The sequence below is a fragment of the Chenopodium quinoa genome, unplaced genomic scaffold (assembly GCF_001683475.1).
Source record: "Chenopodium quinoa cultivar QQ74 unplaced genomic scaffold, ASM168347v1, whole genome shotgun sequence".
Lineage (NCBI taxonomy): Eukaryota > Viridiplantae > Streptophyta > Magnoliopsida > Caryophyllales > Amaranthaceae > Chenopodium > Chenopodium quinoa.
The window spans coordinates 2,007,717-2,059,702 of NW_018744996.1; the positions used below are offsets into that span (position 1 = coordinate 2,007,717).

General features: G+C 36.3%; 3 protein-coding genes across 3 annotated transcripts; 2 read left to right on the top strand and 1 right to left on the bottom strand.

Moving 5' to 3' along the window:
• Positions 1-9,248: 9,248 nt before the first annotated feature.
• Positions 9,249-28,513, top strand: LOC110707281 (insulin-degrading enzyme-like 1, peroxisomal). The gene is made up of 26 exons (XM_021885294.1): positions 9,249-9,580; positions 9,687-9,762; positions 10,465-10,532; positions 11,515-11,606; positions 11,717-11,790; positions 11,928-11,971; positions 12,281-12,332; positions 15,234-15,356; positions 15,448-15,560; positions 15,646-15,808; positions 16,563-16,655; positions 17,716-17,801; positions 17,977-18,063; positions 18,827-18,930; positions 20,299-20,401; positions 20,636-20,731; positions 20,817-21,006; positions 21,280-21,341; positions 23,086-23,190; positions 25,238-25,439; positions 25,510-25,718; positions 26,716-26,840; positions 26,913-26,964; positions 27,054-27,140; positions 27,654-27,776; positions 27,861-28,513. Exons 1-26 carry the CDS (start codon positions 9,458-9,460, stop codon positions 28,110-28,112), a joined length of 2,904 nt encoding a protein of 967 aa, XP_021740986.1. The 5' UTR covers positions 9,249-9,457; the 3' UTR covers positions 28,113-28,513.
• A 558-nt stretch (positions 28,514-29,071) lies between these two features.
• LOC110707169 lies at positions 29,072-32,430 on the bottom strand. The gene is made up of 4 exons (XM_021885175.1): positions 31,990-32,430; positions 31,647-31,841; positions 29,721-30,145; positions 29,072-29,580 (listed from the first exon to the last, which is right to left on the bottom strand). Exons 1-4 carry the CDS (start codon positions 32,248-32,250, stop codon positions 29,442-29,444), a joined length of 1,020 nt encoding a protein of 339 aa, XP_021740867.1. The 5' UTR covers positions 32,251-32,430; the 3' UTR covers positions 29,072-29,441.
• A 10,471-nt stretch (positions 32,431-42,901) lies between these two features.
• Positions 42,902-50,360, top strand: LOC110707282 (probable glycosyltransferase STELLO1). The gene is made up of 3 exons (XM_021885295.1): positions 42,902-46,910; positions 48,713-48,839; positions 49,677-50,360. Exons 1-3 carry the CDS (start codon positions 45,193-45,195, stop codon positions 50,139-50,141), a joined length of 2,310 nt encoding a protein of 769 aa, XP_021740987.1. The 5' UTR covers positions 42,902-45,192; the 3' UTR covers positions 50,142-50,360.
• Positions 50,361-51,986: the final 1,626 nt, after the last annotated feature.

The window sequence follows — 51,986 nt, forward strand, 5'->3', positions numbered from 1 at the left end:
CAAGCACGTTGGAGATTGGCTTTGAAATTCCCTGTACATGTGTTTTAATTAAACTAGTTGTTTTAATGTAAGACACTGTATTGAAACCATTCATTTATGGAGTAATGAATTTTAGAATTTCTATTCACTCCATTGCTATTTAATTGTGGTTTAGAATTAAATAATGAGTCCATTCGATTTATGGAAATATCCAAGACTATGTCTTGGATAAAGAAACATCTGTTAAGTGAACATTAAATATTTAAATCGAAAATTATTCCTAATCAAGGTCATCTAACTTGTGAAGAAGTCGAATGGAACCTGGCGCATGTGTGTAGACTACACAGACCTGAACAAGGTATGTCCAAGGACAACTATCCTCTCCCAAAGATCGACAGTCTGGTCGACTCTATAGCCGGCTATGCCTTGATGAGCTTCATGGACGCCTATTCTGGTTTCCATCAAATACCCCTGTGGAAAAAAGATCAAGAGAAGACGACCTTTGTCACGGATCAGGGGTTGTTCTGCTATACAGTAATGCCGTTTGGATTGAAGAATGCGCATGCAACCTTCCAAAGAATGATTAATACGGTCTTCTTTAATCAGATTGGAAGGAATGCGGAGGCGTACATAAATGATATGATAGTCAAATCTAAACTCCAGACGGACCATCTAGCTGACCTATGAGAAACATTCACCACACTCAAGCAGCACCAGGTCATGCTCAATCCCAAGAAGTGTGTTTTTGGTGTTGAGTCTGGGAAGTTCCTCGGATTTCTAATCAACCAAAGGGGGATAGAGGCCAACCTCAAAAAGATACAGGCGGTCATAGACATGCAGTCGCCCCGCACTGTAAAAGAGGTTAAAAAATTAACAGGTTGTCTGGCGGCATTGGGGAGATTCCTCAGTCGGTCAGGTGATAAGTGCCTCTACTTTTTTCAAGCTATCAAGAATGAGACCATGTTTGAATAGGGGTCGGATGCAGAGGCGACCTTTCAGAAATTGAAAGAGCACCTGCATTCCTTGCCAAGGCTAGTCAACCCTTTGCCTAAGGAAGTGTTATAAATGTATTTAGCTGTCTCTGATCATGCTCTCAGTGCTGTTCTCCTCGCTGAAAGAGACGGCTGCCAGCTCCCGGTATATTTCATCAGTCATGCCCTGAAAAATGTCGAGTTACGGCACCTTTTGGTTGAAAAATTTGGCCTTGCCCTCTTCACGACAGTTAAAAAATTAAAGCCTTACTTTTTGGCACACCCGATCATGGTCTACACTGATCAGCCAATCAGGCGGCCACTGACAACCATGGAGTCGCCAGGTCAAATGATCAAGTGGGCGATTGAGATTCAAAGCCTCGAAATCACTTTTGAGCCAAGGAAAGCAGTGAAGGGGCTGGCATTTGCCGACTTCATTGTGGAAATGACCAGGCTGACTGATCTAGAGAACCTTGAACAAGTCTGAAAAGTTTATGTGGATGGGAGCTCCACCATGAATGGTTGTGGTGCAGGCGTCATATGTCAGTCTCCTGAAGGGGACAGGTATGAGTATGCACTACGATTCAAGTTCCAGGCCTCCAACAATGAGGCAGAGTATGAAGCCCTACTAGCCGGCATTCGCATGTGTAAGGCGGCTGGAGCAAGGAAAGTAGCCGCCTGTTCAGATTTACAATTGATCGTAAGCCAATACCATGGTGACTATGAAGCCACACATCCGTCCATGATCAAATATTTGCAGGCGGTAAAAGACGAGGCTGGGACACTGGAAGAGTTTCACTTAAATCAAGTGCCCGATCTGAAAATAACCAGGCAGACGCCCTCTCTAAGTTGGCATCTTCTGCCTCCTGTGACACACCGAGGACGGTCTTTTGGGAAGTTATGGAGAAAATAAGCATTGAAGAGGAACCTATTGGGATCCTAAATCGAAGCTCAACCTGAATGGACGACATCCAGGCATACTTAACAGACGACACCTTGCCGGATACCCATCCAGAGGCGGTCCTACTCAAAAAGCGGGTGTCCATTTTTGAAATGCATAAAGGGGAACTCTTCAAGAAGGGCTATCTTCAACCCCTCTTGAAATGTGTCACCCCAGAAAAGGGCCGAGAGATCCTAAAAGATTTACACTCAGGATTCTGCGCTTCTCATGTAGGCAGCAGATCCCTTGCAAAGAGAGCCATGCGGCAAGGCTACTTCTGGCCTACCCTAGAAGCGGACGCCATGGAGATGGTGAAAAAATGTGACAAGTGTTAAAAGTTTGGCAAACTCATCCATCGTCCGGCTACAGATCTGACAGCTGTCCATAGCCCCTTATCATTCGCCAAATGGGGCATGGACATTCTAGGACCATATACGCCTGCTACAAGCGGACGGAGATACATATTGGTAGCAGTCGACTACTTTACTAAATGGGTAGAGACAGAGGCGGTCAAAGGCATAAAAACCAAGGATGTCATCTCCTTCATTTGGAGAAACGTCATCACACGATTTGGGGTGCCTATGTCCATGGTATTTGATAATGGCCCTCAGTTTGAGACGCCTGGTCTCAAGAATTGGCTGGGAGACCAAGGGATTTCCCACTGTTTTGCGTCAGTCGGCCGACCTCAAGCAAACGGCCAGGTAGAAGCTTTTAACAAGCTTATCTCTGATGGCATCAAGAAGAAGATAGAAAAAGCAGGCGGCCTATGGACGTACGAACTGCCACATGTTCTCTGGGCCATCAGGACGACTGAAAAAGGGGCGACTGGTGAAACCCCGTTCCTCCTGACTTATGGTGCAGAAGTTGTGTTGCCTATTGAGCACTATGAGCCGACTCTTCGTGTCATGCTTTATGATGAAGAGGTCAACTTGGAATCCATGTGCCTAGCATTGGATTTGCTCCCAGAACGCAGGGGCAATGCACCCTTGCGTCATGAGATTTATAGTCTGAGAATGACGAGAGCTTATAATAAAAGAGTACTCAAGCGCCCTCTGAAAGTGGAGGATTTTGTACTAAGAAAAATGGAAGCAGTCGGTAGGGCAAATGAGCTGGGAAAGTTAACTCCCAATTGGGAGGGTCCCTACCGGATCAATGAGGAGGTTAGAGACGGCACCTACCGCCTGGAAACACCAGACGGCAAGCCACTGGCCAGAACTTGGAACGTAGACAACTTAAAAAAGTACAACTTCTGAAAAATGTAATTGTACAAGAGTTATCAATAAAACTTGCAATTATTCCAATGTTTTGTACTCTATTGTCAGAGGGGTAAGTCGCATGTACATAAACAGTCAGCTACTTTCCATTGTGATTAGCCGCCTGTACCTAAACAGACGGCTAGTCTCCCGTGAACCAAATGAGGCCCATGGCCGGATGATCAACCTCAGGCCCCAGGCCGAATTATCTTATTATATTAAACAAGTAAGTCTGTCCCAACATCCATTCGACTGAATTCGTCGCAGAGAGCATCTCCCATTTGGGTGGAATATTGCTCTATAAATCTAAAACAAACGGCCCCTACCGAGTGTCCCCAAGGACAACCTCGCAGTCGTTTTACGAGAGACAAAGATAAACGTACCGCTACCTGACAACAAGCGGCATACAGTTCAAATCTGAGTCAGAAACCGCCTGTCATTACTTGGGATAAATGCAGTCGGCGCAATTTGAGTTAATAGCCAAGTAAAACTTGGCGAATAAAGGAGGTCATGTGGCCTAATCTGCCTGATTCTTCTACTACTCAAACTAAAGTGGCGGGGATAAATTAACCTCAAGGTTAACTAGTCGACCTCCTTAGTACGGAACCTAAAAGGTATGAGAAGTCCGCCTGTTTTTTGGCAAACAGGGGCACTCGACCACTATTCCAACTAGACCTAATTAAAGTTAGCGCCTGCAACCAAAACAGGCGCACCCATTTAAGAAAGACGTCCCGTTTCACTCCCGCTCCAATGCAACGACCGAAACAGACGACCTGTCACCTTCAAACTTGGTAAATTCATCAAGTCCTATAAAATCGTTGGCCTACATTTTGGCGCCCAACCACTAAAAATAAAAGGATATCTTAAAACTACACACGCGCCCAACCACTCAGGTGGCGCCCCGATAAACAAACAGCAGGTCGACTGTCCACAAAGACCAGCCCCCTTTTGTTTTTAATAATCAAATGAGACAAGGGTAACTATGATTGCCGTCTTTTCTAAGAAACAGGCTGTAATATCCGGTTACTTGAGTCAGATTACCCCCTGTTGTTGTGCAGGGGCAACTCCAAGCTAAGGTAAAATACAAACCGGCCGCTTTAATAGCACTAGGCGGCACCTAGCTACCAAGACTATTAACCAGCAGCTACCTTAATTGTTTGGACCAAGTGGCGCCTGTTTTACGCCAACCATGGGGCAAACAACATATGTCGATTGTTTTGATCGATTCTTTGACTGTTGCCGCTTGTGCCAAAGCGCACCAAAACAGGCGGCCAAGGTAATATTCTATGGAATAAACCAATTCAAGGATGCTTGCTATACCAATCTTATGTGGCCGAAAGCCAGAACTATCGCTGGACGACCGACTGCACTAATGGCCGACTGACCGACTATCTTTTTGACAAAGACGCTCAGTCGCCCAGGGGCAACAATAACAGTCGGTTTAAAGAAGAGGCGCCCACCAACAGGTCTTCTAAACTTGGCAACATTCAAATGGAATTTTTTTTTTTTAAAAAAAAATAAATTATTGCGAAACTTAGAGAAAACGGCAAAAATTGCCGAGTGATTCATACAAACAGCCGGCCAGGAAGGCCGACAAAATATTCATAAACCCCGACCCCTTGGTCGAGTAAAAAAGATACAAAACAAACGGTACGCAGGGCGAGAAAGAGTTGATAAAAATTAATCAAAGCTTAGGCATTGGGAGGAGGGGCTTTAGTATCAGCAGCCGCCTAATCAGGCTCTTTAGTTGGCGCCTGCTCCTTCTGGGCGTCCGCCTGCTCCAGCTCATCAACTGGCGCCTGCTCCTTGTTGGCGTCCGCCTCCTCCTTGTCAAATGCCTCCTAGTCCTCCTCCCCAGAAGTGGAGTCAGACGCCTCTGCCTCTTTCTCCTCCTTGCCAACCGCTTGATTCATAATCTGCCGGTTGTACTAGTCAGTGCAGATGGAAAACTTGCTCCCCCATTGCTCATAATCTGAATTAGGGAAGAGGGCTGCCCAGGTCATTTTCATGATAGCACTACAGTCGTCCATCATGTCCTGGGCTGAAGCCATTTTCTCCTCCTCAACCTTGGCGATGAGTTTTCGGATGAGATCAGCCTCTTGATCCTTCAAGCGTCCCTTGAGCCTAGCGACCATTCTGCAGAGCCCCTCGTCCTCATGGTCCGCATCTTTTAGAGGCTCCAGCTGAGCCTTAAGATCCTGGACAACCTTTTTCACCTCCAGGTTTTTCTTCTTGGTCGCCTCTAGCTCCGCCTTGACCTGCAAGTTGGAAGACGCCTGATAATAGAGGATGTCAGTAGTCAGAATTTCATTTTGGGCAATCCGGAACATTGCCTTATCCGAATCAGAGGCGGCCATGGCCTTCGTAGCCTTTACCTCCTTGTTTTCTCGATTATGGGTTTATGGAGACCATACACTCGTAGCATGGACTGCAGAGCACAGAAATAGAGGTCAATAAACAGGCGGCACATGAAATAGGCGGCACCTATGTGCCAAATTACAAAAATTGAAAGCTATGGCCAAGTTTACCTCGGCTAGGAGAGCCAAAATAGACTCTATGTCAAGGGTGCCGACTCCCTTGACAGATTCCCTCTCCTCGAGGGGAATAGCTCTGAGCATTGATCTGGCCATCTGGACCAGGTCCGGCTCCGGCTCCGGCTCCTGAGGGGCGCCTGCAAAATAGACTCAAGGTCACTTCACAAAACTTGGCAACAGGCCGACTAGTTTCAAGAAAGGGAATGTAAAACTTGGAAAAGTGAGCTATTTATACCTCTTGCCCTCTCTTTATCTCTTTGAGGTCGGCTGTCTCTGGGAACAGCCATAGTCCTTCCCCCACTTTGGGGGGGTCCTCCCTTGCCTTTTGGTCGTCGTCCGCCTAGAGTTACCAGGTGTCGTCACATCCCCGGCCGTTTGCTTTCGGACCTTGGGGTCCGGCTGGAGGGAAGAAGAGGGCCTAGACGATCCGCCCTGCAAGGAGTCACCAAGTCAGAATTAAGTGGCCAGGAAAAGTGTATAATGAAAAATGCTAAGTCTAGGAAGCTCACCCTGGACGCCTCCTTCGAAGGCAACTCGGCAGAAGGCCACTTGACGAGGATGGCACTGCGCAACAAGGCGGCTGCTTTCTTGGAGGCAGAGATCTTCTCCATTGCTTTGTCTACAAAAAGGATCCCAGAGTTAGCAAAAACACAAGAAGCGAGTAAAAAAAAATATACAAGGAGTATAAACAAGGGTCCGACTACCTCTAGCTATCTGTTCACTGAGGCCACAGGCGGCCAAAAACATCCCATCGTATAACCATTTATACTTGGGAATGCAATTTTAGGGAACACCCAGTGGAAGGGTTGGCCCGGATGTCCACCTTGAAGAGTCCTCGGTTCAGGATCTCCTCTCTGGCTTGGCGAGGAACAGAGTTTAGAGCCGCCTATTAAGTAAAGTGGATTCCTGTTCCACTTGTTAAACTTTTTGTTCAAAGCCCTGTCAGGGCTGGAGACAATGTAGAAGGTGTTCCTCCAATCCTTCCATTTGTTCTCCTTCCCTATAGTCATTAGATAGCCCTTGTGGCTATAAATCTAGTACCAGCCGGTCCCGCTTGTTTTGGGGGTTCGACTGAGGTAATTCATGTGGGCGAACACCTCAAAACTTGGCTCTACCCCATACATCTCGCAGCCGGCCACGTAGCCCAGAATGTAGAACCATGAATTGGGGAAGAGCTGCCAAAGACTAAGCTGGTACCCGTCCAAAATCCTCTCTACAACCGGATGTAGAGGAAACCTTAAACCAACTTTAATGGCCGCCTCGTAGCAACCAAAACACTCGTCCCTGTAGCTGGATCCCTCCGGCCAGACTACAGTGTCCTCGGGATCCGGTACCAAGAGAAGGTAACCATACCCAATTACGTGGTCGGCCCGGAACGTTCCAATTCTCTCGAACATGGCCTTCCGCCTACCCTTGGGAACATGACAATAGTAAGGGGTGTATAACTCCCTCTGGGAAGCAGACGGCTCTGCCCAGCCGTCCCCTTTCTCAACAGCGTGAGACTCTCTCACTGTATTAAGACGAGAATGCCTCTCCTCCGAGAGAGTGCCGAATGGAGGTACTGGTCTCAGAATCACTTGAACTCTCGGACGACGCGACCCCCTGTCCAGATAAATCAACAAGGACAGAAGGGTCCGCCTGCACCTCCTCTTCTGATTCAACCAAAATGGAATCACTAGGGGTGCTCAGAGTACCAGGCGGTCGGTCCAAGAGTTCGCTCCTGGACACATAGAAGGAGGAGTCGTCTGAATTGGTAATCCTAGTTGTTCTCTTCGTTCTGGCCATAGTGTCCTACACAGACACAGAGACAGTCGGATTTGGAGGAGTTCGCAAAGATTGGTCTATCACTCAGCCGTCCCTGGTGACCGACTGATCACTAACCTAGGTCGTGTCGGGTGCTTTTGGGATACCATTTTCAAAAAGCAAGGAAACACAAAAATTACAAAGAAAAAACAGACGGTTACCTTTGATTTGAAACTCTTAAAAGGAAGATGGATGCTCCAATAGTCGGTCTGTAAAGCAGTCGATCAAATAAAATAGTCGGTCTGTGAACAGTCGTCCAGGAAAGTCATAACACAAGTCCAAAAGTCCGGGAGTTCTCTTTCAAAGTTTGCAAAAGTGTGAACAAAAGACTTTGGTCAAAGCCCTTAAATAGTGAAATATCGGAAGTTGAAGGGTCACATCCCAAATTCAAATAAAAAAAAAAAAACTGAAAACAGGCGGGAAAAACGGTTGAACAGTCGACCAGTTACGAGCCGACACCTGTCACAGGCGTCACGTGGCGAGCCACGTCACCCCTGTAAGGGGAAAATGATTAGGGGATTTCCCCCCGCCACGTGGACCAATCTAGACCTGCCACGTGTCTTCCACGTGGGCCAATCAGCGTCTGCCACGTGTCACTGTGAGAGGTCCAACATGGGCTAATCAGGCCATGCCACGTGGCCCATATACTGCCAACCTGGAACACAGCCTTCAAATGGCTCGAATCCTGAGGCAGAGCCCAATCAGTCCTAGGTTTTTCTGCAAAACCTAGTATTGGGCACGTACTTCGAGGCTATAAAAGCAGAATGTTTACCCCTAGGGAACATTCATTCAAAAATCACCAGACACACGTGCATACTAATCGCTAAGCATTAATTTAGCATTAATTGCACCCTTTGAGAGCTTATGCTCGGATTTTGAGGTTACCCACTGTAACCGGATTGATCACTCCTCTTTTCAGAGGAACCTGATCCCTTTACATTCAGCACTTTTACTCCTCATACACGTTCTAACTTGATCGTCGGAGGCGGAGCTCCAACCAACCGAAGTCTCCGTTATTTTGCAGGTACATGCGCACGGATCCAGTCCCGGAATTGTAACTCTCCCGCAGGACATAAAAAAACCCTGAAATAATACGCTTCTGATTCAATTTCATACTCTTCTGCTTCCAATTCATCATCGGGTTCGAGTTCTTCTTCTCCTTCAATTGGAAACGATTCTTCTTCATCTGCTTCTTGATAAACTTTTAAACCCCGCCTTTCCTTCGGATCTTCTTGTTGGTTTACACTGTTGTCAATTATACTCTTCTTACCCAAATTGAAATTGCTCGATTATTCTCGCAGCTGAGTAACTTCGCAAATATTCAATTTAGGGCAACCAATTACTTTATTAACAGTTTTACACTCTTCAATTCTTAATTTCGGGCCAACAATGGTGAAACTATCTTTGGAAAAATGTAACAATGGAGTGCAAGGAGTGTGTAACAATGGAGTCTGCATCTTTCTCTTTCTGGGATTGTAACGAAATTGTTAAATTGAATTTGCCAACCCAGCCGTTACAACAATTACTATTCCGTTCTTGTTTTCCCTTACGTTTTCCCAAATTTTGCCTTTTCCCGTCAAAATACAACTGTTGTGCTCTTCATATTTCCATCACAGTTATGCATATATACTTCCTCAATCAACACCTAATATGTTTTAGATTATCAAATCAAATATATCGACTAGATGATAGATCAGCTTATAAAATACTAGAAGAAAAATGACTTTGTATGAGATCTTCTTTGTATATTCTCCACTCCAGAAGTTTCAATATTGTGTCACAGCGTTTACTAGACTTAAAATTTGGATATTCTGACTTTTTCAACTCCCATGAGCCACGCCTGGGAGCCCAGATAAGTCACAGCCCCAACTTCACGGCAAAAACTCAAACCATTTAAAAAATACGAAGCAAAAAAAATCGCAAAAAAAACTAAGAGTATCCTTCTTCATTTCTCTCTCCTCTCCGAAGAAATAAAAAATGGCGGTTCATGAAGAAATGGCGGAGATACTGAAGCCTCGAACTGATAAAAGAGATTACAAAAGAATTGTTCTCCCTAATTCTCTTGAAATTCTTCTCATTAGCGATCCTGATACTGATAAGGTCTTTTTCAATTTTTTGAATTGAAATTCAATTGATTGATTTCGATTTTTTTTTTTTTTTGAAATTTTTGTTGATGATTTGATTTTTCGATTGTGTTTTTTGACAGTGTGCTGCGTCGATGAATGTTAATGTCGGCTCATTCTGTGATCCTGAAGGTCTTGAAGGACTTGCTCATTTCCTCGGTAATTTCTCTCTCCTCTTTGCTTTCATTTTGTTGTGTTTCTTGCGGAATTGGATTATTGATGTTGTGTTTATTGATTGAACTCATTGAAGTTGAATTTGTTATGCGATTTCTTTTGTTTCTTGATCAAATTGCGTGTTGAGGAGATATGTTGCGATTATTAAAATCGGAGTTACTATCGTTTTTTCTATATTTTAGTAGCGGAGCGAAGTGAATATGATTGCTGAATGTAATCAAGATCGTCTGTTTAGTATTCTAGGTCTTTGAAGTAGGGGATAGTAAGTTAGTGGACTTTAGTCAATAGTCAGTATGACATTCGAGAAGGAAGAGAACTTAAATTCTTGCCTATGTATGATTTAATTGAGTTTCTTGAATAAGCATTGGATGCTAATTGATTAAAAAAAAAGGCGGTGGCGAAATCAGAAGGGTGTTTAGTTGTTTGTAAATTGTGACGGTTGGCAATTGGCAAGCTCCCTACCACTGCGGCACTGCTTATGATTGGTTTGGTCAACTATGATGCTTGATAGTGGAAAAGAAATCGTTCTTACTCTTATTTTGCATATGCTTATGTTATTCCATGATAACATCTTGTTTTATTGAGTTTGATTGTCTGTTTTGATTTCGCATGGTTAGTCTGTTAGGAGCAAACCAATATTTTTGGCTGTAAATTAACCTTTTTCCATTTCAATGCTGTTTTTTGCAGAGCACATGTTGTTTTATGCAAGTGAAAAGTACCCTATCGAAGATAGTTACTCCAAGTACATAACAGAGGTACTCAGCTAGTAAATAAGAAATATAGCTTGGTCTTTTACATTTTATTCAGATAAATCTAGATTCTGAAATTGGTAGTTATCAAGTAAAGAAACTATTTTAAATGTTTCTGAATTTATACTTTTATGATTTCATAATATTGTCATTTATGGGGAGGAAGTGTAAGGGTCCCTCCTCCGTCACTGTTTTAGTTTTAAACCTTGTCAGGCTGAGTTCCTGTGTTGACATTGATTACAGTGTTGCCTTGGTAGTAACCAAATCGTCATGTAGAGCAAGTGATTCAAGTTTTTTTTTTTCCTTTTTTTTTTTTTTTTTTTTGGTGAAGGAAGCAATGAAGCATCTGTCACCTTTGACCTTTCCCTTTTTTGATCACTGTTTATCTACTAGTCTATAGTGACATAGTTGTCCTAGGAATAACCACCATGTATGTTTCCTCAAAGTAGGTGTAAGAGCTGGTCCGAAGACAAATTTAGTGAATGAATCTTTTATCTTTTCAATGACACTTGTTTGACCATGGTCCATCTGCCCCTCTGGTGTAAGGGATCTTCTTTCCTCAATTCTGCCAGATATTGTGCTATAGGGATGACCTAATGTTTTACCATCTTAAAAGTGGAGCTCATGTGATTCTTTGCTTGCAATTTTTTTTTTTTTTTTTTTTGCGAGGAAAACTTGCATATTTTTTTGCTATCAGTAATTGGCCTTAATTGCACACACTGAAACGGTGAAACAACTACACGGAAATGCCGGTGATTGCATCCTAACTGCTGGTTGTACGGTTGTACCTAATACGTGTTAGTGAATCATTGATATGACAGTTGATAATTAATCTTGCAATTAGTATCAGGCTTAGAAGTTATCCTTATTTAACAGACCTGACTTCTGATTTTGTTAAAGTACAAGGTAGCTCATAATTATTGTTAGTAGATAAGATGAAAGTCTATTATTGCTAATACAAATATATTAATTTTTGTTTGATGCACAGCATGGTGGTCACACAAATGCTTTCACTGCATCGGAGTATACCAATTATTTCTTTGACGTCAATGCGGATTCGTTTGAGGAAGCTCTAGATAGGTTAATGGCGGTTTCTTTTTGTCATCCATTTAATGAGCTCAATTGCATATGCAACTACCTTTCTTTTTTTTGGCTTTGCGAGTCTCAACCCAGATTCTTTTTTTATTCAGGTTTGCACAATTTTTTATTAAGCCTCTCATGTCTTCTGATGCTACCATGAGGGAAATAAAAGCTGTAGATTCAGGTACGTTGGATAGCTGCCACCTTGCTAGTTAAGGCTTGGATTTCTATTAATTTTGTAAGGTCCTCAACAAGATTATCTGTTCAGGTATACTGGTTTTTGTCGTCCTATTGACTACACTCTTTCTGTATTATCCATAGAACATCAAAAGAACTTGCTTTCTGATGGTTGGCGCATGAACCAGGTATTATGTTATATTTTGTCCCTTTGTATAATAGCTTGTCTAGTTGAAATATCTTAAATTCATTTGTGATGTTTGTGCCACTTAGGTGCCTTTTTTCTCACTTCATGATGAATCCAGGAATATATGAATTTCTTTTTGTTGAATCAATCACTTTGAGACAACAGAGATTTTGTATTAACGACCAATTTCACAAGTTTTGCGTCTTAGTTTCATATACTCTGTTCATTTTTCTCATTTGATTAACCGTAAGATATTTTTTCATTTAATACTAATTCATATGCTAATGCATGATTTCGTCCTTGTTTGCAGCTCAAGAAACATCTTAGCTCACCAGCCCATCCCTACCATAAATTTAGTACAGGTAATTAGTATAGATATGGTACTTTAAACATGTGAACATCCTCAGCTTGTCCAATTTAGAAGTTTATATTGTACCTTGGTTTTTCTAATGAGTTTTGATGGAGTTCATCCATGGCTCCTGTTTCAGTACTCATAACCTTGTGTCCTTGCTTGCTTTTTAGATCTCTCAAATTTTGAATTCATAGTTTGAGCTGCCTTATCTTACGCTTTGTTTGGATAGCAAATAAGGAAGGAAAGGAAGGGGAGGGAAAGAGGAGGAAGGGAAAAGAAAAGAAAGGGAAAGGAGAGGTGAGCTCCATTTTCCCTCCAAATCTCTCCAAATTTGGAGGGATTATGCTTATTAAAGAGAGAGGGAAAATGGATCCCTCCCTCTCCTTTCCCTTCCTTCCCCCAATTCTTTACCCAAACAAGAGAGTTTGTCCCCCTTCCTTTCTCTTCCCTTCTTTTCCTCCCATTTCCTTCTATCCAAACAAAGTGTTAGAGTAATTTGTTGCCGGCACTTGGAAAGTTGGAAGTAATTAAACTCATTGAAAAATTCACTGCTCTAAGTTAAAACTACCTTCTATGGTCTGAGTACCCTATGTTACTCAATAGGTTAGCAGATTCTTCACTACTAAAGGAGAAGTATAACATCAGGAGAAGATAATAGAAGCAAAGTAGATGTGTGCTTTTGCAGGTGAAAGAAGTTGCATTAAAAAACACTATAACGAATGTTGTATAATCAGATATGTTGAGTGATGATGGGAGATATGAAAAGTTTTATAGGCTGTTAGGTCCATATATGAGGACTGGCTGGATAAATTTGGAGAAGAACCATACATTACAGGCAACTTTCAGAATAGTAGGAAGATCATAAGATGAACTGGAATCACAAAATGGAACTAAATTACTTTCAATCAATTGTGTCTACCTCTCAAGTCGATGCCTTAATGGGAATAAAAAAACGTAATAGGTATATTTTTCTAATGTGGAAAAATAATAGGTTCACAAATTTGATTTGCCAATTTCTTACATTGGTTGACTTACAAATTAGGGTTGGAGAGTGGTTTTTAAAAATAAGTTAAGGTGAATGGATGGAATATGGATTATTTTATTTAAGGGCTTATGACCCTCATTATGTGCCATGTTAATCCATGTTTGTATTATCTTCCCTTTTTAACCTTTATACTAGTGTAGCTAAGAGGCAAGAGTATGAGGGATTTTTGTGGTTTTTGGTAGGTGAGGAGAAGTGGGGTCAACCTGTTAATTCAGGTTGTATCAATAGAGCTAAGGATATGTGTCAACTATATATTTTGGTAATATGGTCTATTGTACTGGTGTGGTTGTAGTGTTTTCTGGCTCTCTTTCGACAAAGTGATTTGGAGTCTGTATGGTTTTCAAATGAGGCCTCGTTCGGTTTGATGTATAATTTTTTCATGGAAAATGATTTTCCCATTATTTTCCATTTTCCGCTGTTTAGTTTATGAAGGGGTGGAAATAATGTTCCAATGATGGAAAATTGCATCCATAATGGTAGAAAACCTTTTCCTTTACAAAACAATGCAAGCCACATTTTCCTCCCTTCTCCTTATCCCCTTTTTACTTTCCTCTCATCCATCCCCATATTTCCACTCCTATTTTTAATCTCTCTTTAACTTTTCTTGTTAGAACCAAACAAAGGAAAACTATCTTGCTAGTGTGGTTTTCCTTCAAAATATGTTTTCCATGAAAACTAATTTTTCATTGAAAATGTTTTTACATCAAACCAAACGGCCAGAATGGCTGTGATGTGTTGGCAAGGTCTTAGGTCCCTTATACAAACACCTGGAAGTTTGTTTCACAATCATGGTTTTTTCCTTAGGGTAATGGAGAATGTGTTATTTTTATTGGGAGGTTTCCCATGGGAGAAGCCTAATGTATTGCTTCCTCTTCTCATTAAAGTTGGTCAATTTCTCATTATACCCCCCACCCCCTCCCTTCTAATGGTTGTTGATAGGTTTCATGGAACTTTCATCTAATGAGGATTGAGTATGCTTCTTTATCTTAATTCCATGATAGGAGTAGCTGGCTAATTCTTCGGGGTCAGTTGCTTGGCCTTACCTTTACAGCCATTGACCATGAAATGTGAATTGCTCAGTTTTGTTAAGCTTCTGAAACAAGTGTATATGTTGTATTGCTACTGTGTGGAAATTTAATACTTCATATGTGATAATCTAGATCACACAAGGATATATCCCCTCATGTGTGTAATTTGGCTGGTGAGGAGTTGAGGAATCATTTGTTTTGCATTGTTACGCAGCTTTAATTTTCACTGAAAGAGGTTATTTGGTTTGGTACTTTGGCTAGGTTATATTGGATAGGTCCTTTTACTCTTCTGTATTATTTACACATACAGTGATTTGATTCGGTTTGGAATTTTGGATTATATTCAAGTTTATCATCATTACTTTTTTGTAGAAGTTTATGATCATTTACTTTATCTCATATCATCATTGAATTTTTGGGTCGGTCCAGGTAGATCAGTTCAATATCCTTTTATTTCAAATTGGATTTACTTAGTTTTTCATACAGTTCAGGTGAAGGTCATATTACTTTGTATCGGGTTGGTTTTCATATCTGTAAGCGCAGGCATCAGAATATACAAGGCTAACCAGCAATTGGTTTTGCTAGGCTTCTGCATTTGCAATATTGACATTTTACATGCATTGACTACTGTTGACAACATAACCACATATATTTATCCAATCTTACACTTCAAGATTATGTTAGATAATACCTGCCCATTGAATATCTTAAAAGAATTCAAGAGTGGTGGCTGGTGGGACGTAAGCAACCTTCTAATTATTATTAAACTATTCAGTTGGGCAGCTCCTTTTTCCGAATGCCAATGTATAGTAATCTTTTGAGTCCGTCCTAATTGCAGGAAGCTGGGATACCTTAGCTGAGCGGCCAAAGGCAAAGGGTATAGATACAAGAGATGAATTGATTAAATTCTACAAGGAATATTATTCAGCAAACCTGATGCGTCTTGTTGTATATGCCAAAGGTTCTGATTGTTTTGCCTTTTTCTATGTTAAATTGATTAACTTCATAGTCAGCTTACATGCTAAAGAGTCAGTTTAATGTTTAAATTTTAGATAGTCTCGATAAAATTGAAAGTTTGGTGGAAAGCAAATTTCAAGATATACCAAATACTAATAGAAACACTCTTAGCTTCCCTGGTCAGCCTTGCACATCAGACCACCTTCAGGTTAGTTTACACCATGCTCTATCAGCTTTATGTTTATGCCAAATAGGTTCTGCATTAATAATTTTTTTGTTTAACTTGTTTGTAGATCCTTGTCAAAACTGTCCCAATTAGAGACGGCCATAATTTGAGGATTATGTGGCCTATCACTCCTAGCATTCGTTACTACAAGGAAGGACCTTGCAGGTATCTTGGACACCTTATTGGCCATGAAGCAGAAGGATCATTGTTTTACATCTTGAAAAAATTAGGTGGGTTTGACACATCCATTACATGCTCCAGAAAACAAGTTTTCTAGGCGTCCTTTGTTTGAATTAATTTCAAAAATACATTTGGTTTGGTAATATATGATTTGTGTTCAACAGATGTGTAGTAATTTATCTCACTTCATTAGTACACAATTATATACAAGTATATAATACAACAATTTTTTTTTAATATAATTCATAGCAAGTATTGACTTATTTTAAAAGTATGTCTGGTCATACAAGAATTGATATACATTGCGGTGTTTTTGATTCCATAGGTAACTGAAACGTCTTTTTAAATTTGTATCAAGATTAAATTTTATTAAATTTTCAATAGCTATAAGAATAATTAAATGAGTTAGCACTAAATAGATCTTCATCTCATAAATTTTGTAGTTAGTGTCTTGGTGATTTCATTGAATTTCCAAATTATCTTAGGTTTCTCAATGATATGATGTGTGTGTGTGTGTGTGTGGGCGTGCAATTGGCTCTTGAAAGAATCCCAAGTGTTGTTTCCTGGGTGAATCTTAAATTAGCAGTTCTGTAGTCTAAAGAAATTTTGTTAAAGGAAACACTCACCTCTTTTTGCATTAAGAGACATTGATATAAATCTTGATCAGAATTATCTCATTGTCTTTAAAATTTCAACTTTAGGTTTCCACACAGTTGTACCTTATGTAGTCTCTCAACCTGATTGGTTTCAACATGGTTGCTTCTTTGGTATTTCCATTTGACTGTATTTGGTATTTGCTTGCAGGTTGGGCCTTCGGATTATCTGCTGGGGAAACAGACTCCTCTAATGATTACTCTTTTTTTAAAGTTGGCATTGAGCTTACAGATGCGGGGCATAGTAAGTGCTTAAATAAGTTGGCTTTATGAAGTTGCTTTTGAATGGTGGGAAGTATGTGTATGGTCTTTTTAGACTAATGATAAAGCTATATCAGGGGAGTATGAATAAATGGCATTAACTTATTGTTGTTATAGTTAACACCTTTAACGTAACGGAGAAAAGTTTTTTGCACAATTGCAGCACCTCCCCCCCACCTCTTTCCAACAAAAGTCACCACCACCACTTTCAAAATGATTGAAAATTGGGTTCATTTTAAAACACATAATTTCAAATGTCCTCCAAATTTTCCAAGAAAGAGGTTATAGAGCTATGTTACATTGTTTCATTTTAATAGCTTTCTGTTTTTCTTTTGCATTAGTCGATTCCCAAAATGCAAATAATGTTCTAAATCAATGCAATGACAGTTGGAATATATACATTAAGAAAATTCTGCAACTTGCCAGATGATCAATTAAGGACTTCTAATTAGAATTTAAAATTAGTGGATTTACTCCTTGGACCTCAGAGTTGCTGAAAAACTTTATATACACCCGGGTATACCATGCACCCAAGGGTTGCTCAATTAATAGGGTTTTTTTTTTCATTTTAAAATATTAAAATGAACAAACCAACCACCCTTGGGTGTACCCACCTCTATGTGCACCCGGGTGTATATAAAAGGTTCTGCAGAGTTGCACCTGATTTTCACTACTTCATTCATTGTAACATGTTTTTGTTAGTTACCAAACTGCATTTATGTGTATGATTCCTTGTTAGGTTTGGGTGACTGAAATGTTCTTTATATAATGTGAATTTGTTGACTTACAATGTTTACGGAGTTGATCACTAGTCAGGAGTCGGTGCAATCCCCACCAGACTTGCAAGACTACTAAGCAGGTTGACCCCTAGTAGATCTTTCTCCGTGAGCCTACCAAAGCATAGAGGAAGATCTCGATTGGATGGGGGATTAGTGAAATAGAAAGTTTTATATAATTTTGAATTCTAAATTGGTGGATGCCTTCATCTTTTAGCTTTTCTTTATGGTGTAGATCATTGTTGGCCTCTTTCTAATCTATTGCAGAGAACATGCAAAATGTTGTGGGCTTGCTTTTCAAATATATCCAGCTTTTGCAGAAGTCAGGCGTTTGTGAATGGATTTTCAATGAGGTTTGTTGTGAATTATCTGATCTGCCTAACTCTTGTGTCTATGTTTAAGACATTCAATTAGGTTCAAGTAATAATATTATTTTATGTATCAATCAGCTTGGAATCTTTGTACTGTGTTCTTTACTTGATATCTTTATATACTCTGGGATTCTAAAGTCCTTTCATTTTTGTGTAGCTTTCAGCGATTTGTGAGACCTCATTCCATTTTCAGGACAAAAATCGTCCCTCAGATTATGTGGTTGATATTTCAAGCAATATGCAGGTAAGAACAGGTTTTTATTTTAGAAGCTGGTATGCTTACTTTTTTTTTTAACCTTGTGAGTCACTTCTGCAAAGTTTCCTAGATTGCCTGGAACAGTGTTCATTAATAAAACAGCTTATATCACTGTAAACGTCTGTGGAAGCCGTAATATTTGGTGTTCAGAAAGAATTCATGCTTATAATTATTTTTTAGCTTAATTACTTACGTCAAATGCTTGATACTCCAACATACCTTTGGACAGTTCACTGTTCATTTTGGACCAAAATATGCAAACATTTTCGTGAATTGTCTGAGTCTGATACCTAACAATGTACCCATGTTTAACAAAGCAGTCAAATTTGAGTACCATAGGCCAAACTTCAAGGCCAGGGTGATGCTTGATACTTTAATATTTTTTAAAAAATATTTCCGTAGACAGGACAATGAGGATTGAGCTGCTAAAAGATTTATAAGTTCTTTTTTTATTTATTTTGTATTAAACTCTGAATATATTCCTTCGCTTCTTCCCCAGCTAGAGAAATTGTGTTTAAATTCAAAAAGAGTAGGCTCAACTACACCTTTAAAAAAAGGTTTCTGAATTTATGAAATTGATTTTGCTTGTTATTGCTTTTTTGTTTTTCTTTTCTTTTTTATTTTTATTTTTTATTGTTGTGTGTGTGTGTGTGTTTTTTTTTGGGGAGGGGGGGGGGGGAAGGTTGATTAGGTTAATTTTATTTTGCAGCATCTACATGCTTAAGTTTCCATTCTCTGTATATCTTTACAGTTATATCCACCTAGAGATTGGCTGGCGAGATCATCATTGCCGTCTACTTTCAACCCAAGAACTATCCAAATGATATTAGATGAACTTAATCCAGAGAATGTGAGGTAAATCTGAATATATTGAGAAGAATGTGGTTATTGTAATGGTTTGGTGTTTCATTCCATGTTTCTCTTCAATGTTTGAAAGTTAGATCCTTCTTTTTTTAAGTATTAAAAAAATCCCTGTACATTTACCATATTTGGAGCTTATATCGTCTTATTTTGTCAAAGATGACTCGTACTTTGCAAAGGGATGAATGGATGCTACCACAAATTTCATAATATAAATGGATCGTCTTTTTTTTTATTTATTTATTTATTTTTTAATTTGGGGGAGGGGAGCATTGGCTTGGTTCTGTAGTTACTTCTCACAGTTTCCTATTCCAATTCACTTTGTTTGAATTGTTTGAGTGAGAGCTATTTTAGGGTAGGTATGTAAGACTAGAGAAACCTTGTTGGAGAATTTCTGAAATATATGTACTTATGGAAAGATCAAATGTGATTCTGATATTGATTTTTGTAATGAAAATCCCTTATTTTTGTGTCAATTTATTTTTTTGATTAGAGAACTAGCATCTGATACCTGATTCTTGGCATTTGGTGCATTATTTCTGTCTAACTTAATGTAAACTCTGTCTCCAGTGTGTGTTTTAATTTGTCATACACAATCAAATTTTGCTCTCCATTTACTTCTCAGCTTTGGTTGTTCTATTAAAAACAGTCATATAGGTTTATCGCAATCACTATTCTATGGACCTAGGAACATGATGCTCATTATGCTCCCAGACCACTCTATTTTGGAACTTGTTAAAACTTATAAATATAAGATAAGAGAGAACATATTTGAATACAGAGGAAAAAAGAACCTCTTATGTTTAAGTTTTTATAATATTTACATTAAAATCTATCTGTTGTTGATGTGTTTCAATGAAACTTCTTCAATGTTCCTAAAATCTTAAATGTATCTAGAATATTTCCGGTTATAATGTGTGTAAATGAAGTTTCTTCTCTGTATTTAAATGTTTTTGCTGCATGTTGAAGATCAATTTGTTGATGTAAAGCAGTTTCCTCCTTTTGTTCATAAGTTTTATCTCTATATTCAAAATGTTGTGGTGTGGGATCATAGTCTACAATCCAAAGAATACTAATAGGTATATTAGTAGGGCCTCCGGTTATAATGTGTGTAAATGAAGTTTCTTCTCTGTATTTAAATGTTTTTGCTGCATGTTGAAGATCAATTTGTTGATGTAAAGCAGTTTCCTCCTTTTGTTCATAAGTTTTATCTCTATATTCAAAATGTTGTGGTGTGGGATCATAGTCTATAATCCAAAGAATACTAATAGGTATATTAGTAGGGCATTTTTATGACATGTCTTTGCTGTATACTAAGCTTACTAATACAGAATGGCTGGTTATGTGTCACGTTCATGGCAGGATATTTTGGGAATCAAAGACTTTTGAAGGACATACAGACTTGGCTGAGCCGTGGTATGGAACAAGTTATTCCTTTGAGAAGATAAACTCATCGACGATTCAGGTGGCTTTAGTTCATCCCTTACATCTGTGTTATATTATTGTTTCGCTTTATAGTTGGTGCCTCTGAGGCCTTAGGCTGGTGGTTAAGATAGGCTCTAAATCAATATTGTTGAGTAAATAGATAGAAGAAAGATTATTATGGAACCATTTGTATTATGAGGTGTAATTTCTATTCGTATCAGTAATGTGATTATGTTTGTTTGTTGGCATTTATTTTAACTTGGTTCATTTGCAGCAATGGATGTCTGGTTCTCCTAATGAGGATTTGCATCTACCAGCAGCCAATGTATTCATTCCTACCGACCTATCAATTAAAGATTTCAAGGATAAGGTATAGGAGCTCACACTATACCTATTAAGCTATGCATTGGTGCTTTTTTTGTTTACCATGATGATTAATCTTAATATTGAAACAGGTCACATACCCCACTTTGTTAAGGACTTCATCTTATTCCAGATTATGGTACAAGCCTGATACGATGTTTTTCATCCCTAAGGCTTATGTGAAAATAGATTTTCACTGCCCACATGCTGGAAACTCCCCTGAATCAGAAGTCCTTACTGACATCTTCACAAGATTGCTAACAGATTACTTGAATGAATATGGTATGCTGTTGAGACATTGTTTATATGTCTTTCCTTCTTTTATTTTTCTTTCTTTTTATTTTTTATTTTTTTATTTTTTTTTATTTTTTTTTTTATATGTATATTTTAAATTGCATAATGTGAGAGTGCAACTGCATGCACGTGAAGTGTTTTTATTCAATATTTCTATTTAGTTGGCTTACTACTTTTATAAAGCTTTTGATTTGATGTTGGATTATTGGAACCCTTATTTACAATATGTTGTAAACTTGATGTCTGCTGTCTCTTTTTCAGCTTATGACGCTCAGGTTGCTGGTCTTCATTATGGGATTAACCAAACAGATTGTGGTTTTGAGGTATTGCATCCATTTTTGTAAATAGATAAATGTGCATAGCTAAAGGTGTGTGTATATACTTTAATTTTTTTTCCATGAAATGTGCATGTGGAAGTGAAAGCATAAAGGAATATCCTGTCTCATCTTTAATACCTGGTTTGTGAGGGCTATTAGTCATTCTGTCTTGTCTAATATTTGGTGGTTCTGTGCTTAGAATTTTTTTTAAAATATATACACTTAGATGTTGCTTCTTGGTTTTGGTTTATAAATGAGCGTTAAGATTATGAATTGGAATAAGTTTTAAAAGAAGCTCTTTTTTTTCTATGATGAGTGATAGCAGAAATATTCGATAAAGCGAGAAGCATCATTGTTGTATCACAATTTTCATGGAGCTTTAGGCTAAGTTTGATGGGGCAGAAGATATTTATAATTGTAAACTTTGCATAGAATGTAGTTTTTAGGGTATTTTAATGAAATTGACACACAAATTTGGAACCACAACAACGTATATAGTTTGTGTGTGCTTTTTGGTATGGGCCAAACATTGTGATTTTTCTGTCGTCTTATTTCTTTCTATTGTCTACTGTTACTTATGTTAACTTCAAATTAGTAAACATAAAATTAATTGGAAATTCCATTTCCTTTTTATCACTTTCAGTTCAGAAATGTATTAACTATTCTTCAGGTGTTTGAACTTGTTTATGTGCTTAGTGACACAAGCAAGATAAGTATATCTTATCTCCATTAGGGTCACATATCCTTGGTGGTTAGGGTACTAAGAGGCTTTTTTTTTTTTTTTTTTTTTTTTTTTAATGAAACTTTGAGTGAGAAGATTCTCTATGAGTTGGATCGGTGGATGAGTGCATTTACCTCTTAACCAGATAGGAGACTCTTTTTAGGACTTGGTTGTTTAAAAGTCCTCTTTATTACCTTTCCCTTCTTATTGTGCTTGTCAAGGCTATAAATAAGGATCATCCTTTTGCTTGGAATTTGATCACTTTTCGTATGAGTAGGGTGGGTTAAGACTTCAGTATTGTGGTGTCCAAGAATATCTACCTGGTGGGAAAGTGGTTGTGTAGATTCGCTTTGAAATCTGATTTTATTTGGCATAGGGTTATCAATGGTAAACTTCAACCTTAATGCAAACCACTGTTGAAATGCGCTAATTGGCACTAGGGTTTCCTATCTTAGCTATGGAAGTTTGTCTCCTAGGTATCTTCTTCTTTTCCTAAACTTGATTTTACTCTAGGTGGGTAATAGGGCAAATGCGAAGTTTTAGGATTATTCTTGAGCAAGAGAGAGCAAACATTCTCAATTCTTTGTAGACTTGGGTCTTTTGTGTTAAAGTATCTGCAGTTGCTTTGTAGACTTGGGCCTTTTGAGTTAGAGTGCTATTATTAAATTAATTGTGACAAGGATGATGAGGTGAAGTTGTTATGGTTCACTGCCCGCGTGACCTTTGTAACATGTGGTCAAAGACAAATAATGCTGTCCTATTGTAATTCTTTCAAATGTCCATTGTCTTTGGTCCACTTTCAAATTATGCCATGTCCTCTGTTTTTCGTTGCACTATTTGCTGTATTTTATCATTGTAGTGTATTTTTTTTATTTTTATTTTTTTAATTTATATATATATATATATATTTATATATATATATATATATATATATATATATATATATATATATATATACATATATCTTAAAAATATGTAAACCAATTACCTTCATAAATGTACTGGTGATTAATTTCTTTGGCTTTGCAGGTGACAGTGACTGGTTATAATCACAAATTGGGGATCTTGTTGGATACAATAGTTGATATGATTGTTAAGTTTGAAGTAAGATCAGACAGATTTGCTGTAATAAAGGTAATCCATTGCTTTCTTAGAGTTTGACATTAATATTTTGCTTTAAAGTCCTTTGGTATGAAGTAATTCCATTAAGCTCCTTATGCAACTCAACCAAGGGCAGTAGGCGGGGCAGCAATTTTTTGCTGAGCTTAAGGGTCTGGAGTTTAAGTCTTGTATCAGTGTGAACAGTGAAGGAGGTTTCCCTTAATGCGGTTATGCACTTATGCATTAATCTGGTGGGCCTACTTTACCACCTAAAAAAAGTATTGATTCTACCATAATGACTCCCATTAATCATACATTATTAATATAGTCAAATTTTCTCTATTGCATTATAGTCTGAAGAGACTAACGAGATTCTTATGTTATGCAGAATCACTATACTTCCTTACATTTATGATCATTGGTATGTAAAATATTAATAATTAATAATTCCCAAGAGACAGAGATGTAAAATATTAATTATTCCCTGAATATTAGCAATTATTTGATCAGGGTTAAATTGTTGATTGGCCTCACCTTGTGGGATCTGCATTCTAGTAAAATGGCAATGTACATCTGAAGTGTACTTCTCCATTGTGTACAACATAGAAAGAAGCATTGATCGATGTTAGATATTCTCACTCTTGTTACTGACAATACAAATCCTGGCCTACACCTAAACTATTGATCCTGAGATTAGGCCAGGCTGATCTTTTGGCCTTATTCCTATTTTTAAACCATGCTAATGTCGATAAGTCACTGGCTCAACATAAAAATGACCAAGTTTGCTGGATTCAGGTCGGTTCAATCCTTACCAAATTGGCCTAGGTATTATTGAGCTAGGATGTATCTTTGAGACAAACCCTATGGCTCATACTCAGACCAGGTTTTGTTTCAGTAGTTCTATTTGCAACAAAAACTGGTAATAAAATACTTAAAAGTTCTTGGTTGCTTAAGGCTCCTTGTCCCTGGGAACTTACTATATGTGCTGAAAGTCGCAAGCATGCATGGATTATATTGCAATGTCTTTGTTGTGAAGTTTTGGTATTTAATTAGCTACTAGAACTGCATTAAATCTGCATACAGAGTTGACTATCGAAGTTAATAAGAGGTTTTGTGGTATAAATGATCGTATGAGTATAGACAGAAGTCAAGAGGCTAGGGTGAGTAAAAGAGTAGCTTTCCTAGTTGTGCAGGTGCTAAAGGCAATGAGTAAAAGAGACGACATTCTCTTTTGATTGCTGATTTTAGGGAGTAAAGTTTGCCTGGCGTAGGGAGAAAAAAAATACCTGATTAGACTGAGTTCCTATTGAGCTGCTAAATGCCTAAATAACCATTATTTTTAACCCTTGAATTTGTTGAATATGCACTTATAATTGAACTTGTGTATTTTTTTTCTCATCCAAATGGTAACTAAGAATCCTCAAATCTTGTTTGTGATCAAATTTTGAGCAAGTTGTCATATACTCATATTCCTAATATCCAACTTGATGAGGATTCATTGTTTTCCATCCAAGATTGACATTTAAGCAAGGTTTGACAGCCTTCTCCATTCTAAAGTTGCTCAAATTTCGCATCAAGATGATCGATCTATGGTTATGTCTCCTCTGAAATCGAGAGCCATTGATCTAGGTCTTTGTTCGGTCCGATGTTGGTGTGCAGTGGGGCCTTACATGAACAAATTCTTTTTTTGCCCCAACTTGTTCTTGTTTTACTGTTGACCTGTCAATGTCTGCTGATGGGAGTTCTAAACAAATTACTATGTGTTATGTCATTTTCAATCTTGAAATCATTTTTCCCCTTTTTCGACAAAACGAACCCCCACCCTTAATAGGTGCAAGAAAATTGAATTACGACAATGATGAGCGGAGTCTTGCTCCATTACTTATTCTTATCATTGTGTTATATGCATAAGCTTATCTGAAAAGGATTTTGACCATAAATTGGTTTCATATGACTTATTATGTTACCGTTTTTAAAATCACTACTTGCCAGTTTGTATGCACATATGTATAATCTTCTATGTATATATAATTAACTTACAATGATCGCAAGTGTCTAAACTAATGCTTCTGCCCCACAGGAGACTGTATTAAAGCAGTATCAAAATTTTAAGTTTCAGCAACCGTATCAGCAAGCAATGTATTACTGCTCATTGATTCTACAAGACAATTCTTGGCCTTGGATGGAACAACTTGAAATTCTACCCAATCTTGAAGCTGATGCGCTTTTCAAATTTGTTCCCTTGATGCTCTCAAAAGCATTTCTGGAGTGTTATTTTGCAGGTTAATATTCCTAAAATTACTTGAATGTATGCATCTTATATCAATCTTCTATTTACTGGTAAGTTTTCAGGAAACATTGAGCAGGGTGAAGCTGAGTCAACTATTGAGAAAATTGAAAGTGCTTTTTTTAAGGGTTCAAACCCTCTTTGCCTGCCACTTTTTCCTTCACAATATCAGACTAATAGAGTTGTGAAGCTTGGAAAAGGCAAACGTTACTGCTATAGTGCCAAAGGCTTAAATCCAACTGATGAGAATTCATGCCTTGTTCACTGTATTCAGGTAATTTCTATGTGCAGATTATATTTTATTTTATTTTAATCTTTTTGCTTTTTTTGAGTCTAAATGATTTCTTTAGTGCTTTATAATTTCTGTCGATGTTGTCTCTTCAAATTTGTAGATTTATCTATATCAATATGACTGGATATGCCAAGGCATTCGTTAGGTTTAATAGCCATTATTGCTCCCATTAAATAGGAATATTTTGTAAAGCCAAGTCCATTAGGTTTATAACAGGACTATTTCGTGAAGCTAAGTCCATAGATTTGAAACAGGACTATTTCATTAAGTACAGTACATTCTACTATGAACTTTGAACTTGCCATGCTGCAAATTGTTGTCTCATAACCTGTGATGATACTATCACACTGGCATTCCATTAATGATCATTGTTTTACCATATGAGCAATTATTATCCATTAAATCTGTATGCGTATTGAATATTGATACAATTGAACTATTATCCATTGAAATCTGTATGCGTATTGGATATTGATTCAATTGAATTTCAGTATAAGATATAAGATTAGTTTCATAATTTAGTCACTGTATATATGTTTAGAACTACTTACTAGTTACTTTATGCAAAATGACAAGATAAGGCTCTAAAAAGTATGGTTATTGCTCCCAGACTCCCTGTGAGAATTATGGAGAAGCCAAACTAATTTTTGGCTGTTGGAAATTAGAGATCTTTTTTGTATATTTATGAATTTGAAGAAACTGTAGGTTCTTCTGATTTTTAAAGTAAGGTCAAAAGCCTACAATCTTTGGAGTGAGAGGTTTTCATATATTTTAATCAGTGGATTGTTAATGACTGTAATACTCTTATTGGTTAGTACTCTTTAAGTATTATTATTTATATGTGATATGTCGAAAAAATTTCGCTACTCTTAAGCATATTGATTTGAGACATATATTTTGGAATAATACGTTGTTTAATGTGGGACGGAAGGAGTGCATTTTTGGGTTTTAATATGAACTACCACTTAAATGGTCATAGGCACATCAAGACGAATATCTGGCAAATGTAAAGCTTGAGCTTATTGCTCTTGTTGCCAAACAACCAACGTTCCACCAGCTTCGATCTGTTGAGCAACTTGGATACATAACTGTTCTTATGAAGAGGTGAAGTTTGTGATCCTGATTTTTTGTAATTTAAACTGTTGTGATGTATGTACTGACATTACTCTCTTGTAGAAATATTTTTGGCATCCATGGATTGCAATTTATCATCCAATCTACAGCGAAGGTACGCTGGGTGCAATCAATACATGCATATGTTTGCTGGAAAGCTTGTCGATGACGCCATGTTAATCACTTTGCTTTCCTACCATACAGGGTCCAAGTCATATTGATCAAAGAGTTGAGGCATTCCTCAGTAAATTTGAGGGTGAACTTCGCCAGCTTAGTGAAGATGAATTCAAGGCAAGTTAGACACGTTTAAACACTTATTTATTAGCACTAGCTTGAATTAGTAAGTACATTAAAAGCATTTGTTAATGATGAACATATGTGACAACTTGTTTCATAAATCAATTTTTAGTATCGATGAAGAAAAATTCTTGCAAATTTTTCACTTCAGATAAAATGGTGCATGATGTTATAAGATTTAGAATAATACTTCGTAGTAATAATAGCAATAACAATGGCAATAGTAATAGTGATCTAATATAATTCGATGATGAGCTCTTGTTGAACACACTTGATATCTTTTTGGCATTTTAATAGGTGAATATGGGTGCAACCAACCATACAGGGTTCAATTGCATTTTTTTTATTTTTTTTTTGTTCTGAATTATAAATGAATCATCCAATGAGGCTGCAAGGGTTGATGGGGGAAAGATAGAGCACGTGCCAGTCTTGTTTGTTCATGATCTGCTATTCTGCTTTCTTGATGTGTAATACACTTTAGACTAACTGTTTCTTTATTTGAAACAGAAAAATCTCAATTCGCTTGTTGACAGCAAACTGGAGAAGCACAAGAATCTGAGAGAAGAATCTAGATTCTTCTGGAAAGAGATTACTGATGGGACTTTCAAATTTGACAGGAAAGAAGCTGAGGTATGTGTTCCATATTAACACAAAAAACTCTAAAAATAGGATTTCCTTTTGGGTTGTACAGCTCATATTGGTATGTCATGACAGGTCTCGGCATTAAAGCAGCTGACCCAACAAGAGCTAGTAGAATTCTTTGATGAAGTTATTAAAGTTGATGCTCCACGAAAGAAATCACTGAGCGTAATGGTGTACGGATCCTCACATTTATCAGACTATGAAGTCGATAAAACTAGCACAGAAAAAGCAAAGTATGTTCACATTGATGATATTTTCACTTTTAGAAGAACACAACCATTATATGGCTCATTCAGAGGTGGCCGGACTCCAACTAAACTGTAAGGATTACAAACTGAGGAGAAAGGGACTGTGCAGTCAAAGGCGAGGATGACATACTTATCATATCTTGGTCTCTTGGATGACTTTCTGATGTGTGTTGGTTGATGCTGTAATACACTGATACAGAAGTACTACTACATATACCTCTTTTTTAGACCAATAGCCATTACCCTTAGAAAAAAAAATGTTTTTATTTTTTTAGTATACTGTTATGTTCTTACGAGCTATTGACCTATTGTTTGTATTAATAACATTGCGTCAATAAAATCAATGTATGTACTGTAAAAGGGGTTTGCTTGTACGAAAACTTCACGTCTTTAACATACTATAATAGGGATTGTGTTGGAGATTACAAAGGTATTTGATTTTCTATTTGTTTTCTACTTAGAATGGTCATTTACCAATCTGAATATGTTGTCGTTCTATAACTATGGAGTATAATTGTATATATATATGTAGTACTTCTGTACTAATAATCATATAGTACCATCTGTTTCCTAAACATAAGGCGCCAAAAGAACCTTGGCAATAATGTTATTAGCCATTTTCTGCAAAAACTATATTCTGTGCACCTTCCAAAATTACCTTGTTGTGTAAGGCGAACCAAAATCAATAAATCTGAATCTGGAGCTTTTAGTTAAGTATGCTGCTATTACTCTCATCTGCAATCTGGTCATAACACACAGAATATGCATAGGTTATTTAGAATAATTATTGATCAGAAGTTTCTGATAAGTCACCACCACATGCTTTCTTTAGGAAGAAGAATCTGTGGGGTCCACCTTTCGCATAAAAACAATTTACACCACATTAATAACACTGCTCCTAATTTAACCTTACTTGATTATTGAACATTATGAACAGTATTACTTTCTGTATGAAAAACAGTTGACATGATTTATCAAAAGGATCTTATTTAAATCATGCACTCAAAAACCTAATAATAATAAACTGTAGATTTAGCCAATATTATTATACTAGAATAGACAAATTAGCCAGGTAATGCTACTGTAGATGCTTAATAGTAACGTCCCACTCCAACATAAACTAGTCATACAATCTAATTTTTTTATTTTTTTTTCCTTTTTAAATGTGAAGTCAACTTGTAGTATAGCACAATAAAGTTCTATTTTCTTTTCTGAATTTATTAAATAAATTAAACTACATAGAAGTACTCCCTCCATATTTTGTAATACAATACGATACAAAGTACGGAGTTTTTTACTTAAAACCCCATTTATAAATTCTCTTCCCATTATTTGACCATTAATTCATGTCCTTATCTTTAGTCATCGATATCACCCAAAATCCTTTTTCAATTCATTTTACAGTTTAATGTTGATATAATTTACTTGTATTTTGTCCCACATAATTAACAAGAGGTGTAGGATTAAAGAAAATTACCTTGTAAATAAACGGGTCAATCCGGCCTCCTGCCCCACTTCGCTTAACTTCTTCCATTCTCAACAACCTGCAAAACATCTAATTCATCAACTCAAACTACAAAACCACAAACTTAACACTTCAAAACTAAAAAGATGTGCAAAAACATACAACTGTATTATTCAAACTCAACACGAAGAATAAAAAGGCGCCAAAAAATTGACTAACATTCTGAGAGCTTTACTGGTGTCAGGGCTATCACCAAGAAGTTGCCTAATGCGGACCTCAGAAGCACACCCCTTACATGACAATAACCTTAGAATTGCTTCTGCTCTGCGGCTTATGTAAGTTGGTCCTGTACCTCTTCTTCTCTTCTGCTCGGCCACCACGGCGGCTGCCGCCGCCTTTCCTCGATTCCTTCCGCTGGATATCTCGCTCGTACCGCCGCTCGACAAGCATGAGCTCTCTGTGGTAGTGGTAGTGGTGCCTTCTGTGATTACTTGAGAGGTTGATGCCTTGTTTGGGGTCTTTGCTTGTGGTTTTGCCCAACTTTTTGGTGCGGATTTTTGGTCATTGTATCCCCTGTAAATTACTTTAGTCCTAGCTCTCCGAGCTACCTGTTGACCAAAAATTAAATCATTCACTACCATTTTCAAAAAAATGAGCATAAATTAACATCATATACTATGTACTGAAATGTCCAGATGATTAATACATATTTTTTAATGCTAATTTCATGAAGTAATGAATTATTAAATCAATTTCTTATGTTAACCTGAAGAACACAGCAGAAAAAAGTCATTCACTTTCAAATAATCAACATTATATACAAGAAATTGTGAAAAAATAGCAAGGTGAATTTAGTCTCATTGATCATTTTGATATCAATCTATTGATTTTACAACCAAAACAAACAAACACTGCCTCTATCTAAAAATAAAAAATAAAAAAAAAAAAACAAAAACAAAACAAAACAAAAAAACAGCAAGGTGAATTTAGTCTCATTGATCATTTAGATATCAAATTATTGTAATTGTGAAAAAATAGCAGAAATTAGTCTCATTGACCATTTTGATTTCAAATTTGTAAATGAGAAACTCGTGAACTTGAAGAATTGGAATAATCAAGTGATTCGGAAAACAGAGACTCCAGAAAATTTTCTCGAAATACAAATCTGAAGCAGATAGGAAGCTCAATCGAAACGAATTTGTGAATCTATAAATCGAATTTTGATCAATGTGGAATCAATTGGAGCAAAATAGAAAAACAGAGCATCAAAATTGTTGCGAATTTTAAATTACATTACGTAGAACAATTTGAATTTACGATTTACATTCAAAAAAATTATAGCATTCAAAAAATACTAATAAAATCAAATCAAATTCGAACTACTAGTACATTAGCAAATACTGCAGATCAAACGCATAGCAATTAACGCATGCAAATTGAGCCGACATTCAAAATATAAATCAACAAGTACTGATGAAAAGATTTTACACCGTAATTAAGAGGAATTCTTAACAAATTAGCAGAAGATTACAGAAAAAGAACTCATTAACTCTTAAATTTGGCTCAACATTCATAAAATTTACTCAATTAAAGCTAAAATTAAACAAAAATGCAAAATATCAGCTCAATGGCAGAAAATTGTATGAAATTTAACCTAATAATCTCTTCAATTTCCTCCAATAGCAATAATCAGAGGATACAACAAATTCGAATTCAAAATCTGATCCAACAAAATCTAGTAAACTCAGCAAATGCTCTAGATCAAACGCAAAACAATTAACGCATGTAGATTAAAACGAAATTCAAATTATGAATCAATAAATAATGATAAACAGAAAAGCAATAAGCATAAATTGGCAGAAGATTGCAGAAAATGACCTAATTAACTCGTAAATTTTGCTCGATAATCATAACAGTTACGTAATTAGCTGAACTTCAAAAAAAATTCAACTCAATCGCAGAAAAATCTATGAAATTCGAGCTAGTAATCGTTCAATTTCCTCCAGCTCAATAACAAAGCAGTAATCAAAGAATAAAACGAATTCGAAATCAAAATGTGATCCAACAAAAACTAGTAAACAGAGTATAACGAAGAACACATTCACAGAAAATTCCAGAAAACAAAATTATTGAGAGAAAAATGACCTTAAGCTTCATCGAACGGTATCGAGCAACAGCAGAAGCCATGAGCTGCAAGCGATGAGTCGAAACAGAGTAATCGCTCGTCAGCGAAGATCGACATGGCGTCGTATCACTACTCTTCTCCAAGCTAATCGTCGCTTCTTCAACTTCAACAGATTTCCCACATAAATTTCTCTCAAAATCCTTCACAGATTCCTCCTGCAAATTCGACCTGCAAAAGTAAAATCGATCAAAAATTCAAACAAAATTTCGACCAAAAATTCTAAGAAAACAAACGATTTTGATCGAAAATTTCGCATTACAATGAAGTTGTTGTTGTTGTTGTTGTTGTTGTTGTTGTTGAAGTTTTTGGGAGAGAGAAATTGGTGGAGAGAAGGAGAAGAGCAGAAGCAGCTGTCAGTTCGAGTTCAGTTGGAAAATCTTCCATTTTCGTTTTCTTTTTTTGTAATTTTCTCTCTCCTCTGAAAATGGCGGGCCTCTGAAAATAATTTGAATTTTTTTCAACTTTCTCTCTCTTTAACGGTTTATATTTATAATTACGTGATGGTATGGGAGAGTTTGTGGAGATGAATAAATGATCATACGGCTGAGATTTTATGTTTTGCATGTGATTGAAATGGAAAATTAATATGGGAGTTTTATTTTTACTAGGGAGCTAATGGCCCGCGATACGCATATTATGGCTAGCCAATGTCTTAAAATTATATTGGCTGGTCTTTACACTTTTGGTATGCAGTTTATTTAGTTACATGTATAAATCATTTTAGTAGTTTGTAATCTTGCACATATTTACAAACATGAAATGATATATGAAATCTTAAGTACCTTTAAACTATTAAACTTAAGTGTAGTGAACTTTTAAAAAGAATAGAGCAGGTTTGATGTTCTCCTGCTAGAGTATGAGAAACAGCAAAGCATCTATAAAACGTCTCGCCTCAATAGATCAAAATGTATGATAACTAATACTACCTCCGTTTTTTTATGTGCAACTTTGGCACATAAAACGGTGCACGAGGCAAAAGATTGAAGGGCAAAGATTAAGAAAGTATAATGGTTATTAATATATTATAAGAGTATGTAATTAACGTGGAGAGAGAATGTTTGGATAATTAATCAAACCACCCACTGCCACCACCAAGACCAGCCACCACCGTCGCTGCCTTCACCACCACCACCGCCGGCTTCACCACCACCACTACCACCCCCACAAAACCACCACCATAACCAACCCCACGAAAACCCAGATCTAACCCAGACCACCTAGACCCACCACCCACGCCACCAAGACCCTACCCTAACCCAGACCACCCCACCACCCACGCCACCAAGACCCAACCCTAACCCAGACCACCCCACCACCCAAACCCACCACCCAAACCCATCTCTAACCCAAAAAATCAAAATACAAACCCAGAAAATCAAAATCAAAACTCAGGAAATCGAAATCGAAATCAAAACCCAGAAATTTACAAGCCCTAATTTGAATTTATTGGTATTCAATAAAAAAATTGGGGTAAAATTTGGGTGCATTTGGCAGTAAAATCAAATTCACAGCAGTCAAAAGTACCCTATTTTTCATTGAACCTCGAGATCACATCAAACCTCAAGCTCATCAAAACCCACAACAATGGCGGAACCGTCCTTCGCCGATCTAACCCACCACCTGCCTCTGCAACTAACCAAATCAGAAACAATTCCACCATCTCCAATCAAAAACCAGAAAATCAAAATCCAAACCCAGAAAATCAAAATCAAAATCAAAACCCAAAAATTCGAAACTCAGAAAATCGAAAAAAAAAACCCAGAAATTTCGAATATAAATCACCCAAAAAAAACGAAAAAAAAGATGAAGAGAGAAAGCCGGTGATCATAGGGAGCAGAAAGTCGTGGTCATAGGGAGCAAAACGCCGGACTCTTGTGAAGGAGGAGAGAGAATGGTGGTGGGAGAGGCGGTGGTTGTGAGTCTTGAGGGAGGAGGGTGATGAAGAGGGTGAAGGTGAAAGAGATGAAAAGATGAAAAGGGTGAAGCAGAGATGAAGAGGGTGAATGGGTGGTGGGTAGATGAGTAAATGGGTGGGTAAAATTAGGTTAATGATTTTAGATTAGACAAAAAAGTTATTGTGATTAAAATAAGATAAGGGTAACATTAAGAAAATCTGTTTAAGTAAGGGTGAATTTGTAATTTTCAGGGTTTTTGTTTACTAAAAATAGAAAGAAAATAGAAAATTGCACATAATAGTGAGCAGACTAATATGGCAAAAGTTGCACATAAAAAAAACAGAGGTAGTATGATACAATTTACATGTAGTGTAGTAAGAACATCACATAGCGTGCATGTATGATATGAAACATTGATCACATGTTCTTTCTTTGTGGTAATTTATATAAAAGTAAAGTGCATAAACCAAAAGTATCGTTTCACACTTGTAAATGAATTGAAATAACAAATTTTTATTCATTGTAAACAAATAAAACAAATGGGTTTTAAAATGAAATATGTAGCTTTCAAATGCGCTTTGATTAAAATAATAAAATGTACAAATGTATTCATAAAACATCTTTAATTCTAAAATCTAAATTAATTTGCAATAACATGTTTACATTTGTTATAATTGTCGTGTACTTCATATTTGATAGATTTGAATTTCTTTATAAATGTCATGACTTTATATTTATGAATTAATTTTTTTATTAAATTATCAAAATATTAATATTCTTCAAGATATTATTTGTCCAACATCACTTTTTTTCAAATTGGGAACTTTTGAATTGTAATTAGAAAAAAGGGTTAATGGTAGAAATTGCATTATACGAGTAAATAATATATCTAGCAATCTTGATGAGCATATGAGAACATATACAAAGTATAAAGTGTTGCATGTTGGATATTGGATATTTGGTATTCTACAAAGTATTTTCTAGCACTACAGACACTATGGCCATGATTGTATCCTGCCATGAAGCAAAAATCATTATAATATTAAAACAATTTAAAATAAAAAAATCAATCGTTAGTCCGCCACCATTATATTAGTAGGCATGTAAATTTGGTGACAATTTAACTCAAAATTAAACAAAATCATAATCACTTAGACTTTCAATTACATAAATAAAGGGTAATTAAATGAGCATATGTAAGTAGTTAAGTGAAAATCCCCCTTCTTCCACAATTCATTGAGACCATCAAGATCAAAATAAGGAATTCTGTGTAAAACAAGCAGAGTAGAGAGCATAGAAAGTCAAAAAAATGAACAAATAAAAGGTCACTTGTAAACAATATAATCACAAATAATTAAAACAATAAACCTCAAATCAATTACAATTGCAAAATTAAATTCAGATAAAATACCCATGTTGATCTAACCCAAATCACACCCAAAAAACTCATCAACAAGACAACAAATTCGTCAAATCATGTGTTTTGCATTATTCGCCTCATTCATTAATCCTCCTATGAACAATAGTAAGCTTCCGAATATGCCCAATCATACCCATGTTTTACCTTGCATGCATTTTAACATTAATTCATTAGTTGAAGTCATAGTTCCTCAAACAAAAAAAAAAAAAAGTTGAAGTCATAGATTAGATTTTTACTGTATAGCATTTAATTAGCTTAAAAACACATGTACTGACAAACTATAAGGTTTCATGATTTTAATTGAAGAGTGAAGTCAAAGAAAAGTGAGCCATGTCATAGTTTATATGAGTTTGTACTCTATAGTACACCATTTCGGCTGTTTTTGATGTTTTTTAGTTGTTTTATTTTTTCCTTTGTTTCTGCTGTTGTCAAAAAAAAAAAAAAAAAAAAAAAAAAAAAAAAAAAAGTACACCATATCATCTCCAACTAATATAAGACTTAATTGGGGAGCTCGCTAATGCATTGTGTCCCGTAACAACCATAGGCCTAGCTCGCAAGATATAGGATGGGAAATCAGAGCAATATTCACAAGCTTGGGGAAAAAATGACTTACAAGCAAGTAACATGAGCCCACGGTAAATCCATCTTGATTGCTCGCGGGTTGTGGCCATTGAGAATTGCACCAACCACAAACAATAAACTTGCCAATAAAAAGGGAATATTGACACTCTCTTGTAATATTTCTATATGTTCATCATCTCTTTCGTAGATTTGACATGAATTGTGTATCTTGATTTGTTAAAATAACCATGATAATCAAATACAAATTTAAACTAAATGAGTAAATAATCAAACCACGACTACATTGAAGCCATGCCTCTTCCTCTCAAATTGTTAAGCTACTCAATAAATCTGCAAATAAAAACACACACATACATATATCAAATCATGTGACAATTTAAATTAACGATATACCCAAATTGTAAAATTGATATTCAATAATTTAGTCAAAAAATTAACGATATACCCAAATTGTCAAATTGATATTCGATAATTTAATTACCTCATCTCAGAAACTTCTTCAATGGAGGAGAGAAAGCTCGGTAGGTGCTTTAATGGAGAACTAATAGTTTGTTTAAACAAAGGAGAAAGGGACGCTTAGGAGGAGAAAAGAGAAAAAGCCGGAAAGCATTCACATCGTTCCAAGGAAAACACATAGAGACAAGCATATACTAATTAACATTAGTGGGCATGGGTATATTCGTAAATTAACATTTTAAGGGGTATATATGTCCTAACACTGTTCATAAGAGTTTTTTTCCACTTTTTATAAGGTAGGGATTTTTTTAGTTACTAAAGTTACAAATTCATTGATGAGCCTTTTTTTAAAAAAAAAAGTGAAAAACTGCAATTGGTGATAGCGGTTTTACATTTATAACCGCAATTGTTGGTAGCAGTTGTATTTGAAGAACCAATATTGCTATTGGCGGTTCTTTCTGCAAGGTTTTTTTAAGATGGGGTTTTCTTGGTCCGATCGCAAATTAGTTCTTGAGGTTGAATGGTGAGATATTTCCCTGAAACTAAAATAGGAAGTTAAAAAAAAAAATACATGAAAATTCATAATTGTATGAAATTACCCAGAAAATAGTGAGATTATAAACAAAATTACCCAGATTCATAATTGTATGAAATTACCCAGAAAACTAGTAATTGCTGCACCATTTTCGTAACTGCCTTATAACTACGTGTAGTACGTAGCTTTGACATGCATGGCTTGCAATGCAAGAGACTCGGCCGCCATTAAGTAGTGTATTAGCCTGAGATGCTCAATGAGGAGATGACTTCATTTTACCTACACATAGATTTTTATGCTCACACTTACACGACAAATTGATTAAATTAAAAAAAAAAACAATAAGAAATTGAGGGAGTCATAAGTCTCATAACACATACTTCGTATTCGTTTATACCAACCTACCTATACAAATCAAGCAAGACCACATAATTTTTTTTTTTTGAAATATAATGGCTACCCAACTATTGTAGTTGGGTACCACATAATAAATATGAATACAAGTGTAAACTGAAAAAGAATTAATAATAATAAATAAATAAATTAGGATTTAGGGAGCAGGATTTTTTACCAAATTGAGCTTAATACATAAACTATTTACCAATCTAGGCGTGTGGCCAAACTATTTACCAAACTAAGCTTCTGAGGGAAAACGCTGTCTCGGTCAGCGTTTTACCCATTATTTTTTTTATTTTTTTTAAATTTCGTATTTTGTGAAAAACAAATTAAATCGAAAAAAAAAACTGAAAATACCAAAAACGCTGCCTGAGGCAACGTTTTTGTGTATTTCAGGTTTTTTTAAAAAAATTTTGAAGGGTACATAACAGGCAAGCAGATAAAACGCTGTCTGTTTTATATTAAAAATAAATACACAAAAAACGCTGACTGAGGCAGCGTTTTCTGTAAGGAATAAAACCCTTCAACATTTAAAAAAAAAAAAACCTGAATAAAATGCTGCCTCAGGCAGCTTTTTTGGTATTTTTAGTTTTTTTTTCGATTTAATTTGTTTTTCACAAAAAAAAAATGAAATTTAAAAAAAAAATTAAAGGGTAAAACGCTGACCGAGACAGCGTTTTACCTCAGAAGCTTAGTTTGGTAAATAGTTTGGCCACGCGTCTAGATTGGTAAATAGCTTAGCTCAATTTCGTAAAAAATCCTAGGGAGCAAGCCTTGTTTCACCAATGGCAGCTAACTCTATATTTAAAATGGTCCTTGAACCTCTTAGTTCTTTCAAGTTCACTTATACAAAAATGCATTGCAACTTTAGCGAGCAAATTAAATTTCCAAATACCAAACAAATGATTATCTTCCATTAAAAATTAGTACTACATCTTGACTTTGAGGTTTAATCTTGACTAACATGGTTAAAACTAGAGGTGGAAAAACTAACAGATCAAGTTAATATCCGGATCATCCAATACTATAAGACCACCTTGTATGGGTGGGTTGAGCTAAGGGAAGAGAGAAAAAAGGATAAGGTTATATGCTTTCATTTTCGGTTTAGATTTGTTCAATTGATTTCGGGTTTGAATTGGTTAGCATAGGATCAAGTCATTGTCAATCAATATGCTATTATGCTTATTTTAAATATATATATATATATATATATATATATATATATATATATATATATATATATATATATACACACACATTTACATATATATATTTAAAAACTTTTTTTTAAAAAAAAAAAAACAATCATTTTTCAAAACAATTATATTGGGTCAGTTTAGATTGGGTCAAATAATCGATTCAAGTGATTTTAAGTTTCGGGTTCGGAATTTCGAGTAATTCGTTCTTTTCTACTGTATATATGTAATATGTTCTAAACTAAATATTGTCTGTAATATGTTCTAAACTTATTTTTTCTATTTCAATTTGATCTAAACCTGTTTTTTTAACTTAATATTTTATGACATGATATGATATGATCTACATTGGTCTAAATTATATGATATGGTCTGGTCTAGTTCAATCTGTTAAATCTAGTAAAAATGACAAGATCCCAAATTAAAGTGAGTTAGACATTGTCTAAGAAAATTGGGCCAAAAAAGCCTGATTAAATTCTAATATATATAGTAGGCATTTTTGGAGAGCATTCGGAGCGCCACGTAAGAAATATACTTATTTCAACCAATAAGAAAAAAGATTTGTATTTTATTTTTGAATTAAAAAATTATGTCGCCACCTAGATAAAAGTAACGAATTAGATTTGATATATCTAAAATTTTAATGCCATGTAGATTATAATCCATGAATTAAATTATTTTAATGAAAAAAATAAAGTAAAAATATAGGAAAAGATAAATTTATTAATTCAATACTATGAGTATAAGAAATCAAAAAAAAAATATACTAAAAAATATTTAAGTGATAAACGCTTATAATAAAGTTTGATACCTATCATTGTAAGATAAATTTTGATAGTATTTATTATGATAAGAAATACAAATTGTTCATTAATTATAATTAAATTAAAATTTGTGATACCTACCATTATAAATTGACACATCATACGACACAAACAAAATTTTGTATCAATAAAAAACCCCATTAAGCGAATTTTGTGTTAGTAACTTTGTGTTAATATTTGGTCATCAATGGCCGGGTATTTTTAGCTTAATTTTTAAAATCCTATGTTTAAATTAGTAATTATAATTATTACTTACATTGTATTAATTTGGGATACCCAACGATTATATGTTTATGTTTTATTTACTAAATGTTTCTTTACATGCAGATCTAACACATCATACGACACATATAAAATTTCGCATCAATACAAAACCCCATCAAACGAATTTGTGTTAGTTTTAGGTCATCAATGTCCAGGTAATTTTCAAAATCTTATGTTTAAATTTATATTTGTATTTATTAGTTACATTGTATTTATTTAGGATACTTAACGATTATTTGTTTATGTAATGGCATACGATTAGATGTTGTATACTTAATATATGGATGGCTTTGGTTATTTTTGGAGATGATGAAAAAATTCCAATGCATAGTTTTGTTTTTATATCGCAACAATTTTTCATTTATTGGTAAATATATTGATTTATTTTATATAAATGTAAATATTTAATTTATATCAATTTCAGTTTGGCTAACATTTCACGGTTCAATTTATCCATTGATGTAGTAGGTTGGTTGTGGACGAGGTTAGTGATTATATCGAAATAAAAGATATGGTAAAACAATGAATAATGATTTAGGATTCAAATTATTAAAAATTTATCATTTCACATTAAAGATTTATATAACAGAAAAAATATCATATTTATAATTTATTTATATTTAATAAATTCATTATAAATCATAGTAAAAAAAAAATATTAAACTTTTGTAATTTTGTCTGAAATTATTAAATACAATAAATCAAATAATTAAAAATCTTAGATGAAAAAACCGTGCATCGCACGGGCTTCCATCTAGTCATATTAAAAAAGAGCAATATAGTTTTAAAGTAAGATAAAATGAGCATACTTCGTAGTTTTAGATTATCTATTAATTTAACCGTAGGTGCTCAATTAATGGCTTAAATGTGAAGTGTCTACAGTTCTACACCATCAATTAATGGTGTGACTGATCACATATTAAAATTTATGTGTTTTTTCTAGATCAATGAATAATTATTAACTAGATTAAATCCTTTGCAATGCACGGTTGTTAATAATTATAATGGCAATAAATTTTACAAAAAAAAAAATTGATATAAAATAATATGAATAGACTCGGTATTAAAAAGTATGAAATATATGTGAAAGAAAATAATTAAACATGTAATAGTTATAATGGGCAATTTGATATTTAAGGAAGCTTATTTTAGATTTTGTATAAGAAAAATTCATAAAAATAATCCCAACTTTAGCTCATTCGCCCAAAATAATCCCAACTATGGATTATTTTTAAATAATCCGACTTTAGGGGTCATTCGCTCAAAATGATCCCCAGTGATCGATAACCTGATAAAGAGGTAATTTTTTATTTTTATTTTTTTAATTTAAGTGACTTGTGGCACCACATGATTGATTGAAAACAAAGTAATTAAAAATAAAATAAAAACAAAAAAAAGCCCCACCCAGCCACGCAACCCCAGCACACGTAAACCCTTCCTAAAAGCCCAGCCCTGGTCGGCTGGTCCCCCGCCTCCCACCGTGGCGCCCCGAACCCACCTCCCTCGCGCCTCCCTTCCCCTACCTCCTGCACGACCCAATTCCCACCCCAAAATGTTGATTGGTGAAGGTTGAATTATTGATTTAATGTTGTTGGGTTGCGCGAAGTTCGGCGGTTGTAGGTTGTGTTGCGAGCTGAGATGGTTGAATTGTTGATTGCAGGTGGCGAATTAGTGATTGCGGGTGGTGAATTGGTGGTTGTGGGGGCTGCGATGCTTAATATGGGCGAAAATGGCAGTGCGGTGGAGATGGGTCTTGTGGCTGACGGTGATGAGGTGGAGATGGGTCTTACGGCTGATGGTTTAGGCTAATAGGTCGGTGGTGATGGTGGTTATTTGGTGTTGCGGCTGTGCGGTGTTGCGGGGCTGCTAAATGGTGGTTTCACGGTGGTTGTGGTTGATGTGTGTTTATAGGGGTGCCGGTCGCGGCAGGGGTGGTGGTGTATTGCAGGGGTGTTCAAAGGGTAGGGGAGGGGCGTCGCTGGCGCCGGCGCGGGGGAGGGCTGTTTGGGCGCTACCGGGAATGGGGGGATCCGGGAGGTGGTCGTGGTTGGTGATGGGAAGAGGGGTCGTGGGTGGGACTGTTAATTTTTTATTTTTATTTTGTTCTTTGTTTCTTTAAATTTTTTTAGTTTAATTTTTTTATATATATTTTTTTTCAACCAATTACATGGTGACACGTCACCTTAACTTGTTAAAATAGGTTAGGTGATCGGTTGGGGCCATTTTGAGTGAATTATCTATAAAGTTTAGACTATTTAAAAATAATCCAAAGTTGGGATTATTTTGAGTGAACGAGCGAAAATTGGGATTTGTTTTACCAATTTTTCCTTTTGTATAAAGTAAAAGTCATAATTTAGATGCAAACCTTATTTTTATGGAACAATAAGGTTTTTTTTTTTGTAGTAAGTAATTTTGGAGGAAAAAGTTTTTATATTATGTAGCCAAGTGTCTTGATAAGTTCCGCCTTTAGTACAATGTACTCCACCCGTCCTTAAATATAGTTCTCGTTTGACTTTTCACGGTTTCCAAGACATGTTTTAAAACGTCTAAATCTCTATTTTCATACGCGTAAAAATTATAAAAACTTGATATTTATAAACTATACAATGTGACGAATCAAACAAAATCCCATATGAACCTATAATCTCTTATAAACTAACAAGAATTCATGGTCAAATTTTCAAAATTTGACCCAAATAAGTCAAATGGAAAATATATTTAGAGACGGAGAGAGTAATGATTAATTATTTTCACCTACAAAAACAATCCGAAATTGTAAGGTTAACCTCATCATCCATTTTTTTTTCTCGAAATGGAACGCACCAATATACCAATTCAGTGAAATCACAACCCTTATTCAGTTATTCTTATTCCCACTCACACAACTCAAGAAAGGACAGTAGGCAGTAGGACATTTTAACAAAAATTCTGAAAGACTTAAGAAGCAAGCAACTGTAGTTAAAGCGGCAGGAAGCATTAAAACACTCTACTTTGTACAACTGCCTTTGCCACTTTCCAACTTATACCCCCAGGCCCCTACCATTACCAGTCACCACCACCAATCTCTTCCAGTTTCCACCACAAAAACAAAAAAAATAAATTAAAAATAGAAAATAAATTAAAAATAGAATGCTTCCATATTTTCCGTTTCATTTTACCGTACTTGTTTGATTTTTTATTTTTTTTATTTTTATTTTTATTTTGTATGGAGTATATGTCTTAAATTATTTGTTCAATGTCTAATACAATACTCCGTAATACTTTCTCTATTCATTTTTACTTGACCCACCTTAATTTTTGCACTATTTATATACGGAGTACATGTATATGATAATCTCTTTTGATTAATACCTATGACAAAATAATATAGTAATGTAACATCTTGTTAGTCTAATTTCAATAAGTACGATCATAATTTTTAATTATTTTACGTATTGAAAATTAAAAATGCTGAAAAAAAAGTAATGCTTAGACAAATATAATACGAAGTACTCCGTAATAAATAAATCATGTTAAGTACTCTCTTAGTCCAATTATTTCGTGTCTATTTCTCAAAAAACACGGTAATTAAGGAGAATGGTGGAAGTGGTAGAATATTATATTGGAAAGATATAAAGTAGAAAATACGGCTATTTCACCAAATGCCACTGAGCAATTGCGAAATTCACCAAATGTCATTCGACTTTTCAAAATTCACCAAATGCCACTGAGTTTTAACAAAATTCACCGAGTGCCATTACTGACTGACAGCCGTTAATTGACCGTTAGTGACCCCACCACTTGCCACATATCACTTTTTGATTGGTCCGTTTTTAAAAAAAATAAAAAAAAATTCCAAAAACAAACCAAAATATTAAAAAAAAAATAAAAAAAACCCAAACCTCAAACCCCAGCCACCACCTCAGCATCCACCAGCCCACCTGCATCGGCGTGCCCCCCTCCCTTTCCCCTCCTCTTCCCCCGTCGCGCCACCCACCCTAGCCTAAACAGTCAGCTACCACCCCCTCCATAACCACCACCTGGTCCGGCATACCCCCACCCTACCCGTTCTCACCTAACCCACCCACCCAACCCCACCTGGTCCACCACCTCGAAACCCCCTCGCTCCGTCCTAGACAGTTGCGCACTCAGGTCATCAAAACCAAGAGGCGCATTCCCTTTTTCAGGCCGTTGAATCGCAAGCGAGTCGGAGAAGATGGAGCAGCACAACAACATATACAGCAGTCGGCGAGTCCATTTCACCGATTCCAAGCCTCGATTCGACGCCTCTCCTGCCGACAACGACACCAAACCTCAGCCTGATAATCCATCGGGAAATCTGGAGCCGTTCATGGGGGTTAAAGCTCGAAGGTTAGCTTCTTTTCACCAAACCAAACCACCTCAGATAATTCGTCGGGAAAGGGAGGGGGTAGGGTTTCGGGGTGGTGGAGGATGGGAGGTGGGGTTTCAGGGTGTTGGAGGAAGGGGGTAAGGGTTTCGGTCGGATTTTGAGTTTAATGGGTGGGTGGTCGCGACGGGAGAGAGTAGGGGAAGGGGAGGGCTTCAATGGTCACCGGCGCGCCTGCCGGTGAGGATACAGGTCGCCGGCGGCAAGGGTTTCGGGGTTCGGCGGCAAGGAGGGGGTGGTGGTTGGGGTTTAGGTGGTTTTCTGTTTTTTTTTTTTTTTTTTTTTTTGGTTTTTTTAGTTTTTATTTATTTATTTTTTAATTTTTTTTAAAAAAATGACTAATCATAAGGTAACACGTGGCAAGTGGTGGGTCAACTAACGGTCAACTAACAGCCGTTAGTCATTAATGACACTTGGTGAATTTTTTTAAAACTCGGTGGCATTTGGAGAATTTTGAAAAGTTGGATAGGTGATTTTTTTTAAAACTCGGTGGCATTTGGTGAATTTCGCAATTGCTCAGTGGCATTTGGTGAAATAACCGTAGAAAATATTGTATGAGAATAATAAAAAGTAGAGAATATTGTATGAAAAAGAGAAAAAGTAAGTAATGATTATTTAGATATATGTATATTTTGTATGAGAAAGATAAAAAGTAAGTAATAATTATGTGCTATTTTTAAGAGTATGCACAATATTTTCGGACACCCAAAAAGGAATATAGACACGAATTATGGGACGAAAAGTAATAAAGAATGAAGAAAGTAATTAATTCCAAAAAAAAAAAAAAGTTGATCCTCATAGACGCTCACCAATTTTTCTTCAACATTATTAAATGTTGTTAATTCGTCTTAGAGCAAATAAATTAATGCATATAGTGAGCTAAACCCTTAAATGACATTTATCAAATATGTAACCTAAGGTTGGAACTTGGAAGAGATAATCCTTTTTATTAAATGAATCTTAACTTAAAATAAGGAGATTTTTCAAATTGATACTCCCTAGTGGTAAACTGGTAATTGATTTGATGCATGATTTTGTCCTAAACTATTTACTTCACTTACCCAAAATTTATTTACTACTTAATCCACATGGTTCTCTTTGAAAAATACACATGGTTGCTTAAATTACAACCGAGGAAAAAGAAAAAAAACAAAACAAAACAAAAAAAGGGAAAAAAAAAATGTAAAATCCCAAAATGATTTGATTAATCAAAAGAAAAAAAATTTGCAGATCAAAGAAAGAGAAAGCAAGAGCGAAACCACTGCGGATCACGACAGCTTCTCTAACCCACCAACCAAACTATTCATTTTTTTTCTCTCTCCTTCAACTCCATTTCGAAATCTTGCATTTTAAGCTCAAAATTCTACTGAACAAAAGCAGAATACTCCAATTGTCGGCAAGAGAATTTCCTGCTTTGTTTTGTAACCCCAGAAAAAAAGTGAGAAAAAAAGGGTCAATATAGTCTTATAGAGTCAAATTTCAGTGTATAATTTGGAAAAAAATTGATTGAATTTGTGCAAAAATTGAGTGAGGGAGTTGAAATTTGCTCAAATGTTAGTCCAAGATCGAATACCCACAAAGGGTTCAGCTCAAAATCCCCAAAATTTGACGAAATCCCAGGTGAGAAATCTTCCAAGTTTACATCCTAGTCGATTTTCTGAGTCAAAATCCCTAGATTTTTCAACATGGGTATCTGAAAATTTGTATAAAATATTTGCAATTTTAGTATTACTTGCTACTGTTGCTGCTCTTTTCTTCCTTCGTAATGTTGGTTATAATGCTGCACTTATTTGCTTTGAAACCGAAGCTACTAAGGTTGATACCATACATTTTCCTAAAATTGATTGGAATTCTATTAAACCCAACTTTGATAAGGTCACCCCATATTCGAATTTTCGGGCGGAGAAGTGGATCATTGTGTCTGTTTCGGATTATCCGAGCGATTCGATTAAGGGTTTTGTTAGGATCAAAGGATGGCAGGTCCTTGCAGTAGGAAATGCTAGAACCCCTAATGATTGGAGCCTTAAGGGTGCTATTTTTTTGTCTTTAGATATGCAATCGAAATTGGGTTTTCGGGTTTTGGAACATTTGCCTTATGATTCATATGTTAGGAAAAGTGTTGGGTATTTGTTTGCTATTCAGCATGGTGCTACTAGGATTTTTGATGCTGATAATAGAGGTGAAGTGATAGATGGGGATTTAGGGAAGCATTTTGATGTGGAATTAGTGGGGGAGCAGGCTAGGCAGGAGATTATATTGCAGTATACTCATGAGGACCCGAACCGAACAGTTGTTAATCCGTATGTACATTTCGGGCAACGGTCTGTTTGGCCTAGGGGATTGCCTCTTGAAAATGTGGGTGAAATTGGGCATGAGGAGTATTACACTGAGGTATTTGGTGGGAAACAGTTTATTCAGCAGGGGATCTCTAATGGTCTTCCTGATGTAGATTCGGTTTTCTATTTTACTAGGAAATCAGGGTTGGAAGCATACGATATTAGGTTTGATGAGAAGGCTCCAAAGGTTGCCTTACCACAGGGTATGATGGTGCCTCTTAATTCTTTTAATACATTGTATCATACTTCAGCATTTTGGGGTTTGATGCTTCCTGTTTCTGTCAGTACTATGGCTTCTGACGTGTTGAGAGGTTACTGGGCTCAGAGGCTTTTGTGGGAGATTGGAGGCTATTTGGTTGTTTACCCTCCAACAGTTCATAGACATGATAGAATTGGATCATACCCTTTTGCGGAGGAAAAAGATCTCCATGTGAATGTGGGTCGTCTGTCTAAGTTTCTGGTTTCCTGGAAATCACACAAGAATAGACTGTTCGAAAAAATATTAGAGTTGAGTTTTGCTATGGCAGAAGAAAGATTTTGGACTGAGAAAGATGTGAAATTTACCGCTGATTGGCTCCAGGACTTGCTTTCTGTTGGATACCAGCAGCCAAGGCTAATGTCTTTAGAAATCAATCGGCCACGGGCAGCTATTGGCCATGGAGATAGAAAGGAATTTGTCCCTAGAAAGTTACCCTCTGTGCACCTTGGGGTTGAGGAGACAGGTAGTGTGAACTACGAAATTGGGAACTTGATTCGATGGAGAAAAAACTTTGGAAATATCGTGCTAGTTATGTTTTGCAGTGGCCCTGTTGAACGTTCTGCCTTGGAATGGAGATTGCTTTATGGTCGAATCTTCAAAACTGTCATCATTTTATCGTCACAAAAGAATGAAGATCTTATTGTTGATCAAGCTCAGTTGGATTATGTGTACAAGTAAGTCAATCTCATCAGTTTGATCATTCATGCTTCATTTATTTCATGTTTCATAAGTTAGTAATAGCTGTCTGATAGAATGGATGGGAACTTGAATTTCATGATGTGTTGGGTAGTGCTGTATCTGCAGGGAATTCATGCTATATATTGTTTTTGAATGCCATTTGTATGGACAATAATGGCACTCTTAACATAATTATTGAAAATTTGGAAACTGTTCACTATTTGTTTGTAAATCTCATGAGCTGGTTCCAAGTCACTAAGAATTTATTGCATTCTTCTTTTGTGACAAAATATGGTCTCTAGTATACTTGTAGAGTTATTTTGGTTCACTCTTTTTATGATGCTTACATTTTTTCTCAGCCTTCTGATTGAGTCATTGTTTTGAAATACTATTGAACTTATTTATGGACTACTGTCTTCTAGTAGTTTGCTGTTGGTTGTGTGTACTTCCGGAATTCTATTGATGTTGTCAGATAAAATGCTTCTTTTATGCATTAACATACAAGTAAGTGTTTTTTATTTTTATCTGCTGAAAGTGCCAAGAATTTGTGCTCAGTACCCAAATGTGTCACCTACAATACTTCATGTAACTTCTCTCACACACGGGGTTTTGGGAAGTCAAGATTCAAGATGTATACAACCTTACAATTAATCATCAGGACTAGCATGTGACAGCTGTTTTTTTTTGAGAAAGATAACCATAAAAACCACCACCACCCAGTATGCATCTCTTTCAGGCATATTAGCAAAGACTCAGACTTCTAGGGAAGTTACTTTTCATGAAAAAAAAAAGGTCTAACCAATAATGAGGGGGAAAAGAAAGACAAAGTATTAGGAAATATATTAGTGGAAATAGTAGGTAATGATTTTGAAGAATGAAGAGTGTCTTTTTTTTTTTTGAAAAGATGAAGGGAATGTCCTATGTAGAGGACCCCTTAATTTGAATTCAGGATTTAGAAAAAAAAAAAAAAAAAACCTTAGTTTACCACAACTTCCTAATGTCCTATCAAGTTTTCATGTCCTCGGTAAATCCTGGATTAGCTTAGTCCCAATTACCTTTCCTGATCCTCTGAGTATTTGTAGGTGTTCAGCTAGCTCTCCTGTAACCTCATTTCCCATCCTCTCATGGTCTCACCTCTCCTCAATGAGGCATATGTTACTTAGTCTCTTTTTCTCTTAGAGGCCTTTTGCGCATTGAAAATTTCCTCATTGTTTATTGTGTCTACTATATTGTACAATTGTGTGTTTAATGAAAGATTCTCATATCAGCCACAACTTTCACATGTGTGATTTCCCAATATTGGCTATGTAGCACTTAATTCAGCAAGCTTTTCTTGCAAGAAAAATCCAAAATTTTTGGTTTGACTTTAAAAGAATTCATTTTTTTTATGAAAATAATCAAAGTGGGTTTAACCCTGTATGTATTCTGCACTGGGTAAAGGATTAGGTGCATATGTACCTAATTTATCAATTGTGTACATGAAATCAGTTTCTAGAGTATGACATCATATTCACTTTGGTCTTTAAAGGTGTTTCAGTCAAGTTTCAACATACTGATGATTTCATTAGCTGTTGATTTCAGTACCAAGTATATGATGCAAACTTGTGTTCCAGCCAAATCCTTATATATTTCTACCATGAAATTGTTTTTTTAATTTTATATATTGCAGAATAAGGTCTGGTTGTCTCCTGTCTTTTTTTTTTTTCGTGGAATTCCAATGCCTGTAAAATAAATATAACTGATAGGATTATGATTTTAATGAACATTTTACTGATTACGATCTTGATATGGTTTACAGGCAGCTTCCTACGATAATGAACAGATATTCAAGTGCCGAAGGATTTCTTTTTCTCCAAGATAATACCATCCTTAACTACTGGAACCTAGTACAAGCTGACAAGACTAAGCTTTGGATCACTAACAAGGTAATGTGAACTTAGATCCTCTTGCTATTGTTTTTTCTGCAATGTATTCATCAAGACTATAGACTTGGAAGGCGAGTTACGGGGATTGAATTTTTTTCAACAAAAATTTTAAAATTGCATTATCTTTACATTTCCTATGCGTTGTAATCTTAGGAGTGACGAAATCTATTCCTTTGCCCAACAGTGGACTTTATGAGTTTTTCAAGATACATCTTTGACATCAGTGAGTTTTTCTAAAATATGGATCAAATTTCCAACTTTATTATTTGAGATGCAACTTTTGCAATTCTCCAATTCGTTATACATCCTCTATCCATAAACAATCTTCCTGTATTCCTTTTTAGGATGTCCATAAAAAATCTTCCTGGTACATGAAATGGAAAATATTTCCACTCAACCTATGTGAAGTGGACCCCCCACTAATATTTTTTTCCTTCTCACACTCTTACCCTCACTGTATTGAATTCCTTAATTTGCATGTCCAAACCTAACTGGAATATTATTTGTGGACAGTGGGAGTATTAGGTATAAGTATTGGAGTCAAACTTTTGTATATTTAACTTCACTAAGTCGATAGCAATTATGGTGAAATGCAAAGAGTATATGCTAAAACTAGATTTATTGCCGCCCTCAAAAGCATTCCTTTCTTCAGTCTCTTAGTAATTTCAGCGTTTATGTATATGGGTGGTGCCAGTGGTACCATGATGCTACTGATTGTACCAACAATAAATATAAAACAAGAAGAAACAAAATCCAAAACAAATAACCACATTTATTGCTGTTATTCAATTTACTGTCTATTTCTGTTTTATATTAAACAAGCCTAATGGTGTTCAGGTATCAAAATCATGGACTCCTGTCTCAAACAACAATGGTGATTGGTTCTCCAAACAAGGAGAAATGGTAAAGAAAGTTGTTGAGACAATGCCAGCTCACTTCCAAGTAAATTACAAGGAAGCTGCAAAGAGCAATCAGGGCTTTGTGGTATGCAGTTCAGAGCTATTCTTTGTTCCGAGGAGTAATGTAGAAGACTTCATTGATTTAATTGCTTTAGTAGGCGACTTGGAAATGCATCACAAGGTTGCAATACCCATGTTCTTTCTGGCAATGGATTCCCCACAGAATTTTGACCCGATATTCAGCACAATGGTTTATAAAAAGAAACCACCATCAGGCAACACAACCTTGTATTCTGCTCAAGCACCGGCCATTCACCCCTGGAGTGTATCAAGTGAACAAGAATTTATCAAGCTTATTAGAGTAATGGCTGCTGGAGATCCTCTTCTGATGGAATTGGTTTGACGCGAAGAGCATTTTTATTCTTTTGCCATTCAAGTCAGAAACAAGTAAAAACAGTAAGTAGAAAAGCATATGTAACACTGTCAATGAACACTTCTGTTTTTTGTTCTTTTTCCTGCCCTCGAAGGGGGAGGAATTTTTGTAAATTTTTTTCCTTATGATTCAAATTCAGTGAGTGAATATTCCAAAGGAAACAAGAGGAATTCTGTTCATTCTTTCTAACATGCTTTCGATTATAATGTAAATTTCTTACATTATCTTTGATAGACTTGTTCATCTACTGGTCAGATTGCTTTTAGATCGTTAAGATTTGCAGAATGTAGTTAATCTGTCTATTAATCCAACTAATTGTGTTCTAGTATTGCCCTAGTTATATGAATCTGAAATCAAGTGATATCCTAAGAGAGGAATTTTCGGATGGAAAGTCATAATCAGAAATTTATTCTAAGCAAATTCTGCAGCATGTCATAGCATTAAGGCATTAGCAGGTTATGGATAAAATATTCGGCAAACCTTGCAATTTCATTGGCAACGAACAATCCTTTTTTAATGAACTTTGAAATAAAAATAAGCCATGCTCCTTTTCAAAAAAAATAAAAAAATAAGCCATGCTCTCTTCACTTCATTTTTAAACTAAAAATAATTTTACTGAAGTGAAATTATTTTTTTTACTGATTCTCTATTACTCATATATTTCCCTACCTTTTAAAAGTATGACTAAACACTTTATGAATAGTATGTGGACAATTATATCCTCGAACTGTTTGTTTACCTATATGCCCTTATTGATATAATGTTAATTGCCTCTAAGGTTTTATTTGTGTGACTTAATGATTTAACTCATATAAATAGTGTTTTTTGATAATTATACCTGTATGGGATAACTCCTGCTGAGCTATCACCGCGCTACCTTGCTCACGGGGTGCGCACTCATCTCTAGAAGAATCCTCAGAGGGGCTCACCAGCCCGATAGAGTCTACTCACAGGCTGACCAAGTATGACTCCGCCTAAAGGAGACCGTACTACTATAAATAAGGAACTAAGTACAATGGAAAAGAGGTTAGATACACGAGTTATTACACACACTCTCTCTATCTAAGTACACTTTCTCGCTCTAGACACATTCTAACTTAAGCATCGGAGGGGGGTTCATTGAGCCACCCCCAAGGGCAGTTATGTTTGTCCCCCTGTGCAAGTTACCCAGCTGGACCCAACCTGCTCCAGTCGGAACCCCCAGATCCGAGCCAGAGCATGGAGGAACAGTTGGTCGAGCCAGAGCTGACCTCAGAGATATGGTTCACCAAGTAAACTATAATGAATGCAAGAAAAGGCCACCACCACCTCTTCAGCCGAGAGTGGTGTTTGATGAACAGGACTAGCACGACGTCATCTATCCTCACGATGATCCCCTGGTAGTCTCCGAATCGCCTTTACCAGCCCCCTGCAGCGTGTCAAAAGCTTGCGTCTCTCTTGCAGCCTCAGAAGGAGCCACAGTAACACCAGCCATATTAGTGCGAATGAACCTAAAGTTGTGCGGCACAGCACAGGACGAAGGAACAGAGACCCAAAAGAACTTTCCTGTCTGGTCCTTAAAGTGACCAAGCTTGGGGTAAGACAACACTCTCACATCTTTAGGAGCCACATAGTACCAGCCAGACTCAGGAGAGCTAGAAGACGTTCTCTTCAGGCTCATTAAAGGACTTAAACAGGTTCAACGATTCAGGGTAGCCCCTAAAGTAAGAGAACCATAATAGGCAAATCAGTGTGTGTAAGGAAGCAAGGTAAAGCAAGGCAATGCAAAGGTTGAAGGCACGAAAAACCTTGTCTAGAGAAAGGTCCAGAGGGAAG

Coding starts and splice junctions, on each gene's coding strand:
- LOC110707282 (XM_021885295.1), top strand. CDS start 45,193: ATGTTAGTCCAAGATCGAATACCCACAAAGGGTTCAGCTCAAAATCCC. Junction 46,911..48,712: donor CAGTTGGATTATGTGTACAA/GTAAGTCAATCT, acceptor TATGGTTTACAG/GCAGCTTCCTACGATAATGA. Junction 48,840..49,676: donor AGCTTTGGATCACTAACAAG/GTAATGTGAACT, acceptor AATGGTGTTCAG/GTATCAAAATCATGGACTCC.
- LOC110707169 (XM_021885175.1), bottom strand. CDS start 32,250: ATGCAAAACATAAAATCTCAGCCGTATGATCATTTATTCATCTCCACA. Junction 31,842..31,989: donor CCAATTTCTCTCTCCCAAAA/ACTTCAACAACA, acceptor TCGAATTTGCAG/GAGGAATCTGTGAAGGATTT. Junction 29,581..29,720: donor ACCAGTAAAGCTCTCAGAAT/GTTAGTCAATTT, acceptor GATGTTTTGCAG/GTTGTTGAGAATGGAAGAAG.
- LOC110707281 (XM_021885294.1), top strand. CDS start 9,458: ATGGCGGTTCATGAAGAAATGGCGGAGATACTGAAGCCTCGAACTGAT. Junction 11,791..11,927: donor AATAAAAGCTGTAGATTCAG/GTACGTTGGATA, acceptor TATTATCCATAG/AACATCAAAAGAACTTGCTT. Junction 20,402..20,635: donor TAAACTCATCGACGATTCAG/GTGGCTTTAGTT, acceptor GTTCATTTGCAG/CAATGGATGTCTGGTTCTCC.